The sequence below is a fragment of the Rutidosis leptorrhynchoides genome, chromosome 3 (genome assembly GCF_046630445.1).
Source record: "Rutidosis leptorrhynchoides isolate AG116_Rl617_1_P2 chromosome 3, CSIRO_AGI_Rlap_v1, whole genome shotgun sequence".
Lineage (NCBI taxonomy): Eukaryota > Viridiplantae > Streptophyta > Magnoliopsida > Asterales > Asteraceae > Rutidosis > Rutidosis leptorrhynchoides.
In genome coordinates this window covers 245392740-245464828 of record NC_092335.1, presented here as the reverse complement: position 1 = coordinate 245464828, position 72089 = coordinate 245392740, and the positions used below count along the sequence as shown (strand labels likewise).

The 72089-nt window shown below is 32.4% G+C and overlaps 1 protein-coding gene across 1 annotated transcript; it reads right to left on the bottom strand.

Moving 5' to 3' along the window:
* Window positions 1-44906: 44906 nt before the first annotated feature.
* On the bottom strand, window positions 44907-59482 carry LOC139900924 (GDSL esterase/lipase At2g19050-like). The gene is made up of 8 exons (XM_071883672.1): window positions 59359-59482; window positions 59016-59070; window positions 47645-47691; window positions 47178-47381; window positions 46925-47049; window positions 45611-45856; window positions 45281-45515; window positions 44907-45124 (listed from the first exon to the last, which is right to left on the bottom strand). Exons 1-8 carry the CDS (start codon window positions 59480-59482, stop codon window positions 44907-44909), a joined length of 1254 nt encoding a protein of 417 aa, XP_071739773.1.
* Window positions 59483-72089: the final 12607 nt, after the last annotated feature.

Below are 72089 nucleotides of genomic sequence, written 5' to 3'. Positions count from 1 at the left end.
AGCATTTGTTAAACATTGTTATTTACATTTGGGTTTTGCCATGTAAAACATTATTTCGTTTCCGCTGCAATACTATTATTGTTTTTAATAAAACGTCTCATTTAGAGTCGTTCTCGCTTATATACTTGTGTTGTGATATTGTGAAGTCATATTTACCCCCGGCCCTATTTGGGGGTATGACAGAGTGGTATCAGAGCCAGGTTTGTTATAGAGAACCAGGATTGCATATTAAGTGTGCCTTATGTGATAGTTAGGTGCCTTAGCAATCTATAGGACTATAACATTTTCTGTTTTAGTTTCTAGTGTATTTCTGTGATGACCCGGGAATTTTCGACCAAATTTAAACTTAAATCTTTATATGATTTCGGCAAGATAAGCAAAGTCTGTTAAACCGTGTTTCAAAATTTTTGAATAATTTACATGAATCATTGGCCTTTGACCATTACCGACGATTCACGATCAACAATTCGTAAATAGATATATATATATTTAAAAATATATATAGATATATTAAAATAAAATATAATTTGAAATATTATATTATTTAGTTATTAGAATTAATTTTGTAAAATACAATAAAATAAAGCTTTATGTAAATAGGAATTTTTATAAAGAAATATTATGATATGTACAATGGGATATATTGATAAAAGATATACACCTGTTATGTAATATGTAACATTAATATATTTACAAGTTAAAAGATAATTGCTATTACTTACTAACAATATTAATATCTGTAATATTAATATTATGAGTAACTGGATATACTTTATTATTAATATTATTGATATCATTATTGTTATGATTAATATAAATACTAGTATTATTAATAATGATATTACTAATAAAAAAAATTAAAATTATATTAAGTATTATTGTTGTTAATATAATACAATTTATATTATTATTATTAGTAATATTATTACCAACATTATTATTAATAATAATTATTATTATTATTATCAATATTTATATATTATGATAATTATTTTTTATATATATATTAACAATATTATTATCAAGATATTTATTAAATATTGAGATTAAATTAATTATCATATAAGAGAACAAGTCTAGGTGTAACATCTATCTACTTTATTTTTTCTTTCTTTCTATTTTTTTCTCGCTGTCTCTCTCTGGCTCGTGAATCTCTTTTGGCATTCAGCAATCCTACAAACAAATATGATAAAAAGGTTGTTAGCTACTTTATTCATTCATTTAACCTGATGAACCCTCTGTTACTCTACTATATTTTTATTTTTTTATTTTTTCGTAAACCCACTTTTAACCATAAATGATTTTCGAATCAAACTTCAAAATCTAATAACACAGTTGTGTTAGGAAACCTTTACTCAATCTTTCTTCAAAATTTCATCCCTCAATTCTTGATATCGAGCTTTAATTTCGAAGTCAAACCTATTTGTCAAAAAGTTAAACGAGATGGTTTTTGGTGAAATTCGGACATGTTTTAGAGATTTGAGTTAAATTGATGTTTGATAAAGTTTTGTTGATCGATTTGAAATACAATTCGTGTTGTAAACTTGTTCTAAAACATTACCAATCGCGAATTCATTTTTTTTTTTGTTATTACCGTCGCAGCAGCCTGCTGCTGAGATTCTTTTTAATTTTTTTATGTTGTTTTCAATTAAATAAAAACAGTTACTATCGATATTGTTTGTTTCAAAGAATTTAAAATTTTACTTGTGATGATCTGTGATTGCTCTGTCGATTAAATGGAGAAAGAGGAAGAAGAATATGAACATAATAATAATAATACGTGTTATAATTAAATGGAGAGGGTTTAAAACAGATAAGCAGACGATAGAGCCATGGTCAAGGGTGTTAGCGGGTATGCGAGAGGTCTTAGGTTCGAGCCTTGTCTTGGGCAATTCTTTTTAGGAGGGTTCTTTTAAAGGGTATACAACTATCTTTTCTTTTAATTATTATTATTGTTATTATTATTATTGTTATTATTATTGTTACCATACTTATTGTTATTATGTTAATATGTTATTATTAATAAAATGAATACTAATATACTATATGATATTATCATTACTATTACTAGTATTATATTTATAAATTGTTACTATTATTATCATTATTATGTTTATTATTATTACTAGTGATATAAGTATAATTACTAATTACTAATAATATCATCTTTATTATTATTATTATAAATATTAGTAATGTATTATTAAACTTATTATTATTATCATTAGTTGTAAAAATGGATAGTTTTATATAAAAAAAAAATACATTACAATAATATTAAAATTTACATATCACTATACTGATATTATTAAAATGATAATTACTAAACTATATATATATATATATATATATATATATATATATATATATATATATATATATATATATATATATATATATATATATATATATATATAAAATGTATCAATTAATACGTAGATATATATTGTTATCATATATAAACCCTAATATATATTTTTGTAACATATTATAAAGAATGATAAATATTAGTTATATCATATATATAAACTAAATATATTAAATTGATCTAAATAACAAATGATGTAACAAGTACATTATTAATAATAATTTATACAGATTTGCTCGATTACGACTATAGGTTTTAATATATATACAAATGATATAGGTTCGTGAATCCGAGGCCAACCATGCATTGTTCAATATAGTCATATGTATTTTTACTACAAAATACAGTAGGTGAGTTTCATTTGCTCTCTTTTTACATCATTACATTTTTGGGCTGAGAATATATGCAAATGCTTTATTAACTGTTTTATAATATTTATATGCGTGAGTTTCATTTGCTCCCTTTTTAAATGCTTTTGCAATATATATTTTGGGACTGAGAATACATGCGCTGTTTTATAAATGTTTTACGAAATAGACACAAGTAATTGAAACTACATTATATGGTTGAATGATCGAAATCGAATATGCCCCTTTTTATTAAGTCTGGTAATCTAAGAATTAGGGAACAGACACCCTAATTGACGCGAACTCTAAAGATAGATCTATCGGGCCCAACAAGCCTCATCCAAAGTACCGGATGCTTTAGTACTTCGAAATTTATATCATGTCCGAAGGAGGATCCCGGAATGATGGGGATATTCTTATATGCATATTGTGAATGTCGGTTACCAGGTGTTCAATCCATATGAATGATATTTTTGTCTCTATGCATGGGACGTATGTTTATGAGAAATGGAAATATGAAATCTTGTGGTCTATTAAAATTATGGAATGATTATTTATGTTAAACTAATGAACTCACCAACCTTTTGGTTGACACTTGAAAGCATGTTTATTCTCAGGTATAAAAGAAATCTTCCGCTGTGCATTGCTCATTTTAGAGATATTATTTGGAGTCATTCATGACATCTTTCAAAATACGTTGCATTCGAGTCGTCGCGTTCATCAAGATTATTATTAAGTCAATTATAATTAGATATATTATGAAGTGGTATACCTGCCGTCAACTTTTGATGTAATGAAAGATTGTCTTTTCGAAAACGAATGCAATGTTTGTAAAATGTATCATATAGAGGTCAAGTACCTCGCGATGTAATCAACTGTTGTGAATCGTTTATAATCGATATGGACTTCGTCCGGATGGATTGGGACGGGTCTCTACAATTTCCCCCTTACATTTTATTCGTGCTTTTGCGTCATCCTTAGAACCTACCTAACCATCTCTCTTTCTTTTCATTTAGGATGTCTCGCAATAGCCCGATCATCATCTCCGACAACGATTCCGATGGATCTTACTCCGAGAGATCTGTCCACACACCGACTTATGGACCCGTTTCCTCACCATTTTCACCAACTCACCCAAACTATGTCCCTGCTAGTCCTCCACACTACCCTCATTTGGAAGAATCCCACACTAATGATAACTATGATGGGGATGATGAGGAGGAAGAGTTTGTGGAGGAGAATGAAGAAGAAGGAGTTGAGGAAGAATCCAAGTCTGAGTCCTCTGTTCAAGGCAATGGCAACAATGGCGTACCGCGAAACCTTTCGACTATTCGTTCTTATCAAAGTTTCATAAACTACCCGCCCCCTACATACAAGAGTACTGAAAGACCTGGGCTCAGTAATATAGAAATGGTGAATGCTGATCTCATAAGCTACACCAACCGGTTTCAAGAATTTGCTCTCATGGCTACTCCCGAGTATCTAGGAATCCAATGCTACATCAATGGATTGCCTAATGAAGTCCGAGGAGATGTTATCTTGGAGAACCCGAGCACCATACAAGAAGCTGCCTGCATGGCAAGCTATTTCATTGACAAATATAAGGAGCAAGAAGGTGCAAAAAGGAAGAGAGAAGGAATGGAGCAAGAAAATTCTAAAAGCAAATTCAACAAGTTATATAAGGGAAAACGTCCCTATTGCAAGAGGTGTGAGAAACATCATAAAGGATGGTGTAAGGCCAAGTGCACCAAGTGCGAGAAGGTGGGTCACGTAGCCAATGTAACATCCCGCGTTTTTCCGTTAAATTTATTTTAATACCGTCTTTTTTTTTTTAATAACATCTTTCGTCACCTATATTCGTACACTTTGTTAACTAATGTTCTTGATAATCCCGTTACTCGATTACAACATCTCTCGTTAACTTGCGTTTTAAAAATATTCGATCGGTTAAATCCCGCACCCGCTTTGAAACTCGAGGGACCGGAGTTGCCAAATGGGCAAACTAGTTGACTAGGTCAACTAGTCAACCCATTTTTCCACCATTCATTCATTCCATCATCTCCCTCATCTCTTTTCTCTCCATCTCAAGAACACACACATAAACCCATTCCATTCATTCATCATCTAAATTCAATCTTGGAAGCTCACAATAAATCCGACTACATATTCTTGATCCTCTCATCATTCTCTACGATTTGATACTAACTACACCGATTTTGGGTAACATTTCTAAAACTCTAGATTTCTATAAATTCGTGTTTTTGACTTGAAATTGTGTTAGTTAGTGTCTATGGCTCGTGTCTAGCATGAATATATGTTTTGTTTGCTCGATTTGTTGATTTGAGTAACTAGTTTGAACTTTTGAAGTGGGTTAGCTTAATCTTTGATTTTGGATGTTTAAAAGTTGTTTAATTGTTAAAGTTCATGTTTTAATTGTGTTACTAGTATCATTAGCTACATTTTGATGTGTAGGTTGATTAAGAAAACTTCAAAAACCCGATTAAGGATTTTGTGATGTTTGACTAGGGTTTGATAGTTCTTAACATGAACTTTTGATGCTTGAATGCCATGAAATGTTAATTGTTAGTGTTTAGTAGTAATGTATGCTTGATTACCTTCAAAACGGCATATCATACATGTAAATTGGTTGCCCGAATCATGAAATGCGTTTTTAGAACTTGAAACTTTGATTATGAACGTTTAATGCAGTTTTGGGTTGTTGTAAGTGTTGAATTGCTTGATGAAATGTGTCTAGGTGTTTTCCTCGTCAAATTACCTTTCCGATGATATAAGATACATGTTCTAATTGTTTGCGGATCATAAGATGTGGTTATTTGGTTTTAGCTCGTGCATACTTGTGAAAAACAGAAAAGTGTCTGCCCAGATGGTGGCGCGGCGCGCCCCATCCCCGCGCGGCGCGCCAAAGTGGCCTGTCCAATTTTGTCGATTTTTGAATAATGTTTGCTATGCTACACACCCCGATCAACATGAAACTTGGACAACATGCTCATATATGATTTCTAAGCTCATGAAAATAGTTCGGGACCCGACCCGACCCCATTGACTTTTTCGTTGACTTTGACCAAGTTTGACTTTTAGTCAAACTTAACAAAACACTTATGCAATCGTTCTAATCTTATTTTATACTTGATTCTTGCATGAAACTTGACAACGTGATTCACATGCTACATAATCGAGTCGTAACGAGCCATAGGACTAATTGAACACATTTCACCCGACCTTGTGTCGTAACCGGTTAATTGATATAACTTACTTGTTTAGGTCAAGGCTAAGAAACTTTCATGCACACGTTTACTTGTTGAAGTACCTTTATACTCGTGCACTCGAGGTGAGATCATAGTCCCACCTTTTCAACAACTTTTATACTTTTAAATCGTGGGCTGAGAAAACATATACTTTGTTACATCTTGTACTACTTACTTTTATGTTTTGAACACAAGTGTGAAAAACAAACATTCCACGTGCGAGTTAGAACAAAAATGCCTCAATTCGATTATCATTAGTTACACTTGCAGGGTGTAAGCGAGAACTTATATTGTGTGGCCATACGGGTTTAACAAACCCTCATTCGGACGGTTCGCTACCGTTATGCGGATGAAATATATTTTTGTGTTTTAGTGTCGGTTCTAGCACTGTGTGATGGGGTAACGTTGGTTAAGTTTTGATAATTGAGTGCTGGCGTATAACAACACTTTTGGAATGCAAATGATTTGGATAATCTACGTTATGGAAATACAAAATCTTGTGGTTCAAAAACAACGTTTAATACTTACTAAACCTATGATTTCACCAACGTTTTCGTTGACAGATTCTTCTATGTTTTCTCAGGTTTTGAATGCTTAGTGATACATGCTTCCGCACTCTTTGATTACTTGATTGGAGTCAACCATGCATGCATACGCTAGGGATAGCACTTTTGGATTCAAACTTTTGTTTACATACTTACGCTATTTATAGCAACTGTGTTTTTAAACTAATTATGTCGCAAGTTATTTCATTTATACTTTATGACTTTTGTAAACTTAGACTTGTTGTCGAACGGTTTTGTAAACTAAACTTGCAAGTCTTGCACCTTTCAAATGAATGCGACATAATTTTGGTCAAACGAGTCTCATATAGGGACTATGACCACGCAACGGGACCTAAGTTAACGGCGCCGTCAATAACGGTTTTGGTCGGGTCGTTACAAGTGGTATCAGAGCGTTGGTTGTAGGGAACTAGGATATGCATTAGTGTGTCTGACAGAGTCGTTAGGACGCATTAGTGAATCTAGACTACAACCGGATAGTTAACCATTGCATTCTGACATACATTTGCTATAGATAGCACTTACTTGACTACTTGTGCATTATACTTGAGTCATTCTTAGGCAAACTTCTTAATGGTACCAAGTTTTCATCTTACGAACTCGTATTCCGCCACTTTTTGGTAACACACGTAAATTCATGATTCATACACGTATGGATGACGACGACTTCATTAGTCACACTTGTTCGGGAACTCTGTCTTCCGGATTGTTATTTGCCACCGTTTCAACTTACTATCGGTTTCCCACTGGTGTTTCTTACTATCTACTTTTTGGTGTTACTACCATCACTACTCTAGGTGAGTATCGTCATCAACATTTATCACTACGGTTGCGTGCTACTCGTTATCATGACTCGTTACTCTTTTCATACCTGAATACCTTATTGTCTGACTCGAACCACATTGACGTGAACAATCATTTATACACTTCCCTCGGGGAACGCTTCTTTATAGTTGCACTAATTCTTTCGATTCAATACGAGTCACGTTAGAGACGTCATTACACTTTGTTTATTTTAAACTTCACGATTACACGAACTTGAATCTATAGAGTGATGTGGGGATGGAGGTATGAGTTAGCGTAATATAACGACACTCGATCAACGTGGTTATATTACGGTAAGACATACCAAAGTTCTAGTGACGCGTGATGGTGGTTAGACTCGATCAACCTAAACACCACCATGTGCCATGTACATGACTTCATCTTTTCAGGTTTGGACATCCGAAAACTCCGAGAATATTTATAACAACCATACCGGGGACACACCTTCAATTATTGTCAAATTATATTTATGCTTCCGAATGAATTACCGATTCCATTCGACTTCAACCGTATGTCACACGGGTATACTAGCTCGTCCTCGCGCAGTCTTATTGACTAACTACAATTTACTCGTTATGCTCACATCGGGGCGGAAACTTCTCTTGCATCACCCTCGTACTTCCGGTTTAGGAGGTCCTTATTCTAAATTCTCAATGGAGAGCGACTCTTCACGTCATACAAGTATTCGCCGCGAGGGTGGATAGTCCTAACAATCGTTTTCAAAACCCGATAAGAACTTGCCCCGACGAACGTTTTTGGAAACCGATAAATCTTCCGCGGCGCGAAATTCTTGAGAAACAGAAACTTGTTCCAACAAACGTTTTCACGTCCTAACAAACTTGTTCAAATATACCTTAAAGAGATGTACCTCGTTTCGGATCGAGATCCTCGTTTCACTTCTAGATTTTGGAGTGCCTCACAAAAAGTCTCGGGACCACGTTTAAACATGAGTACAACACATCAACCATAACCCGACGGACCGAGCAAACATACGATTCAAACCTTGGAAACCATAAAACAAATTTGCGTTATCAACTTCAATTTACTTGAGAAAAGTAGTTGCCTTTAGCCGAATTCTCTTACTACAATAATTTTCATTCGAGTATTAACGTCACACTTTTCGATGACCCGTATAGCCGTAATTGTCGTTTTCTTAAATTGTTGAACCGAAGTAGGTGACAAGCGAACCACCGGACCCGAAATCATTCATGAAACAACCCGAAAATTTTTCAATTCCAAGAAAGGCTCAAGGCGGATCGTAGTCGCCAAAAGAACTATGACGATGTTAGACGTGAACCTCTCGAATTCCAAGTGGGCAACAGCGTAACGTTAAAAGTCGCACCTTGAGAAGGTGCAATCCGTTTCGGGAAACATAGAAAGCTAAATCTGCGATACACAAAACCTTTTAGAATCCGGGGGCGTTTTGAACCCGTTACTAGCCGTTTAGATTTTCCGACACGTTTGAGTCTCCGTTCATCCTACATTCTATGAATCAACTTACAGAAGTGTCTTGCGAAACAAGAACTTGTTATTCCTTTTCGATAAGCTTACTATCGACGATAAACTTCATTCCTAGGAGGACCAGTTGAAACCATGAATTGTGAACCCAAACTTTAAGACGACGTTAAACCCCGACCGTCAAAGTTCGTTGAAATACCCTAGAACGTATTCCTCCCTCACTCGTAGAATTGGCAACACAAGATCTCGAGGAAGATTCAACAACTACTACTTCCAACTAAATTTCGGGACGAAATTTCTTTTGAGGTGTGGATAATGTAACATCCCGCGTTTTTCCGTTAAATTTATTTTAATACCGTCTTTTTTTTTTAATAACATCTTTCGTCACCTATATTCATACACTTCGTTAACTAATGTTCTTGATAATCCCGTTACTCGATTACAACATCTCTCGTTAACTTGCGTTTTAAAAATATTCGATCGGTTAAATCCCGCACCCGCTTTGAAACTCGAGGGACCGGAGTTGCCAAATGGGCAAACTAGTTGACTAGGTCAACTAGTCAACCCATTTTTCCACCATTCATTCATTCCATCATCTCCCTCATCTCTTTTCTCTCCATCTCAAGAACACACACATAAACCCATTCCATTCATTCATCATCTAAATTCAATCTTGGAAGCTCACAATAAATCCGACTACATATTCTTGATCCTCTCATCATTCTCTACGATTTGATACTAACTACACCGATTTTGGGTAACATTTCTAAAACTCTAGATTTCTATAAATTCGTGTTTTTGACTTGAAATTGTGTTAGTTAGTGTCTATGGCTCATGTCTAGCATGAATATATGTTTTGTTTGCTCGATTTGTTGATTTGAGTAACTAGTTTGAACTTTTGAAGTGGGTTAGCTTAATCTTTGATTTTGGATGTTTAAAAGTTGTTTAATTGTTAAAGTTCATGTTTTAATTGTGTTACTAGTATCATTAGCTACATTTTGATGTGTAGGTTGATTAAGAAAACTTCAAAAACCCGATTAAGGATTTTGTGATGTTTGACTAGGGTTTGATAGTTCTTGACATGAACTTTTGATGCTTGAATGCCATGAAATGTTAATTGTTAGTGTTTAGTAGTAATGTATGCTTGATTACCTTCAAAACGGCATATCATACATGTAAATTGGTTGCCCGAATCATGAAATGCGTTTTTAGAACTTGAAACTTTGATTATGAACGTTTAATGCAGTTTTGGGTTGTTGTAAGTGTTGAATTGCTTGATGAAATGTGTCTAGGTGTTTTCCTCGTCAAATTACCTTTCCGATGATATAAGATACATGTTCTAATTGTTTGCGGATCATAAGATGTGGTTATTTGGTTTTAGCTCGTGCATACTTGTGAAAAACAGAAAAGTGTCTGCCCAGATGGTGGCGCGGCGCGCCCCATCCCCGCGCGGCGCGCCAAAGTGGCCTGTCCAATTTTGTCGATTTTTGAATAATGTTTGCTATGCTACACACCCCCGATCAACATGAAACTTGGACAACATGCTCATATATGATTTCTAAGCTCATGAAAATAGTTCGGGACCCGACCCGACCCCATTGACTTTTTCGTTGACTTTGACCAAGTTTGACTTTTAGTCAAACTTAACAAAACACTTATGCAATCGTTCTAATCTTATTTTATACTTGATTCTTGCATGAAACTTGACAACGTGATTCACATGCTACATAATCGAGTCGTAACGAGCCATAGGACTAATTGAACACATTTCACCCGACCTTGTGTCGTAACCGGTTAATTGATATAACTTACTTGTTTAGGTCAAGGCTAAGCAACTTTCATGCACACGTTTACTTGTTGAAGTACCTTTATACTCGTGCACTCGAGGTGAGATCATAGTCCCACCTTTTCAACAACTTTTATACTTTTAAATCGTGGGCTGAGAAAACATATACTTTGTTACATCTTGTACTACTTACTTTTATGTTTTGAACACAAGTGTGAAAAACAAACATTCCACGTGCGAGTTAGAACAAAAATGCCTCAATTCGATTATCATTAGTTACACTTGCAGGGTGTAAGCGAGAACTTATATTGTGTGGCCATACGGGTTTAACAAACCCTCATTCGGACGGTTCGCTACCGTTATGCGGATGAAATATATTTTTGTGTTTTAGTGTGGGTTCTAGCACTGTGTGATGGGGTAACGTTGGTTAAGTTTTGATAATTGAGTGCTCGCGTATAACAACACTTTTGGAATGCAAATGATTTGGATAATCTACGTTATGGAAATACAAAATCTTGTGGTTCAAAAACAACGTTTAATACTTACTAAACCTATGATTTCACCAACGTTTTCGTTGACAGATTCTTCTATGTTTTCTCAGGTTTTGAATGCTTAGTGATACATGCTTCCGCACTCTTTGATTACTTGATTGGAGTCAACCATGCATGCATACGCTAGGGATAGCACTTTTGGATTCAAACTTTTGTTTACATACTTACGCTATTTATAGCAACTGTGTTTTTAAACTAATTATGTCGCAAGTTATTTCATTTATACTTTATGACTTTTGTAAACTTAGACTTGTTGTCGAACGGTTTTGTAAACTAAACTTGCAAGTCTTGCACCTTTCAAATGAATGCGACATAATTTTGGTCAAACGAGTCTCATATAGGGACTATGACCACGCAACGGGACCTAAGTTAACGGCGCCGTCAATAACGGTTTTGGTCAGGTCGTTACAGCCAAGACTTGTGGAGTTGTTACTCCATCAGCCAAAACTCCAGCCACAAAGGCAAATGCAACCGTTCTTACTTGCTATAACTGCGAAAGAGTAGGACATTTTAAAAATCAATGTTTGGATAAGAAGAAGAATGAAGAGGCACAATGAAGAGTTTTTGGAAACCACTAGAGACATTAAAATTTTCATAGTATTCTTTATGTTACCGTTTAGTACTTCTATAATTTGGAAGATTTCATTAAGTTTCTGTAATACTCTAGTTATTTTCTTTTAATGAATGATGTTATTTTCTTTTCTTTCATTTTCCATTGAATCATTCACCTCGATGAAGATGCATATTGGCTAGATGACATAGTAGTAATCTTATGGAGTGATAAAAGTATGATTTAGAATAATATAATGACACTTGATCAACGTCATTATATTATGATAAGTCATACAGAAATCCTAATGGATCATGATGGGAATAAGATTTGATCAACCTTAGGACCATTGTGTACCATTACATACTCCTTATCACTATATTGTTAACTAAAAATATCAACCCTAGATATTATATATCCTTTACTTGTAAACTATCCATGCCCGGTGCGGTACCTATTGCATAGGTACCATACCGACTAGCTCCATCCGAAATGAAGGAATTATCTAGCCAACTACAAGAACTTTTAGACAAAGGATTCATTCGTCCTAGCTCTTCTCTGTGGGGTGCACCTGTTCTATTTGTTAAGAAGAAAGATGGCACGTTGAGAATGTGTATTGATTACCGAGAACTCAACAAGTTAACCATCAAAAATCGTTATCCACTCCTGCGTATTGATGACCTGTTTGACCAACTGCAAGGGTCAAGTGTTTATTCGAAGATTGATCTTAGGTCGGGTTATCATCAACTGAGGGTCAAGGAAGCTGATGTTTCTAAGACTGCTTTCCGAACTCGTTATGGAAATTATGAGTTTCTTGTCATGCCTTTTGGTTTAACCAATGCTCCTGCAGTATTCATGAATCTTATGAACTGTGTATGCAAACCTTATCTTGACAAATTCGTGATCGTTTTCATCGATGATATCTTAATCTATTCCAAGAGCGAGAAAGAGCATGAACAACATCTGCGATTGATTCTAGAGCTCTTAAAGAAGGAACAACTGTATGCCAAGTTTTTCAAGTGTGAATTTTGGCTGCAAACCGTACAATTTCTTGGGCATGTAGTTGATAGTAAGGGAATACATGTCGATCCTGCAAAAATCACCGCTATCCAGAACTGAGAAGTACCTAGAAGTGCGAAGCATATTCACCAATTTTTGGGACTTGATGGTTATTACCGAAGGTTTATCAATGACTTTTCTCTTATAGCCAAACCTCTCACCAACTAACTCATAAAGGGAAGAAATTCAAGTGGTCCGAAGAATAGGAATCTGCTTTCAAGATTCTAAAGGATAAATTGACCACAGCCCCGATTCTATCATTACCTGAGGGCACTGATGATTTTGTAGTCTATTGTGATGCCTCGAATCAAGGTTTCGGATGTGTCTTGATGCAACGTAAAAAGGTTATCGCCTATGCATCTAGACAGCTGAAGAAACATGAGAAGAACTATACCACACATGACTTGGAGTTAGGAGCTGTGGTATTTGCATTGAAGATGTGGATACGTTACCTCTATGGGGTTAGAATCACGGTGTTTACCGATCATAAAAGTCTTCAGCATATCTTTGACCAGAAGCAATTAAATATGAGACAAAGGCGTTGGATCGAGTTATTAAATGACTACGACTGTGAGCTTAGGTATCATCCTGGAAAGGCGAATGTAGTAGCTGACGCCCTTAGTAGAAAGGATCGTGCCAAACCAATCCGAGTCCGAGCTTTGAATTTGCGCATTCATACTAATCTTACATCTCAAATCCGTGAAGCACAACTTGAGGCATTGAAGGAAGAGAATTTCCAACTCGAGGGACTTAGAGGTCTCGTAAGGCAACTTGAACTCAAGGGAAACGGAACAAGGTATTTTAATAACCGAATCTGGGTCCCAATCTTCGGAAATCTATGAGGACTAGTCTTGGATGAAGCACATAAGACTAGGTATTCTATTCACCCAGGCTCTAGTAAAATATATCACGATGTGAAGAAGTTTTATTGGTGGCCTAATCTGAAATCTGATATCGCTGAGTATGTAAGCAAGTATCTTACTTGTTTGAAAGTTAAGGCCGAACATCAAAAGCCGTCTAGTTTACTTCAACAACCGGATATTCCGCAGTGGAAGTAGGAGTGTATCACTATGGATTTTATCACTAAGTTGCCCAAGACTTCTAGTGGCAATGATACTATTTGGGTCATAGTGGATCTTCTTACTAAATCTGCACATTTCTTACCGATGAAGAAAACTGACAAGATGGAGAGATTGTCACAATTATACATCAAATAGATTGTCTCTCGTCATGGATTTCCTATCTCTATCATTTCTGACCGCGACAGTCGATTCATTTCTAGATTCTGGAAATCTCTACAATCTGCACTTGGAACTCAACTCGACATGTGTACTGCTTATCATCCGCAAATCGATGGTCAAAGTGAACGGACCATTCAAACATTGGAAGATATGCTACGTGCTTGTGTTATCGATTTTGGTAAAGGATGGGATAGACATTTGCCTTTGGCTGAATTTTCTTACAACAACAGCTATCACTCAAGCATTAAGGCTGCACCTTTTGAGGCTTTATACAGACGAAAATGTAGATCTCCACTATGCTGGGATGAACTTGAGGACAGACAGTTAACTGGTCCTGAAATCATACATGAAACTACAGAAAAGATCGTTCAGATTAAGAAACGATTAGAAACTGCCGGTAGCCGACAGAAAAGCTATGCTAATATTCATCGGAAGGATTCAGAATTTCAAGTCGGTGATAAAGTCATGTTGAAAGTATCGCCTTGGAAGGGCGTTGTCCATTTTGGCAAGAGAAGTAAACTTAGCCCATGATTTGTTGGACCTTTCAAGATTACTGAAAGAATTGGTCCTGTGGCATATCGATTGGAATTACCCTCTGAGCTTAATAATGTACATGATGTATTCCATGTCTCGAATCTTAAAAAGTGTCTTGCTGATGACACATTTGTTGTTCCATTAGATGATATCCGCATTGATGATAAAATGCATTTCGTTGAAGAACCGATAGAGGTTATGGATCGTGAGGTTAAAGGTTTGAAACAGAGTACTATTCCTATTGTTAAGATCCGTTGGAATTCACGAAGAGGCCCCGAGTAAACCTGGGAACGTGAAGACCAGATGAAGCGGAAATATCCCCATCTTTTCTCAACAGCTGATGCATCCGAGAAATCCACTTGAAACTTCGGGACGAAGTTTAAATTAACGGGGAGGTACTATAACAACCCTCACTTTTCCATTCTGAACTTACTATATTACCCTTAGGGTTTCATTTTCTGATCCGGTACACTATCATTAGGGTTGTTATTCAGATAATAAATGCTCGTAATAAATAAACCTAAACCCTAACCCAAATTAATAATATAAAACCCTAGATATTAACCCTAATATTATAAACCCTAATTATTCAAAACCCTAACCTAAATAGGAACCCTAATATAAACCCTAATTCTAATGTTAATTAGGTACATGAAGTATTAATATTACATATATGTATGTATATATATATATATATATGTGTGTGTGTAACTAATATTAATTTTGTTAATAACTAAAGTACTATATAACTAACCTTGTAATAAAAATAATTATATGATATATAATGTGTCACAACTATAAATAATAAAAACTATAAGTTGATAATTTAAAAATAAAAGTTTAATATTTTTAAATTACCAAAAATATAAATAAATATATATGAATTCGTAATTAAAAATTAAATAAAAAAAATGAAATCCTAAATATTCTAGAGTAATCTTCTTCTTATCTTCAAAAAAAAAAAAAAAAAATGGGGTATATATATTTATGTAAAGTCTTGGCCGATAAAAAAAAAGATAAAACAATCAAATTTTTTTACATTTCATGGATGGATGAAGTTTACAAATTTGACCAAGCAAGTGATCAACCAAATTCAAATGGGTATCCACAAAATCTCGGCCATCTTGCTGTAGATTTTTTATTTTTCATTTATTTTATTTAACAAGATTTTATCCTATAAATACTACTACACCCCTATTTTTTTTATCACACTCACACTCAATAAAAATTATCTCAAGAAAATACGCAGCAAGTTTTGAGGTATCCTCTCATCCATCTATTTTATTTTTTTTTTATCTTCGGTCGTATTTTTTTTTATTATTGCCGAATATATATTTTTTTTTTGTTGTTTTAAATTCGTATTAAATGGAAACACAACATCAATATCTATATGATCATACTAAAATCAATATTAAGTAATATGGAATGTCATAAAATTATTTTTAAGAATTCAATATTCGGATTTTTATTTTAAATACAATTAAAAACGAAATTATAATACATATGTGTATATATTCGAATTAAATATGTAATAATTACATAAAAATGATAAAAATAATTTTTACAGGTCACATAATTATTATATGATTTATTAGTGATCAGAAATAATTTATAAGTGTTTAATTCGAATTATTTAGTATCTATTGTATTATTATGCATCGAATATTATATAAACATGCAAAAATTGAAATTTATTGTTATAAATATTTATAATATGTTATGATAGTTTTTACAGATGTATAAGACATATATAAATTATTGAATACAAAAAATTAATTAAAATAACATTTTATTTATTTATTCTATATTTTAGTGATTACCGGGTTCATTTAATGAATAAAAATGAATTTAAATTGAATAAAAAATATTCACATCATTTATTTTTGCTTAGAAATTATTTATAACAGTAGATTTATTCATAAAAATATTTATAATAAGTTTTTTTATATTATTTATATTAAATTGCGAATTAAGTAGTGATTAAACACAAAAACTGAGTGAAATTCGTAATAAATATTAAACATAAATAAAAATAAGTATAAATATTTTTTATGAGATTATTATAATTGTATAAAGCTGTGAAAATTTCAAAAAATGAATAAAAAGGTCGTTTAGTATTTAATGTATATTGGTTTGTGTTTAATTGTTAACCGAGAGGAAAAGAAAAAGAAATACAAAATAAATACAAAAGTGTATTAAATCTGATAATATAAAATTTTTATATAATCATTAGGATGTATAGGTACTGTAAAAATTATAAAAATTTATTTTAAATTAATTTATCTTATTTATTCAATTATAAGCCTAATTTAATGGTTAAATGATTTAATAATATTAAATAAATAATATATTTATATAAAATTCGTATTTATAATTTTTGTAATATATTTGCAGAATAAAGAAGCTATAAAAAATATAAAAGTTTTTAATTAGGTCAAATTAATAATTAATAACTAATTAACCTTGATTAAAATGAATCGAATATGTATATATAAATAAAATATGAAAGAAATATAAAAATGAACTATATTTATATTTATAAAATTTTACACAGTTTATAATACTTAAATAAACTTATAAAAATTTTATTTATATTGATTTGGTATTTATTGTAATTAAAAACGAATTTAAGGAAATAAATAATAAGTATAATGTTTATAATATAAGTTAATAATAATAATAATACATTATTAATAAATACTTATATTATATTATAACTTATTAAAATACTTTAGTTATTATATAATAATTAAAAGTTAATAATAATTTATAATACTAACCATAGTAATACATTAATAATGAATAATTATAATGTAACTATTAATACTTTATTATAAGTATGATTTAAAAATGAATAATAAGTCATTAATAAATAAGTATAATATAACTTATAATATAATAATATGACTTAAACTTAAGTGAAGGTTAATCAAAAGATAACGTACAAGTCATGCAAATTTCACCGTTAGTTACGGTCGTAAGTGAATGATGTCTAGGTTGCCATTTATGGGTAAGCTTGTGGATCTCGAATGCCATGACTTAGATTCTGGTCAAGAGTCCTGGGCTCCCGGTTACATCTGGTCATTCCTGACTTATTTGATAGCAACGAAGTTTAAGTAAAGTTGTACAACATCTTAAGAAAGATTGTAACCCGAACTTCCTAAATTTGGAAACTTGCTATAAATGGAAACTTTCCAAAAATAGTAACTTTTCGAAAATAGAACTCTTTTAGAAAACCATTATCATTAGTATAGTTACTATACTTATGTCTATTAGACAATATCTGATCGTGCATTCTATCTCTAGGTTGAGATCTCGATCACGTTCGTCCGTTCAATCCTCTCATTTGTGGAATATCTCTTCTGTGCTATTTAAGGTGAACTTCATAGCCCCGTTTTTTTCATATTTATTGATTTTATAAATCTTGGGGTGAGACACATGCTTGTATTTAAATGATTTACACTTTAGACACAAGTACTTAACTTTTTGATATGCAACTTCATGAGATTATTGTTAACTTGTATTCTTACATGCAAATCCCCGCTATAATATCGTTAATTGCTGGAATTAAAATGTTGCAAGCTTAATTATTGTGAGTAGGCCTATTAAGAGCGACGTCTCTACCCATTGACCGATCGTCAAGGGGGTACATAATAATGATTACCGACACCCGTACAGTGTCAGGGGTTAATGTTTAGTTCGATATTATAACTCATGGCATATTGAATATTTTTGTTTCGAATTCAATCTTGTAGTCTAAAACTTTATTGATTATATAAACCTATGATGTTCACTCAACCATTGTGTTGACGATTTTAAGCATGTTTGTCTCAGGTGAAGAATAGCTTATGTGCTGCCCTATGATGCTTAGCTAGCCGATGCATTGGAGTCCACATATTTATAATTTAGCATTTGTTAAACATTGTTATTTACATTTGGGTTTTGCCATGTAAAACATTATTTCGTTTCCGCTGCAATACTATTGTTGTTTTTAATAAAACGTCTCATTTAGAGTCGTTCTCTCTTATATACTTGTGTTGTGATATTGTGAAGTCATATTTACCCCCGGCCCTATTTGGGGGTATGACAACAGCCGTCCTAAATCCGTCCCTTATACTCTGATTTAATGACGGATTAGGGACGACCGTATATTTATATATTTTTTAAAATTACGATTTAGACGAAAACACAATAACACTCATTCCTACATGCATCTATATTAGTTAACAAATATTTGAAATATAATAAGTATCGTATAAATGCAAACATACGTACGGTATGCATATATTCACTAACAACGTTTATGGAACTTATATATAAAAACAATAGATCGAGGGTATACATCCGAAAAACGTATAACATTTTGATGTGTAGATGTTATAATAAAAAGTATATATGTATTCTAAGATATTTTGTTACTTATACATGTTCATCCGTGCTCGTAAACTCGATAAAATCTCAATTATAAAAAACAGTCTTCCTAAATCCGTCCCTAATACTCTGATTTACCGACGGATTAGGAACGACCACATATCTATATATTTTTTTAAATAACGATTTAGAAGAAAACGCATTGACACTCATTCCTAGATGCATCTATATTAGTTAACAGACATTTTAAATATAATAAGTATCATATAAATGTAAATACATATACGGGTATACATATATTCACAAACAACAATGGGGAACTTATATATAAAACAATAGATCGATGGTATACATCCGAAAAACGTAAAAAAATATTGATGTCTAGATGTTATAATTGATAGTATGTGTGTGTATATATATATATATATATATATATATATATATATATATATATATATATATATATATATATATATATATGTGTGTGTGTGTGTGTGTGTGTGTGTGTGTGTGTGTGTGTGTGTGTGTGTGTGTGTATTCTAAGACATTTTGTTACTTATACGTATTCATTCGTGCCCATAAACTCGATAAAATCTCACTTATAAAAAACAGCCGTCACAAATCTGTCCCTAATACTCTGATTTACTAACGGACTAGGGACGACCATATATTTATATATTTTATTAAATTACGATTTATTCGAAAACGCATTGACACTCATTCCTATATACATCTATATTAGTTAACAAACACTCGGAATATTATAAGTATCGTCTAAATGCAAACATACGTAAGGGTATGCATATATTCACTAACAACGTTTATGGAACTTATATATAAAAATAATAAATCGAGGTTATAAATCTGACTAGCGTATAACATTTTGATGTGTAGATGTTATAATTGATATTATATATATATATATATATATATATATATATATATATATATATATATATATATATATATATATATATATATATATATATATATATATATATATATATATATATATATATATATATTCTAAGACATTTTTGGGGGAGAATGTGGGTTAATGTTGGATTATGCTTAATGACTATATTAATCGTAACCTACAATAATAAGTGTTTTGATGATGACATATGCACATAACTAAAGGTGATGGTAGATATCTTGACATTAATATACAAGTTCACTAATCCACCATTACTCTAGCAAAAGACCAAAACCAAATAAAGCTTAAAAAGAAAACATAAACTGCACGGTTGGGTACACGGTCGACCGCAAGTCAGACCGTGGAGTCCTGCATCCTGATTTGTGAAATCAGGGATGCACGACCTCACGGTCAACCGTGGGTCGACCGTAGAAGCTTCTTGTCCCAAATTCCATCGATTTTAGTTCGACTACTTTGGGGCATCTATATTTCATGAGGCCTGTTCAAACATGCTTAGAATAGTTGTCTCCTCCATACCCAAAGGAGTATTGGTCACTAAAACACTAATCTTGGTTAATCACGCCTAATGACACATTAATGACGATTTAGCCTTGATTAAGGATAACACATAAGTGTTTTAGGAAAACATGTACATCTAAAATGTATCTAGACATTCTTAGAATGGTCACCAAGTTCCAATCAAGAATTGCTCCTTCCTTGTACATGTGTTGGATATTAATGTATACTTATACATTAAAACTTACTTAGCCCTAACTTAATGCTATGTTATCAATACATGTTTAAGTCTAAATTATTTAGTAATCTCTTGTTAGTCATTACATGGATATTACTTGACTACTTGCTATTAATACATGTGTATTATTTGACTATGTGCTAAGTGCTAAATGCCAAGTAGTTACTTAATATGTATATGTATTAACCTTGTCTTGCTATGTGTTAGAAGTTGGAATTTCACCAACTAGTATTTAGACTACTTCATTATATGCTTGTGCTACTTGGATAATGCTTAAAGTGTCATAATCTAATAATCTTAAAAGACAATGAATAATTAACACACATAGGTTTGCCTAAGTCTAAAATTAAGTTTATCAATAAGTTTAAACTTGATTTAACTTTATGTCTTGCAACATGCTTAATTGTTATTACTTGCTAAAATTATCAAGACATCATTAACACACTTAATTAATTACAAACAAGTTCAAATTTGAATACTAGCATGCTTTGTGATTAAAGTGGGTTTGTGTCATCAATGACATGTTGACCAACCAATAGAGATTTAGCAAATGTGTTAATTACAAATAAAGGATTATGATAAAACTGAGATTGCCTCAAATGATTATCACGACTTGTATCCAAGAATGTTAGACTTTCCACTTTGAGCATGACAAGTCACTATCAAGGTAGTACATCCAAGGTAAATAGATATTTAATGCATATAGTACTTTTATAGGATGTTGGGTATCTTTTGCAGGTGTTAAATGAAGTAAAGTGTCCAAAGAGTGATGTCCAAAACTGATTCAAACGGCTATACAACAAATAGATATTTTGGACTAGACCGCGTGCGGTCGACCCACGGTCGACCATGGTCCAAGTCGCAGAGACAGCTGACTTGTTTATCTCTCCATATAAATAGCAAGGCTTGGAGAACTTTGAAGACTTGGACCTCTTGCATGCTACTACTCAAAATCATCAGAGAATCACAAGAACATAACACTTCTACATATGTTTGTAATTTGCAAGAGAAGTTTTATAATCTCATAGATTATAAAAGGGGTGTTTGTAAACTTACTTTCAAATTCTTATCTTTGTAAGTTTGCATAGTGTTGTAATAATCCTTAGAATTATCTTAGGTTTTTCATCACTAGAAAGGGGTGAGTCTTTGTACTTTGTAATTAGTAGCATATGCTAGCTTAGCTATCATCTTCCTTAAAGGGAATTAGGGAGTTGATTAATCTAATTGGAGATTAATACTTGTCCAAGGTGAAGACACGTTGATCTAAGTTGGAGGTAATATTTAAAAGGGATAGAAGGATTAGGTTTGTTATCTAAGGAGAAGTACAAGGCTTTCAAATCGAATCTCCACCGGATTTGGAGAAAGGTGCTTAGTGAAGCAAAAATCTCGATTAGTGAATCGGGGAGTGGATTAAGGTGGATTAGTTAACATCCACCCGAACCACTATAAATCCCTGTCTTTATGTTCTTTACTTCACTTTCCGCATTATTACAAACATAAACATGACACACATCGGTTTGAGTTGATTATTGTGATCAAGGATTATTCAAATCTTATTGATCGTCGAAAAAGTTTTAAAAATCGTATTAAGTAACTATTCACCCCCTCTAGTTACTTACAATTTTGTTACTTATACGTGTTTATCCGTGCTCGTAAACTCGATAAAATCTCAATTATAAAAAACAGCCGTCCCAAATCCGTCCCTAATACTCTGATTTACCGACGGATTAGGGACGGCCACATATTTATATATTTTTTAAATAACGATTTAGAAGAAACGCATTGACACTCATTCCTAGATGCATCTATATTAGTTAACAAACTTTTTTAAATATAAAAGTATCGTATAAATGCATACACACATACGGGTATACATATATTCACTAACAACGATTGTAGAACTTATATATAAAACAATAGATCGAGGATATACATCTGAAAACGTATAAAATATGATGTGTAGATGTTATAATTGATAGTATATATGTATTCTAAGAAATTTTGTTACTTATACGTGTTCATTCGTGGTCGTAAACAAATTAAAATCACAATTATAAAAAACAACCGTCTCAAATCCGTCGCTAATACTCTGATTTACCGATAGATTAGGGACGAACTAATCGTTATATATTTTAAATTATGAGTTAGACGAAAGCGTATGGCTGTCGCAAATCCGTCGCAAAACATTATATTTAGGGACGGATTATGGACAAATTTTTGGACGTAACTAACCCGTCGGTAATCTGTCGCTAAAGTTATATTTAGGGACAGATTAACAACGGACGAGTTACCGTAGTTAATCCGTCGTTAAACTGTCGCAAATTTATGTTAAATCTATTTTTAGTAAGTTCGTTGAAAAGTCGTCGAAAATCCGTTAGTATTTAAGAACGGAATTATAGGCCGTCGTAAATCCGATTCCAGATTTTTTAGTAGGGTTAACACTATGACTTAAGAGTTAAGAACACTTTTTATCATGACATTCATTTTCTCCGAATTGAAGACATATTCACTGCTATCAATTAATTCACCATTCAAAAACATGGAACCCACTATTTAATTTAATTTAATTTAATTTAAACAATCAACTTCTTATAATAATTAGAAAAATATACTGTAATAATTATTAAAACAAAACATATTTTTAATAATTAAAAATAAATTATATTAATTTTAACATTACACTAATAATTAAAAAATACTGACATAGCTATATAAACGAGAAATAAGTAAATGATAAAATTATTCTATTTGTGTTTGAATGGGTGTTTGAAAAGAAGCGAATATGCGTTGATGTTGTTGTTGAGTTAGGAAATACATATCAATATATGTTCAGGTTTGTGGGTCAATCGGTGGTAACGAAAAATATATATAACGCGCAAAACTCATAGAGTGTTGAGGGCTTGAAGATGATGGGTTGGTGACGGACACATTTGTGAATGAAGCAAATGCTAAAACATATAAATCTTGAGCTTAGGAATTAAGAATTTGGAGTTTGATCTGGGTTGTGATTTTGAGTCTCTTTTAGGCATTTTGAAAGTAGAAAATATAAAAGTGTATGAAGATATAAAGAAAGAATGAGTTGTGTAAAAAAAATGAATAAGTTATATATATATATATATATATATATATATATATATATATATATATATATATATATATATATATATATATATATATATATATATATATATATATATATATATATATATATATATATAGTGTGATATGTACTAGTAAAAAGTGTTTAAATTTTGTTTAAGAAAATAAAGAAATTAGCCGTTGAATTTCTTATATTTTATTTAATTTTGTTTTTTCCAATGGTGTTACTATTGTTTCCATCGTCTAGACGTTAAACGTTAAAGAAGATCTTCATAAACGTTAAAGAAAGATGAGAAAGAGGGCAGAGGCGACCAGGGTGAAGGAGAGCGGAGGGTGTGCCATCAGTGCCTTGGAAGGCGAAGGGCAGGGCGATGTTTATTGACACTGGTTTTATAACAAATTACTAATGACTTACTTGATAATTATAAACAATATTCTTGCCGTTAAAAAAAAAAAAAATTATAAACAATATTAAAAGGCTTACAACCAAGGTTGCAAAATACGTGAGACGGGGTCGAGACGGGCGGATCCTAAAAAGGTCGAGACGTTCGAGACGGGGTCGACACGGGGGTCGAGACGGACGTTGACCAAAGTTGACTTTTAAATATATAAGTATAAAAATGCTTATATGTATACATATTTTAAAGCTAAAAACTTTAATTAATTAATTTATACCGATAATTGCTATCATCGTTAATTTAATACAAAAAATTCAAACTAAAATACAATATATTTTACCGATTTTATCGATTTTCTCCCTTTTCTGAATGTTGACCGACTTTGACTCGATTTTTTTCAACTTTAACCCGAATTTTGATCGTTGACTGTCATATTAGACGGTTTTCTACGAGACGGGACGGACTAGTCACCAAACCGTCGAGACGGGCGTCGAGACGGGCGTCGAGACGGCTCGAGACGGGGTGTTTTGCAACAGTGTACAACAACAAAAAAATGATTGGCTATAAGGGCGGTTTTACTGTGACAAAAGGATACTATTGTTATTTGCCATCTTTTTCTTTTGTATAAATAAGAAAAGCTTATGATTATATTTCTTTTTTTTAAACGACAGAAAATTTTATTACAAAAAAAATCCTAGCGAGAAGCTAGAAAAAATATAACGTGCTACAAAACTTACATAGTGTCCAATGGGTTTTGCAGCCACACGGACCAATTAATCCTAGCTTTTTTGTATCTACGTAATAACCAAAAGAAAGATGTAATAGTAATGTTATCTAAAACATGCACAGTTATCAATAGTCATTCACCGTTACATTTTCTCAACTTTACTTTTATGCCTATTTTCTTTGTAATATCATTTCCAATATCAGAGCCTGACTTTATATTCAAATTTCAAAATATATATTAGTACAATGCTCTTCATCTTCTCGAAGTATCACTCACAAAAATAAGTCGTATAGAGTAGTGTGAGACACAAGAATGACTATTAGATATTTGTGCATGGGTAATCAAAGTCATCTAATTAGCATCTCTTTCTTTTTTAATTTTAAATGTTTAATTTTTAAATATAATATATATATATATATATATATATATATATATATATATATATATATATATATATATATATATATATATATATATATATATATATATATATATATATGTGTATGTGTGTGTGTGTGTGTGTGTGTATTTGCCACTTGGCTAATTCTGATGTACAGTTAGTGAAAAAGCGTATAAATCGAAGTTTGAAACTTTGGGATTCATCAAAACCGCAGTTTTAAACTCCGATTTTACTATCTTTGTAACATTTTTTTCCAAATTTCTATTTTTGTAAGATCACCCCAAAATAATACTATTTTAAAAAAAAAATGTTGGATGTTTAGCCGGAGCAGTTGGACATGGCATATAAAAAGGATGGAAGTACGCGCGAGAGTTCAAGTCATGCTCTCTACTTTTTTTTAATTAACCCTTTCACTTTTCAGTTTGAGTTTTTAACGTTAAATTTGTTTCTGTTATAATATATATATATATATATATATATATATATATATATATATATATATATATATATATATATATATATATATATATATATATATATATATATAAATGGATAGTCAATTATTGATACACAAAAGTAATATTATTGTATTACCTAAACTTGTGATATTTTTGCTATAAATAGCCATGAATGCAAGCATTAAACTTGCACCATTTTCTCACACTTACAAAGTGTTTCTTTCTTTCTCTCCATTATCATCTTTGTTCTTACACTTCATTATTAGCATTCTTAATCAAGAATCAAACCACTAAAGGTAGTTATAAGCCTACTGAATTATAACATCAAGAATCAAACCACTAAAGGTAGTTATAAGCCTACTGAATTATAACACGTTATCAGCACGATAATCTTAATACTAATTATGGTTGGCTCTGCCACCTAAATTGAAATGTCCCGTTCTTATTGATTAAAAACGTTCCATATTAATTGATTTCGTTGCGAGGTTTTGACCTCTATATGAGACGTTTTTCAAAGACTGCATTCATTTTTAAACAAACCATAACCTTTATTTCATCAATAAAGGTTTAAAAAGCTTTACGTAGATTATCAAATAATGATAATCTAAAATATCCTGTTTACACACGACCATTACATAATGGTTTACAATACAAATATGTTACAACAAAATAAGTTTCTTGAATGCAGTTTTTACACAATATCATACAAGCATGGACTCCAAATCTTGTCCTTATTTAAGTATGCGACAGCGGAAGCTCTTAATAATCACCTGAGAATAAACATGCTTAAAACGTCAACAAAAATGTTGGTGAGTTATAGGTTTAACCTATATATATATCAAATCGTAACAATAGACCACAAGATTTCATATTTCAATACACATCCCATACATAGAGATAAAAATCATTCATATGGTGAACACCTGGTAACCGACAATAACAAGATGCATATATAAGAATATCCCCATCATTCCGGGACACCCTTCGGATATGATATAAATTTCGAAGTACTAAAGCATCCGGTACTTTGGATGGGGTTTGTTAGGCCCAATAGATCTATCTTTAGGATTCGCGTCAATTAGGGTGTCTGTTCCCTAATTCTTAGATTACCAGACTTAATAAAAAGGGGCATATTCGATTTCGATAATTCAACCATAGAATGTAGTTTCACGTACTTGTGTCTATTTTGTAAATCATTTATAAAACCTGCATGTATTCTCATCCCAAAAATATTAGATTTTAAAAGTGGGACTATAACTCACTTTCACAGATTTTTACTTCGTCGGGAAGTAAGACTTGGCCACTGGTTGATTCACGAACCTATAACAATATATACATATATATATCAAAGTATGTTCAAAATATATTTACAACACTTTTAATATATTTTGATGTTTTAAGTTTATTAAGTCAGCTGTCCTCGTTAGTAACCTACAACTAGTTGTCCACAGTTAGATGTACAGAAATAAATCGATAAATATTATCTTGAATCAATCCACGACCCAGTGTATACGTATCTCAGTATTGATCACAACTCAAACTATATATATTTTGGAATCAACCTCAACCCTGTATAGCTAACTCCAACATTCACATATAGAGTGTCTATGGTTGTTCCGAAATATATATAGATGTGTCAACATGATAGGTCGAAACATTGTATACGTGTCTATGGTATCTCAAGATTACATAATATACAATACAAGTTGATTAAGTTATGGTTGGAATAGATTTGTTACCAATTTTCACGTAGCTAAAATGAGAAAAATTATCCAATCTTGTTTTACCCATAACTTCTTCATTTTAAATCTGTTTTGAGTGAATCAAATTGCTATGGTTTCATATTGAACTCTATTTTATGAATCTAAACAAAAAAAAGTATAGGTTTCTAGTCGGAAAAATAAGTTACAAGTCGTTTTTGTAAAGGTAGTCATTTCAGTCGAAAGAACGACGTCTAGATGACCATTTTAGAAAACATACTTCCACTTTGAGTTTAACCATAATTTTTGGATATAGTTTCATGTTCATAATAAAAATCATTTTCTCAGAATAACAACTTTTAAATCAAAGTTTATCATAGTTTTTAATTAACTAACCCAAAACAGCCCGCGGTGTTACTACGACGGCGTAAATCCGGTTTTACGGTGTTTTTCGTGTTTCCAGGTTTTAAATCATTAAGTTAGCATATCATATAGATATAGAACATGTGTTTAGTTGATTTTAAAAGTCAAGTTAGAAGGATTAACTTTTGTTTGCGAACAAGTTTAGAATTAACTAAACTATGTTCTAGTGATTACAAGTTTAAACCTTCGAATAAGATAGCTTTATATGTATGAATCGAATGATGTTATGAACATAATTACTACCTTAAGTTCCTTGGATGAACCTACTGGAAAAGAGAAAAATGGATCTAGCTTCAATGGATCCTTGGATGGCTCAAAGTTCTTGAAGCAAAATCATGACACGAAAACAAGTTCAAGTAAGATCATCACTTGAAATAAGATTGTTATAGTTATAGAAATTGAACCAAAGTTTGAATATGATTATTACCTTGTATTAGAATGATAACCTACTGTAAGAAACAAAGATTTCTTGAGGTTGGATGATCACCTTACAAGATTGGAAGTGAGCTAGCAAACTTGAAAGTATTCTTGATTTTATGAAACTAGAACTTTTGGAATTTATGAAGAACACTTAGAACTTGAAGATAGAACTTAAGAGAGTTCAATTAGATGAAGAAAATTGAAGAATGAAAGTGTTTGTAGGTGTTTTTGGTCGTTGGTGTATGGATTAGATATAAAGGATATGTAATTTTGTTTTCATGTAAATAAGTCATGAATGATTACTCATATTTTTGTAATCTTATGAGATATTTCATGCTAGTTGCCAAATGATGGTTCCCACATGTGTTAGGTGACTCACATGGGCTGCTAAGAGCTGATCATTGGAGTGTATATACCAATAGTACATACATCTAAAAGCTGTGTATTGTACGAGTACGAATACGGGTGTATACGAGTAGAATTGTTGATGAAACTGAACGAGAATGTAATTGTAAGCATTTTTGTTAAGTAGAAGTATTTTGATAAGTGTATTGAAGTCTTTCAAAAGTGTATAAATACATATTAAAACACTACATGTATATACATTTTAACTGAGTCGTTAAGTCATCGTTAGTCGTTACATGTAAGTGTTGTTTTGAAACCTTTAGGTTAACGATCTTGTTAAATGTTGTTAACCCAATGTTTATAATAACAAAAGAGATTTTAAATTATTATATTATCATGATATTATGATGTACGAATATCTCTTAATATGATATATATACATTAAATGTCGTTACAACGATAAACGTTACATATATGTCTCGTTTCAAAAACATTAAGTTAGTAGTCTTGTTTTTACATATGTAGTTCATTGTTAATATAATTAATGATATGTTTACTTATCATAATATCATGTTAACTATATATATAACCATATATATGTCATCATATAGTTTTTTTACAAGTTTTAACGTTCGTGAATCACCGGTCAACTTGGGTGGTCAATTGTCTATATGAAACCTATTTCAATTAATCAAGTCTTAACAAGTTTGATTGCTTAACATGTTGGAAACATTTAATCATGTAAACATCAATCTCAATTAATATATATAAACATGGAAAAGTTCGGGTCACTACAGTACCTACCCGTTAAATAAATTTCGTCCCGAAATTTTAAGCTGTTGAAGGTGTTGACGAATCTTCTGGAAATAGATGCGGGTATTTCTTCTTCATCTGATCTTCACGCTCCCAGGTGAACTCGGGTCCTCTACGAGCATTCCATCGAACCTTAACAATTGGTATCTTGTTTTGCTTAAGTCTTTTAACCTCACGATCCATTATTTCGACGGGTTCTTCGATGAATTGGAGTTTTTCGTTGATTTGGATTTCATCTAACGGAATAGTGAGATCTTCTTTAGCAAAACATTTCTTCAAATTCGAGACGTGGAAAGTGTTATGTACAGCCGCGAGTTGTTGAGGTAACTCAAGTCGGTAAGCTACTGGTCCGACACGATCAATAATCTTGAATGGTCCAATATACCTTGGATTTAATTTCCCTCGTTTACCAAATCGAACAACGCCTTTCCAAGGTGAAACTTTAAGCATGACCATCTCTCCAATTTCAAATTCTATATCTTTTCTTTTAATGTCAGCGTAGCTCTTTTGTCGACTTTGGGCGGTTTTCAACCGTTGTTGAATTTGGATGATCTTCTCGGTAGTTTCTTGTATAATCTCCGGACCCGTAATCTGTCTATCCCCCACCTCACTCCAACAAATCGGAGACCTGCACTTTCTACCATAAAGTGCTTCAAACGGCGCCATCTCAATGCTTGAATGGTAGCTGTTGTTGTAGGAAAATTCTGCTAACGGTAGATGTCGATCCCAACTGTTTCCGAAATCAATAACACATGCTCGTAGCATGTCTTCAAGCGTTTGTATCGTCCTTTCGCTCTGCCCATCAGTTTGTGGATGATAGGCAGTACTCATGTCTAGACGAGTTCCTAATGCTTGCTGTAATGTCTGCCAGAATCTTGAAATAAATCTGCCATCCCTATCAGAGATAATAGAGATTGGTATTCCATGTCTGGAGACGACTTCCTTCAAATACAGTCGTGCTAACTTCTCCATCTTGTCATCTTCTCTTATTGGTAGGAAGTCTGCTGATTTGGTGAGACGATCAACTATTACCCAAATAGTATCAAAACCACTTGCAGTCCTTGGCAATTTAGTGATGAAATCCATGGTAATGTTTTCCCATTTCCATTCAGGGATTTCGGGTTGTTGAAGTAGACCTGATGGTTTCTGATGCTCAGCTTTGACCTTAGAACACGTCAAACATTCTCCTACGTATTTAGCAACATCGGCTTTCATACCCGGCCACCAAAAATGTTTCTTGAGATCCTTGTACATCTTCCCCGTTCCAGGATGTATTGAGTATCTGGTTTTATGAGCTTCTCTAAGTACCATTTCTCTCATATCTCCAAATTTTGGTACCCAAATCCTTTCAGCCCTATACCGGGTTCCGTCTTCCCGAATATTAAGATGCTTCTCCGATCCTTTGGGTATTTCATCCTTTAAATTTCCCTCTTTTAAAACTCCTTGTTGCGCCTCCTTTATTTGAGTAGTAATGTTATTATGAATCATTATATTCATAGATTTTACTCGAATGGGTTCTCTATCCTTCCTGCTCAAGGCATCGGCTACCACATTTGCCTTCCCCGGGTGGTAACGAATCTCAAAATCGTAATCATTCAATAATTCAATCCACCTACGCTGCCTCATATTCAGTTGTTTCTGATTAAATATGTGTTGAAGACTTTTGTGGTCGGTATATATAATACTTTTGACCCCATATAAGTAGTGCCTCCAAGTCTTTAATGCAAAAACAACCGCGCCTAATTCCAAATCATGCGTCGTATAATTTTGTTCGTGAATCTTCAATTGTCTAGACGCATAAGCAATCACCTTCGTTCGTTGCATTAATACACAACCGAGACCTTGCTTTGATGCGTCACAATAAATCACAAAATCATCATTCCCTTCAGGCAATGACAATATAGGTGCCGTAGTTAGCTTTTTCTTCAATAACTGAAACGCTTTCTCTTGTTCATCATTCCATTCAAATTTCTTCCCTTTATGCGTTAATGCAGTCAAGGGTTTTGCTATTCTGGAAAAGTCTTGGATGAACCTTCTGTAGTAACCAGCTAGTCCTAAAAACTGGCGTATGTGTTTCGGAGTTTTCGGGGTTTCCCACTTTTCAACAGTTTCTATCTTTGCCGGATCCACCTTAATACCTTCTTTGTTCACTATGTGACCGAGGAATTGAACTTCTTCCAACCAAAATGCACACTTTGAAAACTTAGCGTACAATTCTTCCTTCCTCAATACTTCTAACACCTTTCTCAAATGTTCACTGTGTTCTTGGTCATTCTTTGAGTAAATAAGTATGTCATCAATGAAAACAATGACAAACTTGTCAAGGTATGGTCCACACACTCGGTTCATAAGGTCCATGAACACAGCTGGTGCATTAGTTAAACCAAACGGCATGACCATAAACTCGTAATGACCGTAACGTGTTCTGAAAGCAGTCTTTGGAATATCATCTTCTTTCACCCGCATTTGATGATACCCGGATCGTAAGTCAATCTTTGAATAAACAGACGAGCCTTGTAGTTGATCAAATAAGTCGTCGATTCTCGGTAGTGGGTAGCGGTTCTTGATGGTAAGTTTGTTCAACTCTCGGTAGTCGATACACAACCTGAATGTACCATCTTTCTTCTTGACAAACAAAACAGGAGCTCCCCACGGTGATGTGCTTGGTCGAATGAAATCACGCTCTAAAAGTTCTTGTAATTGGCTTTGCAGTTCTTTCATCTCGCTGGGTGCGAGTCTGTAAGGAGCACGAGCTATTGGTGCAGCTCCTGGTACAAGATCTATTTGAAATTCAACGGATCGATGTGGGGGTAATCCCGGTAATTCTTTCGGAAACACATCGGGAAATTCTTTTGCAATGGGAACATTATTGATGCTCTTTTCTTCAGTTTGTACTTTCTCGACGTGTGCTAGAACAGCATAGCAACCTTTTCTTATTAGTTTTTGTGCCTTCAAATTACTAATAAGATGTAGCTTCGTGTTGCCCTTTTCTCCGTACACCATTAAGGGTTTTCCTTTTTCTCGTATAATGCGAATTGCATTTTTGTAACAAACGATCTCCGCTTTCACTTCTTTCAACCAGTCCATACCGATTATCACATCAAAACTCCCTAACTCTACTGGTATCAAATCAATCTTAAATGTTTCGCTAACCAGTTTAATTTCTCGATTCCGACATATATTATCTGCTGAAATTAATTTACCATTTGCTAATTCGAGTAAAAATTTACTATCCAAAGGCGTCAATGGACAACTTAATTTAGCACAAAAATCTCTACTCATATAGCTTCTATCCGCACCCGAATCAAATAAAACGTAAGCAGATTTATTGTCAATAAGAAACGTACCCGTAACAAGCTCCGGGTCTTCCTGTGCCTCTACCGCATTAATATTGAAAACTCTTCCACGGCCTTGTCCATTCGTGTTCTCCTGGTTCGGGCAATTTCTAATAATGTGGCCTGGTTTTCCACATTTATAACAAACTACATTGGCATAACTTGCTCCGACACTACTTGCTCCGCCATTACTTGTTCCGACACCATTTGTTCCTTTCGTTCTATTAACCCCTGGTCCGTAGACCTCACACTTCGCCGCGCTATGACCATTTCTTTTACACTTGTTGCAAAATTTGGTGCAGAACCCCGAGTGATTCTTTTCACACCTTTGGCATAGTTGCTTCTGATTGTTGTTGTTGTTACGGTTATTATTGTTGTTGGGATGATTGTTGTAGTTGCTGTTGTTGTTGTTGTTGTTGTTGTTGTTGGGCCGTTTGTTGTAGTTGCGATTGATGTTGCGATTGTTGGGATAATTGTTGCAATTATTGTTGTAATTGCTGTTGTTGTTGTATTGGTGATTCTTATCACCGTTTTCCTCCCACTTTCTTTTGACTTGCTTCACATTGGCCTCTTCAGCAGTCTGTTCTTTAATTCTTTCTTCAATCTGGTTCACTAGTTTGTGAGCCATTCTACATGCCTGTTGTATGGAGGCGGGCTCGTGTGAACTTATATCTTCTTGGATTCTTTCCGGTAATCCTTTCACAAACGCGTCGATCTTCTCTTCCTCATCTTCGAATGCTCTCGGACACAATAGGCACAATTCTGTGAATCGTCTTTCGTACGTGGTAATATCAAATCCTTGGGTTCGTAACCCTCTAAGTTCTGTCTTGAGCTTATTGACCTCGGTTCTGGGACGGTACTTCTCGTTCATCAAGTGCTTGAATGCTGACCACGGTAGTGCGTACGCATCATCTTGTCCCACTTGCTCTAGATAGGTATTCCACCATGTTAACGCAGAACCTGTGAAGGTATGCGTAGCGTACTTCACTTTGTCCTCTTCAGTACACTTACTTATGGCAAACACCGATTCAACCTTCTCGGTCCACCGTTTCAATCCGATCGGTCCTTCGGTTCCATCAAATTCCAAAGGTTTGCAGGCAGTGAATTCTTTGTAGGTGCATCCTACACGATTTCCTGTACTGCTAGATCCAAGGTTATTGTTGGTATGTAGCGCAGCCTGTACTGCGGCTATGTTTGAAGCTAGAAAAGTACGGAATTCCTCTTCATTCATATTCACGGTGTGTCGAGTAGTCGGTGCCATTTCCTTCAAAATAGTTAAATGGAACAAGTTAATCATACAGAATATTAAGAGTAGTTAATAGTATTTCGTAGCATAATATGAACTCATTTATAAAAGCTTTTTCTTCATATTAGCATTTTATAAGTTTAAATTCGGGTAGTACCTACCCGTTAAGTTCATACTTAGTAGCTAATATACAATTCAACTACTACAATTCTATATGAAAAACTGATTATAATAATATTTCGCGTTCAAACTTTTATACAATATTTTACAAACTTACAATACCGCTTATTTTACATAAAGCATGAAATATAGCACACAATAACTTTGATACAAGATAGTTGTGAAGACAATTCTAGCTAGTACACAAGTCGTTCAGCAAAGGCAATAAAGACACGTAATTCATACGTCCAGAAACAAGTCATGCATTCTGGTTTTACTAGGACTACTTCCCATCCTTGGTCTTGTGCAACATAACCGTTATGGCCGTTGATAAGACAGCGTGTTGTAACGTCATCAAAAGGATGAGGGTTACGTAATGTCCAACAGTCCCGTAATAATCTAAAAACCTCATTTCTTACCCCAATTACCGACTCCGTCACTTGTGGAAACGTTTTGTTTAATAGTTGTAGCCCGATGTTCTTGTTCTCACTTTGGTGAGAAGCGAACATTACTAATCCGTAAGCATAACATGCTTCTTTATGTTGCATGTTAGCCGCTTTTTCTAAATCACGAAGTCCAATATTCGGATATATTGAGTCAAAATAATTTCTTAACCCGTTGCGTAAAATAGCATTTGGGTTCCCCGCAATATATGCGTCAAAGTAAACACATCGTAACTTATGGGTTTCCCAATGTGATATCCCCCATCTTTCAAACGAAAGTCTCTTATAAACCAAGACATTCTTGGAACGTTCTTCGAATGTCTTACAAACTGATCTCGCCTTAAATAGTTGTGCCGAAGAATTCTGGCCGACTCTAGACAAGATTTCATCAATCATGTCTCCGGGTAGGTCTCTTAAAATATTGGGTTGTCTATCCATTTTGTGTTTTTAAACTGTAAAATAGACAAGAGTTAGATTCATAAAAAAAAATACTTATTAATACAAGCAATTTTTACATATATCATAAAGCATAAGAACACTATATTCCATATATTACACCACACGAATACAACTATCTTATTCCGACTCGCTCGTTTCTTCTTCTTCGGTTTTGGTTCGTTTTGCCAAGTTTCTAGGGATATATGATGTTCCCCTAATACGAGCCGTCGTTGTCCACATTGGTTTAGAAAAACCAGGTGGTTTAGAGGTTCCCGGGTCATTGTTACAACTTAAGGACTTCGGGGGTTGACGATACATATAAAGTTCATCGGGGTTGGAATTAGATTTCTCTATTTTTATGCCCTTTCCCTTATTATTTTCTTTTGCCTTTTTAAATTCAGTTGGGGTAATTTCTATAACATCATCGGAATTCTCGTCGGAATCCGATTCATCGGAGAATTGGTAATCCTCCCAATATTTTGCTTCCTTGGCGGAAACACCATTGACCATAATTAACTTTGGTCGGTTGGTTGAGGATTTTCTTTTACTTAACCGTTTTATTATTTCCCCCACCGGTTCTATTTCTTCATCCGGTTCCGATTCTTCTTCCGGTTCCGATTCTTCTTCCGGTTCCGACTCTTCTTCCGGTTCCTCTTCGGGAACTTGTGAATCAGTCCACAAATCATTCCAATTTACATTTGACTCTTCATTATTATTAGGTAAGTCAATGGGACTTGTTCTAGAGGTAGACATCTATCACATAATATCAAACACGTTAAGAGATTAATATATCACATAATATTCATATGTTAAAAATATATAGTTTCCAACAAAAATGTTAAGCAATCATTTTTAAAGAAAACACGGTCGAAGTCCAGACTCACTAATGCATCCTAACAAACTCGATAAGACACACTAATGCAAATTTTCTGGTTCTCTAAGACCAACGCTCGGATACCAACTGAAATGTCCCGTTCTTATTGATTAAAAACGTTCCATATTAATTGATTTCGTTGCGAGGTTTTGACCTCTATATGAGACGTTTTTCAAAGACTGCATTCATTTTTAAACAAACCATAACCTTTATTTCATCAATAAAGGTTTAAAAAGCTTTACGTAGATTATCAAATAATGATAATCTAAAATATCCTGTTTACACACGACCATTACATAATGGTTTACAATACAAATATGTTACAACAAAATAAGTTTCTTGAATGCAGTTTTTACACAATATCATACAAGCATGGACTCCAAATCTTGTCCTTATTTAAGTATGCGACAGCGGAAGCTCTTAATAATCACCTGAGAATAAACATGCTTAAAACGTCAACAAAAATGTTGGTGAGTTATAGGTTTAACCTATATATATATCAAATCGTAACAATAGACCACAAGATTTCATATTTCAATACACATCCCATACATAGAGATAAAAATCATTCATATGGTGAACACCTGGTAACCGACAATAACAAGATGCATATATAAGAATATCCCCATCATTCCGGGACACCCTTCGGATATGATATAAATTTCGAAGTACTAAAGCATCCGGTACTTTGGATGGGGTTTGTTAGGCCCAATAGATCTATCTTTAGGATTCGCGTCAATTAGGGTGTCTGTTCCCTAATTCTTAGATTACCAGACTTAATAAAAAGGGGCATATTCGATTTCGATAATTCAACCATAGAATGTAGTTTCACGTACTTGTGTCTATTTTGTAAATCATTTATAAAACCTGCATGTATTCTCATCCCAAAAATATTAGATTTTAAAAGTGGGACTATAACTCACTTTCACAGATTTTTACTTCGTCGGGAAGTAAGACTTGGCCACTGGTTGATTCACGAACCTATAACAATATATACATATATATATCAAAGTATGTTCAAAATATATTTACAACACTTTTAATATATTTTGATGTTTTAAGTTTATTAAGTCAGCTGTCCTCGTTAGTAACCTACAACTAGTTGTCCACAGTTAGATGTACAGAAATAAATCGATAAATATTATCTTGAATCAATCCACGACCCAGTGTATACGTATCTCAGTATTGATCACAACTCAAACTATATATATTTTGGAATCAACCTCAACCCTGTATAGCTAACTCCAACATTCACATATAGAGTGTCTATGGTTGTTCCGAAATATATATAGATGTGTCGACATGATAGGTCGAAACATTGTATACGTGTCTATGGTATCTCAAGATTACATAATATACAATACAAGTTGATTAAGTTATGGTTGGAATAGATTTGTTACCAATTTTCACGTAGCTAAAATGAGAAAAATTATCCAATCTTGTTTTACCCATAACTTCTTCATTTTAAATCTGTTTTGAGTGAATCAAATTGCTATGGTTTCATATTGAACTCTATTTTATGAATCTAAACAAAAAAAAGTATAGGTTTCTAGTCGGAAAAATAAGTTACAAGTCGTTTTTGTAAAGGTAGTCATTTCAGTCGAAAGAACGACGTCTAGATGACCATTTTAGAAAACATACTTCCACTTTGAGTTTAACCATAATTTTTGGATATAGTTTCATGTTCATAATAAAAATCATTTTCTCAGAATAACAACTTTTAAATCAAAGTTTATCATAGTTTTTAATTAACTAACCCAAAACAGCCCGCGGTGTTACTACGACGGCGTAAATCCGGTTTTACGGTGTTTTTCGTGTTTCCAGGTTTTAAATCATTAAGTTAGCATATCATATAGATATAGAACATGTGTTTAGTTGATTTTAAAAGTCAAGTTAGAAGGATTAACTTTTGTTTGCGAACAAGTTTAGAATTAACTAAACTATGTTCTAGTGATTACAAGTTTAAACCTTCGAATAAGATAGCTTTATATGTATGAATCGAATGATGTTATGAACATAATTACTACCTTAAGTTCCTTGGATGAACCTACTGGAAAAGAGAAAAATGGATCTAGCTTCAATGGATCCTTGGATGGCTCAAAGTTCTTGAAGCAAAATCATGACACGAAAACAAGTTCAAGTAAGATCATCACTTGAAATAAGATTGTTATAGTTATAGAAATTGAACCAAAGTTTGAATATGATTATTACCTTGTATTAGAATGATAACCTACTGTAAGAAACAAAGATTTCTTGAGGTTGGATGATCACCTTACAAGATTGGAAGTGAGCTAGCAAACTTGAAAGTATTCTTGATTTTATGAAACTAGAACTTTTGGAATTTATGAAGAACACTTAGAACTTGAAGATAGAACTTAAGAGAGTTCAATTAGATGAAGAAAATTGAAGAATGAAAGTGTTTGTAGGTGTTTTTGGTCGTTGGTGTATGGATTAGATATAAAGGATATGTAATTTTGTTTTCATGTAAATAAGTCATGAATGATTACTCATATTTTTGTAATCTTATGAGATATTTCATGCTAGTTGCCAAATGATGGTTCCCACATGTGTTAGGTGACTCACATGGGCTGCTAAGAGCTGATCATTGGAGTGTATATACCAATAGTACATACATCTAAAAGCTGTGTATTGTACGAGTACGAATACGGGTGTATACGAGTAGAATTGTTGATGAAACTGAACGAGAATGTAATTGTAAGCATTTTTGTTAAGTAGAAGTATTTTGATAAGTGTATTGAAGTCTTTCAAAAGTGTATAAATACATATTAAAACACTACATGTATATACATTTTAACTGAGTCGTTAAGTCATCGTTAGTCGTTACATGTAAGTGTTGTTTTGAAACCTTTAGGTTAACGATCTTGTTAAATGTTGTTAACCCAATGTTTATAATAACAAAAGAGATTTTAAATTATTATATTATCATGATATTATGATGTACGAATATCTCTTAATATGATATATATACATTAAATGTCGTTACAACGATAAACGTTACATATATGTCTCGTTTCAAAAACATTAAGTTAGTAGTCTTGTTTTTACATATGTAGTTCATTGTTAATATAATTAATGATATGTTTACTTATCATAATATCATGTTAACTATATATATAACCATATATATGTCATCATATAGTTTTTTTACAAGTTTTAACGTTCGTGAATCACCGGTCAACTTGGGTGGTCAATTGTCTATATGAAACCTATTTCAATTAATCAAGTCTTAACAAGTTTGATTGCTTAACATGTTGGAAACATTTAATCATGTAAACATCAATCTCAATTAATATATATAAACATGGAAAAGTTCGGGTCACTACATAAATGATATATGGTCGGTTATACCACCTGAATAAAATATGGTCGACACTGTCGCCTAATTATCATTTATGTTACTAACATTTATATTTCTATTATCTAACATTTATATGGTAGACACTGTCGCCTAATTATCATTTATGTTACTAACATTTATATTTCTATTATCTAACATTTATATGGTCGACACTGTCACCTAATTATCATTTATGTTATATAACATTTATTTATGATTGCTTACATATGGTCGACACTATCACTTACTTATCATTTATGTTATATTAAATTTATGTTTAATGTTTATATACTTATGAATATAAATTGACTCTAATTTATCATGTGTTTGTTTTAATTTTTGATAATAGAAAATGTCGAATCTGGAAAAGCTTAAATTTACTCCTTTAGAATTAACGGAAAACAACTACATGCCATGGGTTATAAAAGTAAAAATGCATCTTAAATCAATGGACATTCTTGAAACCATAAATGAAAACAACACTTGTTCTGAAAAAGAACAAGCAACGGCATGTTGCTTTATTCATCAACATATTGATGAATGCTTACAAAATAATTATGTGACTGTAGAAGATCCCCATGTTTTATGGGAAGGTCTCAAAAGCAGATTCAATAATCAAAGAGAAATTTTACTTCCAGCTGCTATGGATCAATGGAGAACATTAAGGTTCCAAGACTTTAAGAAAGTAAATGAATACAGCTCAGCTCTGTATAATGCAGTCTCACAACTTAAATTCTGTGGACATGAAATAAGTGATGCAGACATGTTGGAGAAAACTTTCTCCACAATGAATGCTGCCAACATCACAGTGCAAAGAAATTTGAGAATGCTAAAGTTCAACACATATCCTGAACTTAATTCATATCTCTTGGTTGCAGAGCAAAATGATGAGCTATTAATGAAAAATCAGCAATCCCGTCCTACTGGTACACTTGCAATCCCTGAAGCAAATACTGCAAATAATTATAAACAGGGACAAGGACGCGGGCAAGGTCGTGGTTATAATAACCATCGCCATCATCATGCCAAAAGCCATAACTATGGTAGAAACCATCCTTATGGTAATGGGAATGGGCGTGGACGTGGCCGTGGTCGTGGCCGTGGTGGTCAAAGAAATAATAATCCACGAAAATATAAATATCAACCACAAAACAAGCCCACTAAACAAGATGTTGAAGAAAATTCTTCTAAAAATTCTGAAGAATCTTGTTACAGATGTGGTAGAATGGGCCACTGGGCTAATACTTGCCGAACATCTAAACATCTTGTTAAGATGTATCAGGATTCGCTGAAAGGTAAAGAAAAGGAAGTAAATTTTGTGGATAATATTGATCCAACAGTCACTGAGCAACCATCTGATTTATATGAAGATTTCTTGAATTAAATTAATATGTTTCTTTTATAAATAAAACGATTTAACCTTTGTCATCATATTTTCTCAAATGTTTCAGTTCTATATGTTTTATCAAATATTCCAGTTCTATGTTTGATGTTTCAATTCTATGTATGTCAAATGTTTCAGTTTTATCTATTTGTGTGTAATAAACATTTTGTGTAACATTTATATACTTAGTGTTTGTTTCTTATATATGAAGTTTAATATGAATTCTGCTGGAACACAACATCAATCAAGTAGTGGAGATCTCTGTATAGCAGATAGTGGTACTACACACACTATACTTAAATCTGAAAAATATTTCATTGATTTGAAACCAACGGAAGGAACTATACATACAATATCAGGTGCTGCTAACTTGATAGAAGGGATAGGAAAGGCAAAATTCATATTACCAAACGGTACAACATTTTTAATTAATAATGCCTTATTCTCTCCTAAGTCAAGCAGAAATTTATTGAGTTTTTCTGACATATACCTTAATGGATATGATTATCAGTCAGTAACGGCAGAAAATGAGAAATATTTAAGTATCACTAACAAGAATCACGTGATTGAAAAACTGCTAAGACTTAATTCTGGATTACATTATACACATATAAATGTACCAGAAGCACATATGGTGATTAAAGAAAAGTATATTGATTCTGGTGTATTTAATTTATGGCATAACAGATTGGGCCATCCAGGATCAACAATGATGAAAAGAATTATTGAATGTACACATGGACATCCACTGAAGGATAGAAAAATCCTTCATGATACAATGGTTCCATGTATATCTTGCTCTCTTGTAAAATTGATAACTAGACTCTCACCACTTAAGGTTGAGAAAGAATCACTAATGTTTCTTGAAAGAATTCAAGGTGATATTTGTGGACCAATTCATCCACCATGTGGACCATTTAGATATTTCATGGTCCTAATAGACGCATCTAGTAGATGGTCTCATGTTTGTCTGTTATCAAGCCGTAATGTGGCATTTGCAAAATTTCTTGCCGAAATTATTAAATTGAGAGCACATTTTCCTGATTACATCATTAAAATGGTGAGACTTGATAATGCTGGTGAGTTTACATCTCAAGCATTTAATGACTATTGCATGTCTATAGGAATTGTTGTTGAACATTCTGTTGCTCATGTGCATACACAAAATAGTTTAGCCGAGTCACTGATTAAACGTTTACAGTTAATCGCTAGACCATTGATAATGAGAACAAAACTCCCTGTATCTATATGAGGTCATGCAATTTTACATGCTGATGCATTGATTCGCATCAGACCAAGTGCAAGTCATAAATATTCCCCCCTACAACTTGCTTTTGGTCAAGAGCCAAATATTTCCCACCTTAAAACATTTGGTTGTGCAGTATATGTTCCAATTGCGCCACCACAACGTACAAAAATGGGTCCTCAAAGGAGGTTGGGAATATATGTTGGATATGAAACATCTTCAATCATAAGGTATATTGAACCTATGACAGGTGATGTTTTTACAGCACGTTTTGCTGATTGTTATTTTAATGAAACATTGTTTCCTAGATTAGGGGGAGAAATAAAAAATAAAGAAAATGATGTTTTATGGTGTGAACCTCAATTAAAGTATCTTGATCCTCGCACAAAAGAATGCGAGATAGAAGTTCAAAGGATAATGCATATGCAAGAACTTGCAAATCAATTGCCTGATGCATTCACAGATACAAAAAGGGTGACTAAATCATATATACCAGCAGTTAATACTCCAGCTCGAGTTGAGATTCCAAATCGGAAAACTGATAATGTAGTCACTCAAGAATATATGCCACGTCTGAAACTTGGGAGACCAGTTGGTTCCAAAGATAAAAATCCTCGAAAAAGAAAATCAGCTGATAATAAGGTAAAAGAAAGTGTTCAAGAAGAACCACAAATCAGTACTCCTACTGCAGAGGAGATTGATGATGTCAATACAGAAATTGCAATCAATTATGCACATTCAAAAATATTATGGAACCGAAATGAAATGAAAAATCTTGATGAGAAATTTTCATTTAATGTTGCATATGATATCATGAATAATGATGATGATCCAGAACCAACATCTATGGTTGAATGTCAAAATAGACATGATTGGGCTCAATGGAAAGAAGCAATACGAGCTGAATTAGAATCACTCAATAAAAGAAAAGTTTTCGGATCCAACATTCTCACTCCTAAATATGTGAAACCTGTAGGATACAGATGGATTTTTGTCCGAAAAAGAAATGAGAAAAATGAAGTTACAAGGTATAAAGCTAGAATTGTAGCTCAAGGTTTTTCTCAAAGACCGGGAATTGATTATGAAGAAACTTATTCCCCTGTTATGGATGCAATTACTTTTAGATACTTAATCAGCCTGGCAGTTTCTAAAAATTTAGAAATGCATCTCATGGATGTTGTGACTGCTTATCTATATGGATCACTTGATAGTGATATATATATGAAGATACCTGAAGCATCAAATGCAAAACCCAAAGAAATGTATTCGATTAAATTACAAAGATCTTTATATGGGTTAAAACAATCGGGACGTATGTGGTATAACCGATTAAGTGATTACTTGATAAGAAAATGGTATACAAATAACCTTACTTGTCCTTGTGTTTTCATTAAGAAAACAACATCCGGATATGTGATTATAGCTGTTTATGTTGATGATCTTAACATCATAGGTACAAATAAAGAGATCCATGAAGCCATTCAACTTCTAAAGAAAGAATTTGAAATGAAAGATATCGGAAAAACCAAGTATTGCCTTGGTTTACAAATTGAGCATATGCCTAATGGTTTACTTGTACATCAAACAATATATACTGAAAAGATTCTGAAACGTTTCAATATGGACAAGGCAAAACCATTAAGTACTCCTATGGTTGTTAGATCACTCAATGTTGAAACTGATCCATTTCGTCCATGTGAAGATCATGAAGATTTTCTTGGACCAGAAGTACCATATCTTAGTGCAATTGGAGCTCTTATGTATCTTACAAATTGTACAAGACCTGACATTTCTTTTGCAGTTAATTTGTTGACAAGGTTCAGCTCTGCTCCTACCAAAAGACACTGGAATGGGATCAAACACATATTTCGATACCTTCGAGGAACTACTGATTTAGGATTATTTTATTCTAACGAATCAAAACAAGATTTGGTTGGTTATGCTGATGCAGGTTATTTATCTGATCCACATAAAGCTAAATCTCAAACTGGATATGTATTCCTAAATGGAGGTACTGCAATATCATGGCGTTCTCAAAAACAAACACTTGTTGCTACATCATCAAATCATGCCGAAATGATTGCATTACATGAAGCTACTCGGGAATGTTTTTGGTTGAGATCAATGACACAAATCATTACTGATTCTTGTGGACAAGAACGCGATAAAAGTCCAACAATTATCTATGAAGATAATGCAGCTTGCATAGCACAGATGAAAGAAGGGTATATCAAAAGTGACCGAACCAAACACATACCTCCTAGATTCTTCTCATACACTCAAAATCTCATTAAGGACAACGAGATTGAAATGAGATATGTTCAATCCAGCAAAAACCCTGCTGATTTTTTCACGAAAGCACTTCCAACTGCTATTTTCAGAACACGCGTTCATAACATTGGCATGAGACATGTTCAAAAGATGTAACAACTGAAGCGATGTCTACTTGAGGGGGAGTCAACTCCATGCTGCACTCTTTTTCCCTTAGCTAAATTTTTTTTTCCCACTGGGTTTTCTTTAGCAAGGTTTTTAACGAGGCAGTAACTTACAGTTGATCTTAAACAAACAAAATTGCTATCCAAGGGGGAGTGTTATAATATATAAATATATATATAAATGGATAGTCAATTATTGATACACAAAAGTAATATTATTGTATTACCTAAACTTGTGATATTTTTGCTATAAATAGCCATGAATGCAAGCATTAAACTTGTACCATTTTCTCACACTTACAAAGTGTTTCTTTCTTTCTCTCCATTATCACCTTTGTTCTTACACTTCATTATTAGCATTCTTAATCAAGAATCAAACCACTAAAGGTAGTTATAAGCCTACTGAATTATAACATCAAGAATCAAACCACTAAAGGTAGTTATAAGCCTACTGAATTATAACAGTTTCCAAATTTTTGCCGTAGAATTTTTAATTTACATAATATTCTTTTATAATATTCTTTACCCGGGCAAGTGGGGCTTACCAAATTGCAGTTTTTTCTAATTGTAGTAACTTGATTACAACCACAAAATCATGTGTAGTTTTCTTGCAACGTTAAAGATCAACCAAATGACTAATATCATATGGAGAAACATCTGTCGATGATATCGAAATATATGACGCTCTTGCAGTGAGATTGTTTACAACTTCTGTGGGATGGAAACCGTCATAGGTCATTGAAAGCTCACGAACCGGACAATAAACAGTACTTCGAGCACATTGTGCATCATCCCGCAATATACAACAAGGAACATACATAAAACGGCCCATACCTGAAAATTTTCAACTTATTTACAAACATCACATGATTTTTAGTTACGCATATTTTAGACAATGATCATCAGAATTTTATAAAATGACTTAATTAATTTTTTTCTTTTGAAAAGCTTATTAAATGACTCATAGATTGTAAAAAGTTTTGGTCTTACCTTGTTGTTGCGACGCAATACTTGTAAGATTAATGAAAGTGAATTTTGCATCCAGGTTATTGGAATTTAGCTCATCAACAAGCACCTTAAGGTTGTTATTAAACTGTTTAACTGCTTCGTTGATGGACTCAACACATGGATCGCCGTTGCCAAAGATGGATATTTCAGCCGGGGTGCACCCTATTTGGCCAAGGCCAAAAATAACAATCTTTCGACCTCCCAAGCCGTACATACGCTATTACATGTCAAAAATGGCCTTTTGAATGAGATCATAATAAAAGATATGTAACACTAAAAAACAAAAGATGAAAGAAGAGTAACACAATGCACCTTTAGTTGTTGAGAGTATTCTCGTACAAGGATTCTTGCGTATTGGTCTGTTGTATACATACGGCTTGTGGTATAAAAGGTTTGTTTTAAGTAGTTGTTGATGTAATCGTTGCTTCCTATGTTAACTAGGTAAATACACTTGCTTAAGTGTTGTTTGGTGAGTGTCCTGTTTTGTTGCAAGTGAAACATCCGCGAAACTATTGTATGGTGATTAATTAGTTGCTTTTTTAAACATATACGATCACCCTGTCATCAAATTAGAAATGAATTATGTCAATGTTGTGTCAAGAATTATGAATTTCATGAATGTTGGGACATTGGCTAAAAAATTGTTGTTTTACCCATCTATAGACAATTATAATTATAATTATCTATATATCAAACGTGAAAGTGTTGTTTACTGTTCATCCTGGTCATGTTGTTCTTTTTACTCTGGACTTTTCACTACTACAAAAAACGCAAAATAGAAACCGGTTTTAAGGGGTATAGGAACTGATTTTAAAATCGATTTCTATTAATGGGGCCGGGTTTCTATACCTGAGACCGGTTTCAAAACCGATGTTTAAAGCTACAAATTGGAACCGGTTTTTTATATAAAACGGGTTCACTTTCTCTGGATTAGAAACCTGTTTCTTGTAAGAAACCGGTTCCTTATCCCATTTTTTATTTAAATTACGTTTTAAATTAACAGCAGTATTAATGCATCTTTGAAATCTGTTCTTTTAAAGAAACCGGTTTCCAATCTTTTTATTTTTTATTTCTTCAAAAGTAGTTTACAATTACCCATAATCTATAATGGACCTGCTATCTTGATAGTTATCACCAACTAGTTCAAAATATTTGCTCATATTGATATTTACCACAAACATAACAATTGTTTTGTACAAACATAAAACATGCATACAAATAATCACGACAAACCTAACTAGTTTTGTGCATTAAATACATTCAAAAATTCAAAAGGCACATTAATTAACAAAGTCATTTACTTAGTGATATGTATGCCGAAATTTAAAAGTCAATGAATTTTACCCATGTCTAGCATAATGTGCCTAAAGGCTATTATGAAGGCTCGAGAATATATATTTTACTATCAAATGTAAAAGTATTGTTTACATTTCAACTTGGTCTTTTTACTTCGGACTTTTAAAGGGATTATTTTGGTCTTTATATAATTAGTTCTCTTATGTAAATAAAAAACTTGATTAACATGTGTGAAGTTCAGTATTTTTGGTTGCTTGGGTACCCAGGTTCGAGTCATTGTTTTCAAACATTATTATTGACAACTTCATTATAATGAGTTAGTTTAGTTACCAGATGACTTGAAGTTTCTTCTCGAATGCCTGCACCACCACTTGCGTAGTTTACACCTTTACTCATTTGTTGATCAGTTACTGTGACGTACGTTGGAATATACTCATCAAATCCCAAAAGTTCACCTGCAACTTAAACAGATTCAAGGTCTTTTAGTTGGTTTACCCATAAATCTAAAAGATCAAAACCTATTTCAAAGTGCCGTTAATTTTTCGGGAAAATTATAATGACTGAAACAACGAAAGAGATAGACCGATAAAATCTGCAAGGGTTCGACCATTGGTGAATCTGCCAGTGACACCGTCTTTGAAATCTATTCCGTAAGGCGGGTAATTTGCTTTTACTTCCGTCACAAGTTGATTGTTGTTGCCACTATCGACCAACGAGTCGCCAAATATGAAGTAGCACGGGACTTTTGGTTTGCCGTGGACAACAAATACTCCCAAGTGCCTGAAAGCTACAAAGGTGAGAATTAATATGCAATATTGACAATTATGCATATTTCTTTTGGAGGAAAAGTTGAACAAATATAGATTTAAATTCGAGAAAAAAAAAGCTATGTGGTCAAAAATTATGTGGGAATGTAAATATAAGTTAGGCAAAATGTTCAAATTTTGATAATTGAATAAAACTAAAACAAGGTTGGGAATAATTCTTCCTATAATGTAGAAAGTTATGTTAGGCTTGGAATACAGAATAAAGTAAAATCACATAGATCACATGTAAACCATGAAATAGTGACTTTAGAAGGAAAACACAAGGAGAACCTACTCAATAATATACTCCGTCTATATATATATATCTATATATATATATATATATATATATATTTGGGAGGGATCCACTGAGAACTCCTGTACTGTGAGAACTCTGAGAACTGGCGGACGAACAAAAATATAGAAATTCGAACAAAAATTCTGGCGGACGAACAAAAAAAATTGGGTCGAACAAAAATTAAGATGCATTTAATCACATGTTCTACCTTTTGTGTTTGGTTCTACAAAATTGTAGAACGAAAATTCGTTCGAAATGAGGCAATTTTGTTCGGCCGCCTGAATTTTTGTTCGGTTCTACAAAATTGTAGAACGAAAATTGGTTCGAACTACTCCTTTTTTGTTCGAATTAATCCTGTTATGTTGAAAATCAACTTTTTTTTAGCCCGATTTAGAGTTTAGGGTTTAGGGTTTTCGGGTTTACTCCGTAAACCCTCAACCCTAGACCCTAAACCCTAAACTCTAAACTCTAAACCGTTCGTGTAAAAAACTCATTCTAAACCCTAAATCTAAACCCTAATGAAGCGACCCGTCCTAATCTATAAGGACGAATTCAATAACATATGGATACATTGCGAGGTATTTGACTTCTATATGATATATTTTACAAACATTGCATTCGTTTTTAAAGACAAACTTTCATTACATCGAAAGTTGACAGGCATGCACACCATTTCATAATATCCAACCTATATATGACCTAATCTGTCATTTACTTAACAATAATCTCTATTGAACTCAACGACTTGAATGCAATGTCTTTTGAAATATGTCATGAATGACTCCAAGTAATATCTTTAAAATGAGCAAATGCATAGCGGAAGATTTCTTTCAAACCTGAGAATAAACATGCTTTAAAGTGTCAACCAAAAGGTTGGTGAGTTCATTAGTTTATCATAATCGATCATTTCCATAATTTTAATAGACCACAAGATTTTCATTTCCATTTCTCATAAATATACGTCCCATACATAGAGACAAAAATCATTCATATGGATTGAACACCTGGTAATCAACATTCACAAGATGCATATAAAATATCCCCATCATTCCGGGATATCCTTCGGACATGATAAATTTCGAAGTACTAAAGCATCCGGTACTTTGGATGGAGCTTGTTGGGCCCAATAGATCTATATTTAGGATCAATTAGGGTGCCTGTTCCCTAATTCTTAGATTATCAGACTAAAAGGGCATATTCGATTTCGATCATTCAACTATATAATGTAGTTTCGATTACTTGTGTCTATTTCGTCAAACATTTATAAAAGCGCATGTATTCTCAGTCTCAAAAATATATATTGCAAAAGCATTTAAAAGGGAGTAATGAAACTCACAATACTGTATTTTGTAGTAAAAATACATATGACGACATTGAACAATGCAAGGTTGGCCTTGGATTCACGAACCTATATTAAGTATATATATTTATACGTTGATCAATATTTGTCTAACAATTTAGGTCAAGTTGTAGTGTATCACAATCCTAATGCTCGAGATCGATATGCAAAAGTCAACAAAAGTCAATTTAACCCAAAATGATTTCCAAAATTTATACATGTTTATTATATAACTTAAATATAGTCGTTTTATATATTTAAATGTATTTATAAGATTTTATTTTAGTAAATAATAAAAGTCATTTATTAATAAAAATTTATATTAAAGTTTATATATGATAAAATATACTTTCATATATTTTAAGTAGTAAAATTTATAAAATTCACTTAATATCTTATAACTATAGTGGTAGGTATTATTAATGTAATTATATTACGCGTGGTAAAAATATCTTTGTATCACATATTAATTTAATAAAATAATATTACTAAATAAAAATTGTATTATTTTGTAATAATAATAATTATCATTGTTCTATTAATAATGATAATAATAATCTTGATAATAAATAATAATCTTTTGTAGTAATACAAATGTTATAATAATATTTCTGATAAAAATATTATATTCATGTTAATGATAATAACAATGATAATAGTATTGTTGTTAATGATAATTTTAACGAAAATATAGGTTTTAAGATCTATACGATATTTTCAGATAAACATGATAATTTTAATAATTATAAATAATATTATTTTATATGTAAATAATAATTCTATTTGAAATGATAATTTTTAATAATAATAATACTAAAATTAATAATAATTCAGTTGACTATATCTTCTAAACCGTTCATCAAAACCGCACGATTCCTAAATGAAAAGTTATTGATTTTTCGCCAGCTTTCCAACGACATGTATAACATATACCTTATCCTAGTAGCATATGTATCTAATTCAGGATTCATCATAACCTATCTAACGACAATATTAAACATACAAGCATGCATAATCCTATATACTCGAGCACTAGTCAGGGATACACTATTAATATATAAAAGTTAAGTTATGAGTACTCACGTATCAATATTGTGATTCAATATTGCAGGAAAGGTACGTAAACACAACGGAGATGATAAACACTAGATTGACCTCACGAGCATGCCCTCGAACATTACCCATAACCTCCATAGCTATAACCCATAATTTTCTTAGCTCTATCCCACTCGAAACTCAGTTTTTGAAATAACTCGTGCATGACCTCGTCGTAGTATTTTATGTATAATACTAATAATAATAATTATAATAAGATTAATAATAATAATAATAATAATAATAATAATAATAATAATAATAATAATAATAATAATCTTAATAATAATAATAATAATAATAATAATAATAATAATAATAATAATAATAATAATAATAATAATAATAATAATAATAATAATAATAATAATATATAAGAAGAGTAGAGAGAATGATTGATAATTTGTGGAATGAATTCGGTCACCAGACTTCGCGTTATATAACATCTGATTAGTCTAGCCATCCTTTGCGATCGCATGGGATGTGTTTGGTTTTATCATGCGATCGTATGATCGACCTGGGCAGCTGGTATCCATTTATTTTTCTTGCCAACACACGTTTTAAATTATTTATTATATTTAATCTTTATAATTATTTAAATATTATATTATATTTACGCACATAGTTGATTTGTAATTTTTGTTCTAATGACTCGTAAGTTGTTACTCGACTCATGTCCTGGCTTCAGTTTTTCGAACGACGGTTCGTACGCTTAGGAAACTAACACTTTACGTTTCGTGATGTGTACCTTTAACAAAAATATAAACTTAACTTATCAATAACCAAATCATTCAAAATGTAACTTAAATGTTAGAGTGTTTTGGTCATTAGCTTTTATAAATCTCTTGTTATATATATATATATATATATATATATATATATATATATATATATATATATATATATATATATATATATATATATATATATATATATATATATATATATATATATATATATATATATATATGAAATGTCCCGTTCATATTGATTATAAACGTTTCATATTAATTGATTTCGTCGCGAGGTTTTGACCTCTATATGAGACGTTTTTCAAAGACTGCATTCATTTTTAAAACAACCATAACCTTTATTTTAAAAGTACAAGCACACTACAATACATATAATACATAACATGATTACAACCCTCTAATCTGAATCACTGGTTTCTTCTTCTTCGAACTTGGTTCGTTTTCCTAATTTTCTAGGAATATATGGTGTTCCTCTAATACGAGCCGTCATTTTCCATAATGGTTTAGAAAAACCTGGTGGTTTAGAGGTTCCTGGGTCATTGTTACATTTTAGGAAATACGGATGTTGTCGATACATATAAAGTTCATCGGGGTTGGAATCGGGTTTTTCTATTTTTATACCTTTTCCCTTATTATTTTCTTTCGCTTTATTAAATTGGGTCGAGGTAATTTCTATAACATCATTGGAATCCTCATCGGGATCCGATTCATCAGAAAATTGGTAATCTTCCCAATATTTTGCTTCCTCGGCGGAAACACCATTGACCATTATTAACTTTGGTCCGTTGGTTGAGGATTTTCTTTTATTTAATCGATTTACTATAGGTATCAATATTTCTTCCTCCGGAACCTCTTCTTATGGTTCCTCTTATTCCGGTTCCTCCTCTTCTGGTTCCTCTTATTCCGGTTCCTCCTCTTCCGGTTACTCTTCTTCCGGTTCCTCTTCTTCCGGTTCCTCTTCGGGAATTTGTGAATCTTCCCAAAATATACTCGACTCTTCATTATTATTAGGTGAATCAATGGGATTTGTACTAGAGGTAGACATCTATCACATAATATCAAACACGTTAAGAGATTAATATATCACATAATATTTACATGTTAATAATATATAGTTTCCAACAAAAATGTTAAGCAATCATTTTTTGAAGAAAAACACGGTCGAAGTCCAGACTCACTAATGCATCCTAACAAACTTGGTAAGACACACTAATGCAATTTTTTGGTTCTCTAAGACTAACACTCGAATACCAACTGAAATGTCCCGTTCATATTGATTATAAACGTTTCATATTAATTGATTTCGTCACGAGGTTTTGACCTCTATATGAGACGTTTTTCAAAGACTGCATTCATTTTTAAAACAACCATAACCTTTATTTTATCTATAAAGGTTTAAAAAAAACATTACATAGATTATCAAATAATGATAATCTAAAATATACCGTTTACACACGACCATTACATAATGGTTTACAATAAGAATATATTACATCAAAAATAAGTTTCTTGAATGCAGTTTTTACATAATATCATACAAGCATGGACTCCAAATCTTGTCCTTATTTTAGTATGCAACAGCGGAAGCTCTTAATAATCACCTGAGAATAAACATGCTTAAAACGTCAACAAAAATGTTGGTGAGTTATAGGTTTAACCTATATATTATCAAATCATAATAATAGACCACAAGATTTCATATTTCAATATACATCCCATACATAGAGATAAAAATCATTCATATGGTGAACACCTGGTAACCGACATTAACAAGATGCATATAAGAATATCCCCTATCATTCCGGGAAATCCTTCGGACATGATAAAAACGTATTCGAAGTACTAAAGCATCCGGTACTTTGGATGGGGTTCGTTAGGCCCAATAGATCTATCTTTAGGATTCGCGTCAATTAGTAGATCGGTTTACTAATTCTTAGGTTACCAAGAAAAAGGGGCATATTCGGCTTCAATCATTCACCCATATAATATAGTTTCATTTACTTGTGTCTATTTCGTAAAACATTTATAAAACTGCATGTATTCTCATCCCAAAATATTAGATTTTAAAAGTGGGACTATAACTCACTTTCACAGATTTTTACTTCGTCGGGAAGTAAGACTTGGCCACTGGTCGATTCACGAACCTATAACAAATATGTACATATATATCAAAGTATGTTCAAAATATATTTACAATATTTTTAATACGTTTTAATGTTTTAAGTTTATTAAGTCAACTGTCCTCATTAGTAACCTACAACTAGTTGTCCACAATTTGATATACAGAAATAAATCGATATATATTATCTAGAATCAATCCACGACCCAGTGTATACACGTCTCAGGCTAGATCACAACTTAAAGTATATATATTTTTGGAATCAACCTCAACCCTGTATAGCTAACTCCAACATTACTGCATATAGAGTGTCTATGGTTATTCCAAATAATATATATACATGGGTCGATATGATATGTCAAAACATTTGCATACGTGTCTATGGTATCCCAAGATTACATAATATATTAGAATACATGTATAATACAATATAAGTTAGCTAAGATATGATTTGTATAGAATTGTTACAATATTTCCCGTAGCTACAACAATCAAAAAATATCCAATCTTGTTTTACCCATAACTTCTTCGTTTTAAATCCGTTTTGAGTGAATCAAATTGCTATGGTTTCATATTGAACTCTATTTTATGAATCTAAACAGAAAAAATATAGGTTTATTGTGACACCGCTATATTTTTTTATAATAAATACGTGAAGGAAGCATAATATTAATTAAATACGATATCGACATTTGTACAAACCGATGTCACATGTCATTAAAACAATTTACATATTAACAGGAAGAGACGTAAATACATTTTGTTTTAAAAGTACACGGTTCATATTCTAAAAGACCACATCAGAGTTAACCCTGTCAAACATAACATCATCATGCCCGTCTTCTCCCAAAAGCACTATCTACAAAAGCTAACAACCTGCATGGAGGAGATGGAGGGGAATTAGCACGAAGCTAAGTGAGTATGACTAACTACAGGATATAGCATACATAAGTGTTATACTAATCATGTCACAATAGTCTAACACACAAACATCACCCAAGTGCCGTCTACAGAGACTCTGGAGGCTCGGCCAAACCATTAACCACCAGTTGATCGGACTGGGGCTTACCAGAAGTTCCTCCACCACCGTATGTATATACATAATCCACACGCGACGAACGCGTCATTCACATATATATACACCACGGCTGTCTAGGCTACCACAGAGGAACCCAACCCGCAGGTTGATCTCTCCTACCGAGGCTACCACACAATAGGGACGCACTGGGCTCCAGCAGACAAGCATCAACTAACATGCAGCCATCACAAGAACTAACTAACCACAACAATAAGTATATCTAACAAGCATGACAATCATAATATAACATGCTTCTATATAGTATATTCTCCAGTTAGTCCCACTCACCAAATACCAGCAAACGAGAAGGTATTCAGCTATCTAATCACTGAACCTTCTCTTTCTCCTTTTCTCCTGAGAAAAACATATACACAAGTTAGTTTGTGTTCGTTAACATCAAATAACACAATATATAAATTTTTGTATCAAAAACTGTCCGCTAAAATTTTTTTTGCTTAACACTTATGCACTTTCAAAATCTTTCAAAATTTACATCATATTCAAAATTTACATCATAAACGTCAAAATACAAACGGGCAGCATAACGGCTAAAAATCAACACTTAGGTAAAATATTCTGCCCTGGACACTCAGTCGGTCGACTGACTCTTACAGTCGGTCGACTGTCGACACAACCGGTCGACTGACTTTCCCAGTCGGTCGATTCATTTGGTATTACATCAATCGGTCGAAGGTAAATCTCAGTCGGTCGGTTCACTCAACAATCGGTCGGTTCAACCCACAGTCGGTCGACTGTCGACCTACAGTCGGCCGACTGTGTTCATCTTTATCAGAAACTGAACAAAGGCTACGAACTTCATGATGAAATCCTCAAATCTCGATCTAGAGCTCGTTTTAAACACCAAAATCGACCACAACTTATTCACTACTTGTTATAGACTCAAAACCCACAACAATTTGACTATAACAATACTTAAATCACTTGTTTTGACACAAATTTACACTTTTATGAAAACTAACACAAAACCTTAAATTTCTCAAAGATTAGAGCATGGAAGCTTGTGATTCTTACCTTAAAAGAATCAGTGAACCACAAGGAACACAAAGATATGAACAATTTGAGCTCTAGCTAAAGATCAAGGATTAGGGTTTGATTGTAGGTGAGGAAGATGAAGAACGGGGTGGTTTGGGAAGAATCTGGAAAATGCAAGAAATGTCCAGCTCTAGACATCAAAAGTGGGTTTAATTCCCACACTGTACAACACACGGGTATTTATCAGTTATCTGATATCTTTCGTACGTCATTTGGCAACTCAAACGGAGTCCAAATTAAATAAACAAACCTGTTATGTGACCCTTGTCACAAACTGGTCCTAACCACATCATTATTTAATAATAAATATTGAATAAAAATAAAAGCATATAATAACGCAATACAAACTTAAGGGCAATCTAGTAATCTTACATCTAGGCCCGATTGAGGATGTTACAAATCTACCCCCTTAAGAAGATTCCGTCCTCGGAATCTGGTCAAGGTCAAACAAATGGGGATAGCGCGCCCTCATTAACCCCTCGGTTTTCCACGTCAAGTTAGAACCTAAATTGTGCCGCCATTCCACTAACACCATAGGAATCTGTTTCTTTCTTAACTTTGTAACTTTCTTGTCCACTATTCTAACCGGTTCTTCCACTAATTTCTTAGTCAAATCAACTTTCAAATCCTTCAACGGAAGAATCTGACTTTCATCATCCACTTTGCACTTTCTCAGATAGCACACGTTGAACGTGTTGTGTATTCCTGCTAACTCTGATGGAAGATCTAAAACAACAGTATGATCATTCAAAATTTCTTTGATCGAAAATGGCCCAATAAACCTCGGTGCTAGTTTACCACGTTTACCAAATCTGATCACCCCTTTCCATGGCGAAACTTTCAGATAAACACGATCACCTACATTAAATGTCACAGGATGTCTGCGCGGATCAGCATACATCTTTTATCGGTCTCTGGCTGCTTTTAACTTCACACGTGCAATTTCAACCTTTTCTGTAGTTAACTGAACAATTTCGGGACCTGCAAATTGTTTCTCACCTGCTTCTAACCAACACGTAGGAGTTCTGCACTTGCGACCATACAACATTTCATACGGCAGCATTTCGATACTCGAATGATACGAATTGTTGTAAGCAAACTCTATCAATGGAAGATGCGAATCCCAAGAACCACCATATTCTAAGACACACGCTCTCAACACGTCTTCTAATGTCTGAATCGTCCGTTCACTCTGACCGTCTGTCTGTGGATGATATGCTGTACTTAGATTCACACGTGTACCCAGATTCTGTTGTAAACTATTCCAGAAGTTCGATACAAACCTAGTATCTCTGTCGGAAACTATAGACAACGGTACACCATGTCGACTAACAATTTCTTTCAAGTACAACTCTGCCAAATCACTCAACGAAGCTGTTTCACGAGTAGCTAAAAAGTGAGCACTCTTTGTTAAATGATCCACAATCACCCAGATCATGTCGTGTCCTTTCTGGGTTCGGGGTAACTTGGTTACAAAATCCATCATTATATGATCCCATTTCCACTGAGGAATTTCTAACTGTCTTAGAGATCCATACGGTTTCTAATGTTCTGCCTTAACTTGCGCATAAATATGACATTTTTCAACAAAATTTGCAACATCTGTCTTCATTGTTGGCCACCAATACAATGTTTTCAAGTCTCTATACATCTTTGTACTACCTGTATGCACTGATAATATCGATTTATGCACTTCAGTAAGGATTAAATCCCTCAAATCTCCAAGCATAGGCACCCAAATTCGATCTTTATAAGTCTTTAATCCTCTAGAATCATTGCATAGGTCAAATTTTCTTTTAGTCATTTGTTCAGTCTTTAGGTTTTCATCATTCAAAGCTACTAACTGAACGGTTTTCAATCGATCAATCAAGTCTGAAACTATTTCAATTCTCATAAATCTAACATTTTCGATGGTTTTCTTGCGACTCAGAGCATCTGCGACCACATTTGGTTTACCCGGATGGTACTTAATCTCACAATCGTAGTCTTTAATCAATTCTAAACATCGACGTTGACGCATATTTAATTCTTTCTGCGAAAATATATATTGAAGACTCTTATGATCTGTATAGATTTCACAATGTGTACCATACAAATAATGTCTCCAAAGCTTCAAAGCAAACACAATTGCAGTTAACTCTAAATCGTGAGTAGGGTAGTTTCGTTCATGATTCTTTAACTGTCGTGAAGCATACACTATAACTTTATTTCTCTGCATCAAAACATAACCTAGACCTGCGTGTGACGCATCGCAGTAAACCACAAAATCTTCTGTTCCCTCTGGTAAAGTTAAAACCGGCGCTTGACATAATAACTGTTTGAGAGTCTGAAAAGCCTTTTCTTGTTCATCAGTCCATCGAAAGGCTACATCTTTTCTAGTTAACTTATTCAATGGACCTGCTATTTTAGAGAAGTCTTTGATAAATCGGCGGTAATAACCTGCTAAACCCAGAAAATTCTTAATTTCTGTCGGTGTTTTCGGCGAGTTTCAATTCATTACGGCCTCTATCTTAGACTGATCTACTTTAATACCCTGTTCACAAATCACATGACCCAGAAACTGTACTTCCCGCAACTAAAATTCACACTTAGAAAACTTAGCGTACAACTGTTTCTGTTTCAGAAGTTCTAATACCAATCTCAAATGTGTAGCATGATCTTTCTCGGTTTTTGAATATATCAAGATATCATCTATGAAGACAATCACAAACTTGTCAAGATACTGACGACACACCCTGTTCATGAGATCCATAAACACTGCTGGCACGTTTGTTAACCCAAATGGCATAACTAAAAATTCATAATGACCATATCTAGTTCTGAACGCTGTTTTCGGTATATCGTTCTCTGCAACACGTACTTGATGATACCCTGAACGTAAATCAATCTTTGAAAAGTAGGAAGCACCCTGTAACTGATCAAATAAGTCATCTATTCTTGGTAACGGATACTTATTCTTGATTGTTCTCTTATTTAAGTCGCGGTAATCTATACACATACGAAGCGACCTATCTTTCTTTTTCACAAACAAAACAGGAGCACCCCACGGTGAAGAACTTGGTCGGATAAACCCCTTATCTAACAGTTCCTGAATCTGAGACATCATTTCTCAGATTTCTGACGGAGCTAATCTGTAAGGAGCTTTTACAACCGGCGTAGCACCTGGAACCAAATCAATTTTATACTCTACTTCACGTACTGGAGGTAACCCTGGTAGATCATCTGGAAACACTTCTGGAAATTCTGACACAACGGGGATATCGGTCACCTGTTTCTTTTCTTTCTTAACATCGATCACGTAGGCTAAGAATGAATCACACCCTTTCGATATCGACTTCTGAGCTTTCATTAGGGAAACCATAGGAAAGTTAAATCCACTGCGCTCTCCCCTAGCTATCACTCGGGATCCGTCGGCTAAATGGAAAGAAATCATCTTCTTATCACACTTAATATTAGCCCTATTAGCTCTTAACCAATTCATGCCTATGACTACATCAAAGCTAGGTATAGGCATCAACAAACAGGTTAAAGGAAAGGAATGGCGGTCAATTTCGATGGTAATTCCAGAAACAGATGATGTGCATGGAACCATTTTACCATCAGCTACTTCTATTCCCAAAGGCTCATCTAACATCCTAACAGGCAACTTCAACTTATCACAAAAGCCTAAGGACATAAAAGAACGATTCACTCCTGAATCAAATAACACACGAGCTGGCAAGGAATTAACCAAGAACATACCGGTAATGACATCATCGATAGCGGTTGCAGCGTCTACCGTCATCTGAAATGCCCTTGCCTCTGCTGTTGGAGGGTTCTTTCTCTTCTGCCCGGCAGTAGAAGTAGAAGATCCCCCAGAAGTTACCGACCTCGCCCCTGACCCTGCCCCAGAACCGGCTCTCGAAGCAGATGGATAATTTGCAGATATATGCCCCTCTTGATGGAAACTCCAACAAACATTAGACTTAAAAGAACAAGCGGTTGATTCATGACCTAACACTCTACATTTTAAACATCTCCGGGTCATTGGAGAACATGGACCGCCATGAGTCGATTTACAAACATTACACCAACCAGACTGACTAGAACCCGATCCGCTCATACCCGACTTACTTTTCTATTTAAACCCACCTGACTTCTTACCACGAAACCCTGATTGCTTACTTGATTGCTGAATAGACTGACCACCTGTTTGACTTTCTGATTTTCCCCCAAAAGCTCCACCTTTTGAACTTTCTCTTTTCGCAGCCATGATATCACCTTCTGTAACCTTCGCCATCTCATGTGCCTGCACCAATGTGGTTGCAAATCTCGCAATAGTTCTATACTCCGGCTTAATCACCCGCATAAAATGCTGGATCTTATCCTTCTCAGTTGGTACCCATTGCTGAACAAACCTTAGTTTCGATGTGAAGTCTCTGAAAACCTCATCAATCGTCATACTTTCTGTCATCTTCATACTCAAAAACTCGGTTTTCAATCTTTCCATCTCATACTCAGAACAATACTGCTCACGAACTTTAGCATCAAATTGTTCCCGGGTAATTTAACTGATCTGTTCTTTAGATAAATATGCAGTGATAGAGTCCCACCATTCCATTGCTTCACCTTTGAGAAGTCTACTAGCAAATAACACCATGGATTCTGGCTCACAAAAACATGCTTCTAACGCCCTCTCCACTTCTCTTAGCCAATTTAGGGTCATCGTAGGGTTTATGTGTCCACTGTACTCAGGAGGTTTGCAGTCCATAAACTATTTATAGGTACACTTCCTTCTTGTCTCAGGGACTTGAAATGGGTACATCATTTGATTAGGAAAATTTTGGTTAAACGGAAATGGTATTTGATAGTTTTGATAGGTATTTTGTGGAAACTGTGATTGGAAACTGCCACCGGCTTGATTATAAAAGTTTGAAGGAAAAGTTGTGTTTAACGCAGTGGTATTAGGGTTCCATTGTGCCCATTCTTGTTCCAATTCCTTAATTTTCTCCTGAGCTTCTAGTAACCGACTTTGAAGTTCTATTACTTCTTGAGAGGTTTCTTCTTCTGGAGACACATGTCCATCTTCGTCAGGGGCTCTAAAAGTACCAGTTCTAGGGACAGTAGGGCCAGTAGAGGTTGCTTGATTATCTGCCATTACTGCACTACCACAACACTCACACCAAAGTTTAGTATAAATTCTGTTAGTACTAACAACTAACACATATCCTGTCCTAATACTCACTTAACCCATCCCCAGCATGTTATGTTTGACATGACTCTTCTAAGTTTGGGAACATGACATGTAGATCACAATGCACATGCTACCAAACTCAGCTCTGATACCAACTTGTGACACCGCTATTTTTTTTATAATCAATACGTGAAGGAAGCATAATATTAATTAAATACGATATCGACATTTGTACAAACCGATGTCACGTGTCATTAAAACAATTTACATATTAACAGGAAGAGACGTAAATACATTTTGTTTTCAAAAGTACACGGTTCATATTCTAAAAGACCACATCAGAGTTAACCCTGTCAAACATAACGTCATCATGCCTGTCTTCTCCCAAAAGCACTATCTACAAAAGCTAACAACCTGCAGGGAAGAGATGGAGGGGAATTAGCATGAAGCTAAGTGAGTACGACTAACTACAGGCCATAGCATACATAAGTGTTATACTAATCATGTCACAATAGTCTAACACATAAACATCACCCAAGTGCCGTCTACAGAGACTCTGGGGGCTCGGCCAAACCATTAACCACCAGCTGTGTGAAGACCCGTCCTAATCCATCCGGACGAAGTCCATATCGATTATAAACGATTCACAACAGTTGATTACATCGCGAGGTACTTGACCTCTATATGATATATTTTAATAACATTTCATTCATTTTTGAAAAGACAATATTTCATTACATCGAAAGTTGACGGCATGCATACCATTTTATAATATCTAACTATAATTGACTTAATAATAATCTTGATGAACTCAACGACTCGAATGCAACGTCTTTTGAAATATGTCATGAATGACTCCAAGTAATATCTTTAAAATGAGCAATTGCACAGCGGAAGATTTCTTTCATACCTGAGAATAAACATGCTTTAAAGTGTCAACCAAAAAGGTTGGTGAGTTCATTAGTTTAACGTAAATAATCATTTCCATCATTTTAATAGACCACAAGATTTCATATTTCCATTTCTCATAAATATACGTCCCATGCATAGAGACAAAAATCATTCATATGGATTGAACACCTGGTAACCGATATTCACAATATACATATAAGAATATCCCCATCATTCCGGGATCCTCCTTCGGACATGATATAAATTTCGAAGTACTAAAGCATCCGGTACTTTGGATGGGGCTTGTTGGGCCCGATAGATCTATCTTTAGAGTTCGCGTCAATTAGGGTGTCTGTTCCCTAATTCTTAGATTACCAGACTTAATAAAAAGGGGCATATTCGATTTCGATAATTCAACCATAGAATGTAGTTTCACGTACTTGTGTCTACTTCGTAAAACAGTTATAAAAGTTGTGCATGTATTCTCAGCCCAAAAATATATAGGGTAAAAAAGGCAAATGAAACTCACGCATATAAATATTGTAAAACAGATAATAAAGCATTTGCATGTATTCTCAGTCCAAAAATGTAATGAGTAAAAAGGGAGCAAATGAAACTCACCTAATGTATTTTGTAGTAAAAATACATATGACGTCATTTATCAAGTGTAGGGTTGGCCTCAGATTCACGAACCTATATCATTTGTATATTTATTAATGCATTTAATGGAATCACATGATTTCTTTTATTAGTATGTATTATTTATATATATTTTTAGTTATATAAAATTTATACTAAATTCCATTAAAGATAAATACTCATATTATATCTTAAATTATATATTTAAATACATTTATGTTATATATATATATATATATATATATATATATATATATATATATATATATATATATATATATATATATATTCAGAATGTTTAATACCTATATTTTCAATTATATTAGTATATATATATATATATATATATATATATATATATATATATATATATATATATATATATATATATATATATTCAGAATGTTTAATACCTATATTTTCAATTATATTAGTATATATATATATATATATATATATATATGTGTGTGTGTGTGTGTGTGTGTGTGGTTAGTATTATATTAAAACAATTCATTAGTTTTGCTACATATATATAGCTATATAAATAATGTAAATATGTGTGATATATATTATAAAAACTATTAATATATTTATAATATATGTATTAAATATATGTTAGATACTAAATATTTATCTATAACAAAAATGCTAGTTTTGATAATAATGATTTTCTAATAATCATAACTTTATTAATATTGAATATACTAAAAATGGTACGATATTGTTAAAAATGGTATTTATGTTAATAATAATTATATTAGTTGTAATAATAATAACTATATTACCAATAATAATAGTTATTAATATCTTAAAAACTTAACAGTTTTATATATATATATATATATATATATATATATATATATATATATATATATATATATATATACTTTGTTTATAATCTGTACGACCATAGTTTTATTATTTAACTCCTAATCAGATTAAATCTTATGTTTATCTAAACACTATCTCATTCAAGATCATAAGGTTTTTCATAACATCCAAATTTAGTTCATAACCGTATAATACACCTAATGATAACAATCATAGTTGTAAATATAACAATAATGATAATCATATTAATTTAACTAAGAATCTTGTTACTAATATTACTTAATAATAATAATACATAATAATAATAATAATTATAATAATAATAATAATAATAATAATAATAATAATAATAATAATAATAATAATAATAATAATAATGATAATAATGATAGTAATAACAATAACAATAACAATAACAATAACAATAACAATAATAATAATAATAATAATAATAATAATAATAATAATAATAATAATAATAATAATAATAATAATAATAATAATAATAATAATAATAATAATAATAATAATAATAATAATAATAATAATAATAATAATAATAAAAGAAGTGGTGTATACCCTTAAAAGCTTCAAGTAAAAAGAAATGCTCCAGGTGAGATTCGAACCCAAGACCTCACGAATACCCGTCAACACGCATACCACTCAGCCAGACCCATTTTTCTGTTTTAATTATCATCTAAAATTCATAAAACCCGTATTATTCTGTTTTGTTCCTTCTTCTTCTTCCTTTGACAAATCAATCAACCCAAAAAAATAATCAAAACAACTAGTCAACACATTTAGATTCTTCAAAATAGTAATAATAATCACTAACTAGTGTTCATTTTAATTGTAAACAAAAGAAAAAAAAAATTAAAACAGCCAGCGGCCATCGCTGTTTAACAAAAAAAAAATTAACTTTGATTTTTAGAACATATTGAACAATAATTATAACATGAAATAGTTTTCAAATCATAAATGAAAACTATAGGAATCGTCAATTTACCTTGAAACATCAAAACAATTACGAATTTCGCGAAGAACAAAAAGTTTGACTTTTTACTTTGAATCTTTGACTCCCAAATTAATCTTTGATTTCGCGAATTAATACTTGAAAACTTGCAGATATTTTGAATGAATGATTCCTAACAACTCTGTGTTAATGGATTTTGAAATGGGATTAAATTTAGAAATTTGAAAGAAAATAATTACGCGTATAGGGAGTACCTGGTTCTTCTTCATTTTTATTTAATTTTTTTTTTAAATTCGATCTAGTAATTGCTGTTGTGAACGATATTTGGTAATGGAAAAAAAAACTGTATAATTCGTTTAACATAATGAGCGAATTGGTTTATACAAAGAATTTCATTGACATGTAAGAGACACAAAGATTCATCCAGGAGGAAAAGTTAAAAAAAATAAAAGTGGACAAATGATTTACACTGAATTTGTATTGTAATGTACACTGATTTCAACATATATCACGAGCAAAGACTGTATCTACAGAATGATAGATACATGTAACAAGATTGTAAGATATTCAAGTTAATTTAATTTATATAATAATTAATATTAATAATTAATAAATACATTAGTAATAATAATAGTTATATTAATAATAATTATAAATAATAAAGATACTAATAATCATAAAAATGATAATAATTATATGATTAATGATAGTAATAATAGATTATATTATTTTCTAACAAATATAACTATAATAATACTAATGATATTAATAATAATAATATTAATTATTATAATAATAGTTATAAAGATGATATTACTAATATTATTAATTATGATAATAAAAATAATGGTTATCAAGGATAAAGGTAATAATAATATCTAATGATATTACAAGTAACAATCAATATATATAAGTTACATGTGTTAAATTTCATATCTATATAGTATATATATTATATTAATATTAGTACTTAAAATTAATATTATTAATAATAGTGAGAGTAATAATAATATAGATATATCACTATATCTAAACTTGTAATTTATTAATATTACAACCGCCATTTATTTTATATATGTTATATTGTACATATTATAATAATTATCTATAGAAATCCTATATTTATATATATATTCATTTTAAGTACAACTTAATTATTTTATATCTTATCTTACATATTTAGTTTTAAATGTTTAAATTATATTATATAATTTCAAGTTATTATATTCACTACATTATGTATATGTACATATTTATTTACAAACAACAGTTCGTGAATCGTCAGAGATGGTCAAAGGTTAAATGAATCTTTGTAAACAGTTTATAATTTTTGAAACTCAACATTACAGACGTTGCTTATTGTGTCGAAATCAAGTAAGAGTTAAGTTTAAATTTGGTCGGAAATCTCCGGGTCATCACAGTACCTACCCGTTAAAGAAATTTTGTTCCGAAATTTGAGTGGGATCATCATGGCTGACAATAAGTATGTTTTCATGACGCATACGAGTTAGAAATTTGAGTTTTATCATTAGTGAGCAATTTAGATAAAATGATTCGATTACTTGAAGCGTATGAGTGAAGCTATCGCAAAAGATTGAAATGGGAAAAGTAAATATTCATCTTAACTTTTGAAGTTGTCTCGGTTAAATTCCGGAATTCAAGGGATTTGAAAGAAAATTTTCGAAATCTAAAAGATTTGTTTCTTCGGCGAGTAAGGGAATTAAGATCTCTATAATTAAATACGGTGATCTGCCTCGATTACTCTGTCTGATATTTCCATTATAAATTAAACTCTTCTGTTCCATTATTCTCACCATTCATATACTTTCCTTCTTGTTTCATACATCCAAAAGATTCTAAAAAATGCTTAATCCAGTTCTGATCTTTTTCCTCATCCTTACTATCACAACAATCATTCTCCTTTTCCAACTTCCACCAGAGGAATCTGCTTTCTTTTACTTCGCCCTTGGGATTATAATGTTTTTAATTCTCCCGTGTCTTTATGTTGCGATAAACATTGATATAAACGGTTTGTAATTTATGTGTTGTTATCGGGCTTTATATTCTCCCTTATATTTCAAAGCTCTATGCTTTTGTTTTCCCTTCCCGACTTCAAGTCAAGCGAATAATGGTCCATAATTTGTAGATATAGAGTTTCGAATGATTATAATGTTCTAAGCAGGAAGGAACGTGATAGCACGATTTGATTTTCAAATTTATCAACATCACGGAATATAGAACCATCAAGAATACATTTTCTTGATATGTTCGGGAGTTAAGTAGAATGAAAAAGTTATGTAACATGACACATGATGACGGTAGGGTCTGTGAATCATCACGTCCCATTAGAAACTCAGCATGACTTACTGTAATATAATCACGTTGATCAAGTGTCATTATATTATACTAACTCATGCATCAGTTCCCAACATTACTTCAATAACTTTCATATTTTAAGCTCGAAAGTTTACAGAATATAGAAACTAACAGTTTCTATATGATGTAACACTGATAGTACGAAGAGATTAATGATTTCAGGTAAGAACAGTTAAGAAAATATATTCAGAAATATGGAGGATATTTATAATGAAAGATACGATGATATCTTGGAATTTCTAATATCAATGGATGATGAAGAAGATTTATCCGTAAGGGTTTAGATTCGGAAGCAAGATATTTGTTAAAGATTTTATCAGAAACATAATCATTTGGATTCTTTGAAGTCAAACTTATTCTTTGTGATTTGTCCACGGCTTCCTTCATAGTTTCGCATAATCTGCTTTTCAGTACTAAATTTTTCTATTGAATGTTTCCATTATAATGATACACAGGAAGCATGAAGAGGTATATAATTTCGGACGAGAATAGTTATGAAAATATCCTCAGAAATATCGAAGATATTGATGATGATATTTTGGAATTTCTAAGTTCGATGGTTGATGGAGAAAGATTTTTCCGTAAGATTTTAACATTACTTCGGAGCAAGATATTCTCTAAAGATTTTTAACGGATTCAGAATTATCTGAATTCTTTGAATATAGGGTATGGTCCTTGTATTTTTCCTTGGTCTCCTTCATGGTTAACTCTATCCGTTTTCTAGTTCCAACGTTTCTGAGCTTTTCCAACATATTATTCTTTATCATCAAACTTCCGACGACTAAGGTCGTTTACGGTTGCCTACAGTTTCTGCTGCTTCATTCAGCTTTTTCAAAGTTCAATGTATTGATTCATAAGCTGGGTGCCTTTTCAAAATTTCAGAATGAAAGATCATAATTCTAAGAGATAAATGTTATATGGATACATATAACTGTTGATGTAGATATGCTGTGAGTTTTCAAAGTACTGATAGCTGATTCCTGGTAGTTGGTATGGCAGTATTCATTACAAGATGCGGATGAGTATATGATAGGGTTTCAATGAATAAATAAAATGATTTATCAGAGAGATTTAAACCAAGAAGCAACGAGGTTGCTGGTACGTCTTCTGGTAATATGGTAAAATATGAAAGGTTCTCCGGTAACAATAAAAGAGCACGTATATATATCAAGGTTATAATAAGGTTATTTCGAACGAAAAGTCGAAGTTGACTTGTTGGAGCTGTGACAAAATTGGCTAATTTGGAAAGAGATTGCAAAGTTATTTTTGATAATAATAACGCTAAAGGAATTAGCACAGCTACGCATTAAACGTTTACTTAATTTTCGAGAGTTTTCAGGTGCATAACAATATGCATTGATCTTTTCTTCCATAGGTAATGTGCAGTTGGTTCATCCTCTCGATTGAGGTGTTTTCAAGAATCATGAAAGATTTGAACGTGGATTGTAATCGTGAAGATACAAATGAGGTTTAAGATGAAATCAACTGGCAAACTTGAAGAGTTGTTTAGTTTCATATATTATAATCAATATTTTAATTCATTTTAAATTGTCCAATCTTGATAGTCCACAGTCGATAGTCCACAGTAACAGTCCAATAATTCATATATAGTTTAATATATAATATTTGAATTAATTAATACGTATCGTGACCCGTATACATCTCAGACTCGATCACAACTCAAAGTATATATATTATTTGAGAATCAACCTCAACCCTGTATAGAGAACTCGATCATTACTGCATATAGATTGTCTATGGTGATTCCAAATAATATATATAGATGTGTCGATATGATATGTCAAAACCTTGTATACGTGTCTCGATATTTAAAGTGCGTAAAAATAAATAACAGAAATTTAAATGGCGATAAATAAAGTGCGTAAAGTAAATAGCAGAAATTAAATGACGATAAATAAAATTGCGAGAATGTAAATTGCGATAATTAAATTGCGATAAATAAAATGTAATCAGTTAGCTAGGAACAATTAGCTAGGAACAGTTAGCGTGGATTCTTAACAAAATTTCTCATAGTTAATTTGTTTGTTTCTAACAAATTTTATTTTGTCAAATGTTTTCTTCATTATGCCACTTGTTGGATTCTGATAAATCAAAATCCAAATATGAAATTGGATGAATATGGTTATTCTGTGGTGAATGGATTTGTATATCAGTGGATGTAAGTAGGATAGTATATGACTGTTGAAACAGATTCGAAGAACGTACAATGTAACTTATTAATGTGAAATTTAAATATTCCTCGGGTATTACCTACCCGTTAAAATATTTTCACCATTAACAGTTTGTACAAGAGAATTTTTAATTACAATCTTTATGAAAACATATATACATATATATTTTCTTCAGATGTATTCATGAATTTAATGAGTTAATATGATATTAAACTCATTTGCTTTTCGGTTGGAACTAGAATAAATAATCTCTAAAACTTTAGAGATTACATATTCGCAATGTCGAATGAAGATAAATGAGGTAGAACGATACGTAGAACGAAGATCATACTCAAAGTACAGATGATGATATTGAAGCATGGATTGTTGATGGTACTGGTGCTGTTATTGATGGTACTGTTGGTGCCGGTGATGTTGCTGAAGCTGGTACATTTTGCAACATATTCTCCGAATTGATTATTCGAGCGCGAAGTTCGTTGACTTATTACTCCAGGATGATTGTCGGTCGGAACGAGTGGATGAATAAGGTTCAGAATTGTGGATAGAATATAATCTTGTCGAGTTACCCTGGAAATGAGACTGAAAATGGTGTTTCGAACAGGTTCGCCGGTAAACGCTTCAGGTTCATTGTCAAGAGGTGAATTCGGTTGGTGGAAGGTATTACCTTCTGCGCGTTTCCATTAATTAAGTCGACTACGAACCCATCAGCCGAATTGATAATGGCTGATTGGTTGATTCATGCCGATGACGCTGTTTTCGGAGCTTAGGTGAACATCTATGTCGGAATAGCTGTCGGAATAACTACCGGAATAGCTATTGTAATCTGAGGGACTCGAACTAGTTGCAGTATTCATCTCGTACGATCAGATGAAGGATTTTCGATAATAAATAGATTATAGGATGTAGATTAGTACCCTGCAATACATAATTTACATATGCATATATAATACTAAAATCCCATAAGTTACGGAGGAATCTACTGATGTTGTCAGGAAAAGTTACAGTAACAGATACGCTAAGATATGAAGTAGCAGATACGCTAAGATATGAATTTTGTCTATACACTATTCATGCAGTCAATGCAGTAAAACGTGTCTAGACTAAGAATGATAATCAAGTGATTCTCTAAGAATGATAAGCAGGTAATTTTTGACACAAAATGATAAGCAAAACTTTTGACATGCAGACACGGTCGAAGTCCAGACTCACTAATGCATCCTAACGACTTATCAGTTAGACACACTAATGCAGACAAGGTTCGCTAAGACCACCGCTCTGATACCAACTGTGAAGACCCGTCCTAATCCATCCGGACGAAGTCCATATCGATTATAAACGATTCACAATAGTTGATTATATCGCGAGGTACTTAACCTCTATATGATACATTTTACAAACATTTCATTCGTTTTTGAAAAGACAATATTTCATTACATCGAAAGTTGATGGCATGCATACCATTTTATAATATCTAACTATAATTGACTTAATAATAATCTTGATGAACTCAACGACTCAAATGCAACGTCTTTTGAAATATGTCATGAATGACTCCAAGTAATATCTTTAAAATGAGCAATTGCACAGCGGAAGATTTCTTTCATACCTGAGAATAAACATGCTTTAAAGTGTCAACCAAAAATGTTGGTGAGTTCATTAGTTTAACATAAATAATCATTTCCATCATTTTAATAGACCACAAGATTTCATATTTCCATTTCTCATAAATATACGTCCCATGCATAGAGACAAAAATCATTCATATGGATTGAACACCTGGTAACCGATATTCACAATATACATATAAGAATATCCCCATCATTCCGGGATCCTCCTTCGGACATGATATAAATTTCGAAGTACTAAAGCATCCGGTACTTTGGATGGGGCTTGTTGGGCCCGATAGATCTATCTTTAGAGTTAGCATCAATTAGGATGTATGTTCCCTAATTCTTAGATTACCAGACTTAATAAAAAGGGGCATATTCGATTTCGATAATTCAACCATAGAATGTAGTTTCACGTACTTGTGTCTACTTCGTAAAACAGTTATAAAAGTTGTGCATGTATTCTCAGCCCAAAAATATATAGGGTAAAAAAGGCAAATGAAACTCACGCATATAAATATTGTAAAACAGATAATAAAACATTTGCATGTATTCTTAGCCCAAAAATGTAATGAGTAAAAAGGGAGCAAATGAAACTCACCTAATGTATTTTGTAGTAAAAATACATATGACGTCATTTATCAAGTGTAGGGTTGGCCTCAGATTCACGAACCTATATCATTTGTATATTTATTAATGCATTTAATGGAATCACATGATTTCTTTTATTAGTATGTATTATTTATATATATTTTTAGTTATATAAAATTTATACTAAATTCCATTATAGATAAATACTCATATTATATCTTAAATTATATATTTAAATACATTTATGTTGTATATAAATATATATATATATATATATATATATATATATATATATATATATATATATATATATATATATATATATATATTCAGAATATATATATTCAAAATGTTTAATACCTATATTTTCAATTATATTAGTGTGTGTGTATATATATATATATATATATATATATATATATATATATATATATATATATATATATATATATATATATATATATATGGTTAGTATTATATTAAAACAATTCATTAGTTTTGCTACATATATATAGCTATATAAATAATGTTAATATGTGTGATATATATTATACAAACTATTAATATATTTATAATATATGTATCAAATATATGTTAGATACTAAATATTTATCTATAACAAAAATGCTAGTTTTGATAATAATGATTTTCTAATAATCATAACTTTATTGATATTGAATATACTAAAAATGGTACGACATTGTTAAAAATGGTATTTAATGTTAATAATAATTATATTAGTTGTAATAATAATAACTATATTACCAATAATAATAGTTATTAATATATTAAGAACTTAACGGTTTTATATCTATACGTATATATATATATATATATATATATATATATATATATATATATATACTTTGTTTATAATCTGTACGACCATAGTTTTATTATTTAACTCCTAATCAGATTAAATCTTATGTTTATCTAAACACTATCTCATTCAAGATCATAAAGTTTTTCATAACATCCAAATTTAGTTCATAACCGTATAATACACCTAATGATAACAATCATAGTTGTAAATATAACAATAATGATAATCATATTAATTTAACTAAGAATCTTGTTACTAATATTACTTAATAATAATAATAATAATAATAATAATAATAATAATAATAATAATAATAATAATAATAATAATAATAATAATAATAATAATGATAGTAATAACAATAATAATAATAATAACAATAACAATAACAATAATAATAATAATAATAATAATAATAATAATAATAATAATAATAATAATAATAATAATAATAATAATAATAATAAAAGAAGTGGTGTATACCCTTAAAAGCTTCAAGTAAAAAGAAATGCTCAAGGTGAGATTCGAACCCAAGACCTCACGAATACCCGTCAACACGCATACCACTCAGCCAGACCCATTTTTTTGTTTTAATTATCATCTAAAATTCATAAAACCCGTATTATTCTGTTTTGTTCCTTCTTCTTCTTCCTTTGACAAATCAATCGACCCAAAACAATAATCAAAATAACTAGTCAACACATTTAGATTCTTCAAAATAGTAATAATAATCACTAACTAGTGTTCGTTTTAATTGTAAACAAAAGAAAAAAAAATTAAAACAGCCAGCGGCCATCGCTATTTAAAAAAAAATTAACTTTGATTTTTAGAACGTATTGAACAATAATTATAACATGAA

Coding starts and splice junctions, on each gene's coding strand:
- LOC139900924 (XM_071883672.1), bottom strand. CDS start 59,482: ATGCGGGTGATTAAGCCGGAGTATAGAACTATTGCGAGATTTGCAACC. Junction 47,692..59,015: donor AGAGCCGGTTCTGGGGCAGG/GTCAGGGGCGAG, acceptor ATTATTGAGTAG/GTTCTCCTTGTGTTTTCCTT. Junction 45,516..45,610: donor AATACTCTCAACAACTAAAG/GTGCATTGTGTT, acceptor GACATGTAATAG/CGTATGTACGGCTTGGGAGG.